General features: G+C 40.9%; 1 protein-coding gene across 2 annotated transcripts; it reads left to right on the top strand.

Moving 5' to 3' along the window:
* The first annotated feature begins 326 nt into the window (after nucleotides 1-326).
* On the top strand, nucleotides 327-45385 carry chka (choline kinase alpha). 2 transcript variants are annotated; one of them, XM_034141295.1, is made up of 12 exons: nucleotides 327-815; nucleotides 3255-3363; nucleotides 6188-6241; nucleotides 16667-16780; nucleotides 17774-17907; nucleotides 26600-26704; nucleotides 28511-28569; nucleotides 28657-28744; nucleotides 33309-33417; nucleotides 33508-33614; nucleotides 33698-33779; nucleotides 41833-45385. In XM_034141295.1, the coding sequence occupies exons 1-12, from the start codon at nucleotides 580-582 to the stop codon at nucleotides 41899-41901; spliced, it is 1266 nt and encodes a 421-aa protein (XP_033997186.1). In that variant the 5' UTR covers nucleotides 327-579; the 3' UTR covers nucleotides 41902-45385. The 2 variants fall into 2 exon arrangements, with proteins under 2 accessions (XP_033997186.1, XP_033997187.1); XM_034141296.1 differs by having other exon boundaries at nucleotides 754-815; nucleotides 3255-3910.
* Nucleotides 45386-60948: the final 15563 nt, after the last annotated feature.

Raw genomic sequence — 60948 nt, 5'->3', positions numbered from 1 at the left:
TTTTGGTAATTTAAGTACATTTTTGATGCTAATACTTGTTTACTTTTACTTGAGTAACATTTTTAATACAGGAATTTTTCTTGTTAGAAAGTATTCCTACACTCTGGTACTTCTACTTGTATTCAAGAACAAGATCTGTGTACCCCTCTGCTGCAGTGTTTAGAATCTGAATTGGTCTGTTGATAGTCCCTGAAGTCACCATATGGTTTGTTTTGGTGCCTCGGGGATGCGTCCGAGCCGACCAATGAGGGAAGAGTATGCCCCCTACGCGTCATGTGACCCCTCCCACCCCGCCCTGCGTACTCTTCCTTTACATCAGCGCGTCCCTCACACTTTACTCATACATTGCCAGAAACGGAGCCTGCTGCAGACTGTTTATCAGACCTCTCCACAGAGCTTCGCATTTTTCCAACGAAAAATAAGGAAAACTACAACCCTCTGTCCTTTATACATTCACAGAGAGAAAATAATTGTTGCGGATAACGGAAATAAATCCTCCTGCGACACCAGCCAGAGGATAACGATCAGCTTAGTCGCTCAGAGGGGGTCAGAATTTGCGTTTTATTACTAAAAAGCAGGATGAAAACTAAATTTATCAACGGAGTATCTTCTTCCCCCTCCTTGTCTCTGGGTCTGCTGGTGACCGAAAACGCCCTGCAGGTTCAGGGCGACACCGAGGGGGACTGCAAGGCGCTGGTTCAGCTCGAGCTGCCTGACTTGGAGACCCGCCGCAAGGCTTATCTGTGGTGCCGGGAGTTCCTCCATGGAGCCTGGAAGAGCTTGGCCGAGGAACACTTCCACATCACCATCATACGGTACAGTGTGCACGCGCTTGTTTGGTGAAAATAGGCCCATTTGGTTGGAGTGATTACACAGTCTCACCGTTAGAGGCTGAATAATACATAAGTGCAGTGATGTGATCCTTAGCTGCTACACAGGAAACTATGACAATAGAATCCCTATCAGTATCCAGTTTACGTTTACACATACAAGGAAATGCCTTGGTGTATGACACATACAAGGAAATGCCTTGGTGTATGACACATACAAGGAAATGCCTTGGTGTATGGTGGTGCAAACACAAACAACATAGGGAAATAAGTTATAAGAGAAGGTCAAAAATAACGTTTAACGTTAAAAAAAAAAGACAATTATTAACACCAAATATAAATATACAAAATGCAATTTTTATATGACAATCTGCATTATAATATATTTTAGAGTGGAGGGCTGTGCAGATTTAGAAAGAGTTAGGGTATATAGAAATGTCCAATTCTATGTTGTTAAATATGTTTGCTTTCTAACTGGAATTGTACCAGTTAATTCATGTCATAGCATAGTTCAAAGTTATTTCTGCCCTAAGCTGGACTTCCACTTTTTCAAATGGTGTTGGGAAACACTGGGTGGCCAATCATTGTTTCCTTTTTTTTTTCTTAAGCTGCTGTTGTAAGCCTCATAAACGTGTATGTTGTACCATATAACCACTTTATGCTAAGTTTTAATAGGCATTAATTGAACTAGGTAATTGCGATTGTAGTTCTACACGTTTCCTACATCGGACCAGTATGGGCTTAGATTTGTCTCATAAATATTTGTGTGAACATAAAAATCATTTGTATTTAAATATGTGATTTGTAAATGTAAAACACCATCCACAAATGCATTTAAAAGATTTTCAAACTCACAAATACATTTGCAAATGTAAAACGGATCTGCAAATATGTAAAATATTTTCACAGATAAAAAAAAAGATCTGTGAATACTATAATTAATTTACAAATAAACAAAAGGAATTTGTGAATATCTCTTTAACATTGACAACTTTTGATCAGGCATTTGTGAATCCATTTTGTATTTGTCAACCAAAAATGCGCTTGTGGATCTCAAATCTCTGCTTGTGGATCGTCTTTTTACACACACAGAGTTTTGAGATAAACTTTCCGCCGGTCTCGACCGAAATCTGCTCGTGTCACCCGGTTATTTTCGGAAACCACTGATGGCCTGCTGCTGATGACATTTCCGGATTTCAAGGTTTCAAAGTAAGAGCATGATGGTTTGTTTAATGTGCCGTTTTTGTATTACTTTAATGAACAGCGGTACTTAGGTGCATTCTTTATCACCATCATGTTATAGTGATATAGTTAGTTTGTGTTAGTTTATTTGTCCAATACAGCATATATCGAGTACATTCGTATGCATTGATGTTGTTGAAGTACTTAGGCTACGTCACTTTCGAGTCCCGGGGAGCTAGCTCTGGCAGCGAAGCTAACACAAACTAACTATATCACTATAACATGATGGTGATAAAGAATGGACCGAAGTACCGCTGTTCATTAAAATAATACAAAAACGGCACATTAAACAAACCATCATGCTCTTACTTTGAAACCTTGAAATCCGGAAATGTCATCAGCAGCAGGCCATCAGTGGTTTCCGAAAATAACCGAGTGACACGAGCAGATTTCGGTCGAGACCGGCGGAAAGTTTATCTCAAAACTCTGTGTGTGTAAAAAGACGATCCACAAGCAGAGATTTGAGATCCACAAGCGCATTTTTGGTTGACAAATACAAAATGGATTCACAAATGCCTGATCAAAAGTTGTCAATGTTAAAGAGATATTCACAAATTCCTTTTGTTTATTTGTAAATTAATTATAGTATTCACAGATCTTTTTTTTATTTGTGACAATATTTTGCGTATTTGCAGATCCGTTTTACATTTGCAAATGTATTTGTGAGTTTGCAAATCTTTTAAATGCATTTGTGGATGGTGTTTTACATTTACAAATCACGTATTTACACACAAATTATTTTTATGTTCACACAAATATTTATGAGACAAATCTAAGCCCATAGACCAGGATTTGTTCAATTTTTTTCCCACGGTCTTTGGGATTTCTTAGGAGTTTTTCTTGTGTGCTGCAGGGGTTTATTATGGTGTCATATGCTGTACATACTGAAAAGCCCATGGGTAACTTGTGATGTATGGCTATTTAAATCAAATTGGATTGATTTATTTTCAAATGTATCCTTTTCTTAAACTGTATTAATCAATCAGAATTAGAATATGCTATTTATCCAGGGGAAAATTGGATTTGGTGAAAGTGGCTCCATTTTAGAATGAAGTTTAAAAAAAAAAAAAATCTTATTCGGCTTATTTTAGGAGTATAAAAATGAGAAGATATATCTTTCAAACATCCATTGGACGCCTTATCTACCTGCAATGAATAATCCTATTCCCGTCTGTCCTGCAGGGGTGGTCTGAGCAACAAGCTCTTCCTGTGCAGCCTCCCCGACAGCCAGCTCTCTGTCGGGGACGAGCCGCGGAGCGTCCTGCTGCGCCTCTATGGGGCCATCCTGCAGGTGGGAAACACATCTCTTATCACTGTCTTTGACAAAGCCTGTTGTTTTACTGTGCAAACAGAGAGGTACAAGTAAGCCAAACCCTTCACAATGATGTGTTGTATCTTATAAACTAGTCTGCTGAGGTATTGTGGAGTTATCAGTCTAAATGTTTACTGCTCTGAATGAGGATGAGTGTTGATACTGCACACAAAAGTAAAATCATACGCTGTCGTTGTAAGAATGTTTGACTTGACACAGATATGACTCATTAAGTGGGGTCAAAGCTTGAGTTAATAATCAGAGAAAACAAAGATAATACTGAGAACCATGTGATTTGACAGTGCCACCTCCAGAGGTTATTGTTTGTGTGTGTGTGTGTGCGTGCGTCTGCAGTTCAAATGCTTATGTTGGTGTGTGTATGTATGTGTGTGTGCGCGTGTTAGCCATTGTTGTACATAATGATGTACCCCCATGGCTGTACATGCATGTGTTCTTTGCCGTAGGCTTCCCAAAGGAGCGTGCCTTGGGCACTCTTGTTCCCAATGTGAACCCACCAAAAAACACGGTACAGTATGAGATCACTGAAATCTCAGCCTAATACAAAGACGTAACACACACTCATATAGCACCCCCGTGGCTGACAGTGCCGGGAACACACAGTATGGAGGGAAAACAAAAGGGCTGAAACATCTCTCCTGTCTGTCTTTTTCCTTCTCTAAACCCCTGCCTTGTGATTCAAGAAGTTGTATAAACTACCTAAAACAGGAGCCTGAGGAGCAATCGGTACATTTGCAGCCTGCTCACCAGAAAATATAAAACAGCAGCAAGAATTGAGAGTGCAGTTTGGCCTGTTGTTCCTTCACAGTTTGCACAGACAGATAGTGTATCTCTTTTTGGAGATGGCGCCTCAGATGATATGTCTGGTGTGTACAGGGTTCAAGATCCCAATATTGCTAAGAGTAACAGAACTACCCCAAAGACTAGTCCCAGTGCATTGATTTCACTTTCAAATATTGAGCGACAAGAGTTCAAGAACCTGAGAACTCCTGAAATCAGCTCGTTCTAATCTCCTGCTGGCGTTTGAGGCTGGTGCCCCACGGGTACGCATACGGCAAAACGCATAGGATTAACGCAATCGCAAAAAAGCTTCCGTCCACACGCAATATACACCGGATAGTGTCTGTTCACACGAGACAGCTCCGTTTAGCTCCAACCACTGGAAAAAGCTGCAGTACATATGCAGAGCCTGTACGTGGCGCTGTAACTTCCTCCAGAAAAAGCAGCGAAGAAGCATGGTCGTCATGGTTGCCCTTCTGTTTATTCACCGTGGTGGGGGCCGAGGGAACCGGGCAGAGTTTTTCGCCGGTCAACGTGTGTTAAAGTTGAAATCTTCCGGACAAAATTGTAAAAGTGCCGGTCAAAGGTCTTCTTTGTTATTCATTAAGCTTTAAAACAAATGAATAACGACGATATAATGATATATAATAATAAAATACACGGAGCCTGTCTCTTTTTCCTCTCTTCTGACAGCGTCAGTGTCTGTCTCATGCAGCAGCTGATCCAGTAATGAGTGACCCGACAGTAAAAATAAACATATTTATAACTAGTTTAGGTAGTTTGAGAGGTAATTAAAATAGCTAAGGGTGATGATCTGACTTGAAGTGTGTGTTTTGCTCCTCCCGCTGTGATGCAGCACACACAGGAGCTGCGTGGAGCTGCGTGTCTCCGTCCTGTCAGATTAGACTTCACTCGCGTTTATGTCCATATCGAGAGAAAGATAAATAATCTGAATTCAGTGTGCAGTGTACTTTTGCGGGGGTGAGCAGCAGAGGTGGGGGGAGGCAGGGCTATTGCGTCATCATTATCACAAAATGATCGTATAGAGGCGATCACACGGAGCCGTATGACCCCCCAGAGCGCTCCGTTCCCAGATCTATCCACCTTTGGACCCGTTGTCGTTTGCGGGGTCCGTTTCTATCGTTTAGTTATGGCCTCGTGTGGTAAAAACGGCTATACGCAAGAGAAATATGCGGATACAACCCGTTTTCGTCCTCGTGGGGCACCAGCCTCAGTGGGTGTCCTCAGCACATGCTGTTTGTTTAAGCCCCGCTGAGATAAATAAAAAAGAGACCAAACAAAGTGCTGCTGTCTCGCTGCTTTCTCAGCCTTAAAATGTGCTCTATGATACCCGCATTAGGTTAAAAGGCTGTGTAATAAAAGTGAACTGCAGCTTTTATTGCTAGGGATGTCCGAGCGAGCTGAAGCACGGTGTCCTTCACCAAGGTAACTGCAGCCATCTCCATCAGGACAGAACCGCCTCTCAGGAATTAGCCATGTCTAATCAAAAAGCTAATAGGATTAAGGACTCTATGACGTTGTGAGAGTGCACAGCTACTAATGGTTAAACAAAGCCTAACTGCACTAGAGTCTGCGTTTCTCAGCAATGAAGATATTTTAATAGCATGTTGAATGATTCAACAAATAAATATGTGTATGTTTAGCCTCTTTAGCTTTAATCCACTCATCCAACAGCAGGTGTTGAGTCAGGTGGTAGAACGTGGTTTTATCCTCCGCTGATCTCTATCTTGTCTGTCTCTTTCTGGTCTGTTTAATAAGCAGGTATTCAGAATCAGAATGAATAAAGTATTCTGGTTGATTCTGATTTAGGGAGGCAGAGATTATTCTGACCAATCCTCTGCACCATCATGTCCTAAAGACTTGATGTGTTTGAACTCATACTGTACTGTCTGCACTGCAGGCCTCTCTAGGTTTGGATGTTGACACTCATGGACCGCTTTACATGTATTCATTGTTTGTTCTTTCCTCTTTCTTTTGTTGATAGATGTCCTGTAATAAAGGGGATTCCCGACAGTCAAACAAAGAAAATCTCTTCCAAGTAAGTACCTGTTGATGGTGCCACCATACACAGCTCCTCCGACCAGAGTGTTTGCCATCCTGTCACCACACTCCTCACCTGCCCATGTTCCCCTGATGATGTGTGAAAATGTTCCTTTTTCCTTCCCTAAGTTTTTTTTTTCACTCACCTCTTTGTTGGCTGGGCTTTGGGCAGCAGTTGTTTAGGTTGGATTTGACGCGAGAAGCATATCCTTTACTTCAGTAAAAGTAGAAATACTTTGGTCCAAAAATACTCTATTTAAGTCATGAATTCAAAATGTTAGTTCAGGAGGAGTATAGAATAATAATGTACTTAAAGTATCAAAAGTATTATGCACAATGGCTCTTTTCAAAGTATTATATCATACAATAATATTATATTATTCAGTTTGTATTGCTTACAAATACATGTAAGAACATTTAATGTTGTATTTGGTCAATGTTAAGACAATTGAAGGTACTTTTTAAAATACGGGGTATATTAAGTGTACAGTACCGGTATCACATCAAAAATGTTATGTTTTATATGTAAGAAATAGCTAGTAACTATGAGTGTTAAATAAATGTAGTACAAAGTACAATATTTTACTTCAAAATGTAGTGAGGTGTGAGAAAAAAGTACAGTACTTGGGTAAATGTCCTATAGTATCTATAATAGTTACGTTCCATCACTACTGAGAAGGTCGATCCTTTGTATCCATGAGAGGTTTGGAACTTCGAACACGCTAAAGTAACTGATTTCCTTCCGCTTTTTTTGTTATATTTGTTGCAATTCTTTTTACATCCTGGCAACATCAATAAACCTGTATTTGAACTGCAATGGATTGAATGAAAATGATTGGATGGCCAACCTAGCAACTCTTAGAGCTAATGCTGCTAGCAACTTTTAATGGGAAAGAGTTAGCAAATCTAACTTCCTCTTGCTTCCTCTCTAGTGTTACCTGCCAAAGATTTAATAGGAGACGCTACAGGTCATCATCATGAAACTAAAAAAATAAAAACAGTAAAGCATGTATTCTGACATTTTTTCCTCAAATATTATAGTCAAAGGTTTTTACAAAAATAATTTGGGATATTCCTTTCTATCTCTGTGAATCAGAAAATAGTTATAAGACATTATTTGTCACCATCTTTAGGATTAAAGGTCCCATGTCATGGCCATTTCTACTGATCATATTTCCATTGTTGAGGTCTACTAGAATAGATTTAAATTGTGCAATTTTCCAAAATCGCATCTCTGTATAGTATGTGTATTCACCAGGTATTCACTCTCTGTCCTAAATGGCTTGTTGGAGCTCCTGCCCCCCCCCCCCTCCCTGTGAGCCCAGTGTGCTCTGATTGGTCGGGACGTTGCGAGGCTCGTTGCGAGGCTCGTTGCTGCTCGCCGCTGCTGCGAGGAGCGGACAGGTTTCCGGGTCGGCGATACAGCGAAACACAGAATCTCATCCTGAGCACACACAAACACTCACAGCCGAAGTAAAAACAATAAGTGTGGCTTGATATTGAGTAAGAAAAAGGTTTATAACGCTGTGAGAATGGGTCTGCGGAGAGCATTTCTCCGCGATCCCAACTCGTCTATTACCAGCGTTCAGGGAGCTCTATGCAAGTCAATGGGGACTCCCTGTTAGTTAGCCAAGGGATCCTGGTGTGTGAGGTGCTCCGCGGATTGGTCCATTTGGGCCAATCCGGTCATTTAATAATAATAATAATTCATTTATTTTATATAGGCGCCTTTCAAGGCTCTCAAGGTCGCCGTACAAACACATAAAAAACAAGATACACAATAGATAACACCAGCATAAGAAACATAAACAAGACAATGCAGTATATAAATCAATCAAATAACCAAATAAATAAAAACAGAGGATGTGTGATGGATAATGATCAGGGTGGATATGCGAGTGTGAAGAGATATGTTTTGAGGCGTGATTTGAAAATGGGGAGAGAGTCAGTGTTGCGGATGTCAGGTGGGAGGGAGTTCCAGAGGTGGGGTGCAGAGCGGCTGAAGGCTCTGGACCCCATGGTGGTTAAACGGAAGGGGGGTGCAGTGAGGTGGAGGGAAGCAGAAGACCTGAGAGTGCGGATGGGTGTGTTGATGTGCAGGAGGTCGGAGAGGTACAGAGGAGTGAGGTTATGGATGGCCTTAAAGGCGAGGAGCAGAATCTTAAAAACTATACGGGATTTGACGGGGAGCCAGTGAAGTTGCTGAAGAACAGGAGTGATTTGGTTAATGGAGGGGGTTCTGGTGATGATGCGGGCGGCAGAGTTCTGAACCAGTTGAAGTCTGTGGATGGATTTGAGAGGGAGACCAAAGAGAAGGGAGTTGCAGTAGTCGATGCGGGAAGTGACCAGGGTGTGAACAAGAATGGCGGTGGTCTTAGGGTTAAGGGACGGGCGGAGGCGGTTGATGTTGCGTAGATGGAAATAGGCAGACCGAGTGATATTACTGATGTGAGATTTGAATGAAAATGTGCCGTCGAGGATGACCCCATTTGTTGTTGATTTGGGTGTTCACACGTCACAGAACCCAGGAAGCAAACAATGGAAAATGAGAAATCTCCAACGAGGCGTTCTGGGGCAGCATAGACGGGTCTTTTCTGTGTTAGAGTTTTACTCGCTACAGGGTGTACTTTGAGGGTTTGTGACTCTGCAGACCGTTTACATACATAAAAACCTTCATAACACACAAGGGGACGGGTAATAACCGGAAAAGCATGACATGGGACCTTTAAACTGAGACACAATCAGGCTGTAAATGATAATAAGCAAAGCCTACGTAATAACCTTCAGAATATAGATAGGAATTCAACTGGAACGTTTTGTCGGATGTACTTAAAGGAGAATTCCAGCTCAAGGTATGAGTAAAAAGATAGTTTTGAGATAACAGCCTTTATTGCTGTGTTTTGAAAAATTCCACACATTATCCCTACAAGACACACAACAGGTGACGAGGGTAAATGTAACTAATAGATATCCATAAAACACTCCTCCAGTATTTTACTTAAATAAAGACAATATTTATAGCAATTCATCTCAAATGTTTAAATTAGAATTTTGTAAGATCAATTTAGGACATACAAATACACAAAGCTAATAAATAAACACCCAAATGTGTCACTGCTGGCAGCCGGAAGAACTGACAAGACTCATTCCCAGTGACCTAGAAAGTCCTTCACCGTGTCACGTGAGGACCCTTGACCCTCAGACTGCGGCTGAATCACAGCTCCCCGTCATGTGATGAGATGAGGTCATCAGCCTGTTATACTGTTAGCACCGCTGAATCGGAAGCCTGCCTCCCTTCTAATCCAGCCTTCAGTTAGCACAGGGCTAATGCAGAACCCTCTCATCAACCCAAAGATATACAGATATTTTACACATTTAAATAACAGTGTCACCTGGGTTCATCTCAGTTCAGTCTGTATTTAATAATCTATCCTCCCATGTTTATTGACTTAGAGCAGATAAGTATTGAGGTTAAGGCAGCAGCTGTGGGCAGCACAATGCACCTGCTGTATCACTCCAAGGCCAGATGCTAACTATCTCAGAGACACTGATATGGGACCAGTCTAACAATTCAGATTCAAATGTAATCAAATTTCCAGAGAGGACACAAAACCCACAGTAAGATCGGTACCTCCTATTAAAATGAAGATGGAAATGAAGTTATCAAATATACCTACGTAAGCAGTGCCATGGGGCCATCTGGCACCTCTACAGGTATTCATTCAAAAAGTACATTTAGCTTTAGTAGAGGAAGTTTCTGTTTCCTGTCAGAAAACAGGAAATAGTGTGACCGAGGTGCTTTTTTTAGGTATGTCGAAATTCTTGTCAGTACATGGAGCTTGGCTTGAAATCTAATGTTGATAATTAACTTTTAACCGATGGAAGACCTGTCTGGGAAAGTCCATTCAAATTAAACACAGCAAAAACAAACAGTGACATTTAAAATAGGTCAGAGGAAATGAAACCGAGGTTGCTAGAGGCCAGTCAATGGGTGTTACAGCCTCCAAACAACAAGGGCCTTGTGCATTCAGACATTTGAATGAAGAACTTCTCAATCAGCTTCTTACTATGGGGTCATACCATAGACTGTGAATGAAGATGGACGACATAATATTAATAATATAAGTCCACGGAAAATAGACAAAACAAAAAAAACTAGGTCAATGTCTAATCCATTTTTCCCATAGATTGTTTCTGTTTTATCACGATAAAGAATGTTCGAGTGTTTCTAGTGTATAATTTCAGTTTTGATGATTGACTGATGTGGTTATCTCATGCTAACAAGCTTTTGCCTTGCTCTGGTCACGCTCGGAGCTTGTGGGCGGGATGTCAATACAGTGGCTCCGCCCCCTGATCAATGCTGTGCCAACTCAGGCTCCAAATGACGATAAAGTGCAATACCTACTTTACACACTAATTTCTCAACTTATTTCCCATGAGAGTCCGGTACTTTTGTCCTTGTTTTGAAGTGTGCTGGTTGAGATCATGAGGAAAATAGGCATTGTGTCGCCTACAGAGATGGGGTCGTTACTAAAAAAAAGTAATATATTACATATTACATATTACTTTAAAAAAAAGTAATATATTACACTACTTCGTTACTCTCTACATAAAGTAACTCGTTACTTTACTCGCAGGGCCGGCCTGTCCCTCCCTACAGGCAGATCACGCAGACTGCTAAAGTTTCAAATGTTCTCTTTAGTTCAGTTTCCATTGTCGCATAACACTGATCCAGATAGCTCTGACCATGGCTGTCCTCTGTCTCCTGCTATCTGTATTTTGCGCAGTATATCTCTGAACGATGCGATGGTGATTCCACTGTGCAAATGGGCAACATTACCTCTACTATGAAGGATGCTACAAGCCTGTCCATCTCTGTTTTGGTTAACGGTCCTCCAAATTCTAATTTGTGCCGCTTCGGAGTCGGCGGCGGCGCACTCACAACATCCTCACTCTGGGTTCGGGGGTCCGGTCCTTAGCTATTAGCTTCACCTTAGCATGTGTTCTTTGCAGGTGTTTGTTGAGGTTTGACGTGGTGTTTGCAGCTTCTGGCCTGGACACAGTTTGCACCTCACCGTCACATTCCTGTCTATTCTTCGGACGAACTCAAAATAATGGGCATACCTCCACCCCTCGAAAGTTATCGCTGACTCAGCCATGTTTATGCAGCACTGCACGTGGAGATGTGGACGCGCAAGTCGCGCAGATTACGTACATATAAACCTGCGGCGGAAACCCCTCTTGTCTGTCAGTGTGATTATGACTGATTTTATAAAAGTAACGAAGTAACGCGTGTCGGGGCAATGTTAGTAACTGTAGTGTGATTACTGAATTATAAAAGTAACGCGTTACACTACTCCGTTACCGACAAAAGTAATATTATTACAGTAACGCGTTACACCCAACTCTGGTCGTCTATAGCTTTTGCTGTGGCCCATTTGTCTTAATCCCTGAGGCTAAATTTAAACTGCACTTTACAGGAGCACACTTAAAATATACGCACACTGACTTGTAAAGGCCAACTAAAGCTCTGTAAATACGGGAGCTTTGTCCATAAACTAGATGCTGCAGATCTGGGTCGCTACAACCAAACTAACCGATCGTCTACACAGCAGCGTTAAAAAAATCTTGAAACGCTTCTGCCCATTCACTTTGAATGGGGTGACGTCACTTTCCCTCACTTTTCGCCGAACTGCATTGTGGGCAGGCGAGCGGAGATTTTCAGGATTTTCAGGATTCAAAGTTGAACAATGTTCAACTTTTGAGGCTGAGGTGGAAGCGTCAGCCAATCAAATCCCGTGTACGCAAATCTGACAGTTCAAGCTCTAGCCAATCAAACGGCGTGTATGCTGGGAGAGACATACCGCAGGTCATTTCCTCATATTCCAAAAAATGGAGGAGAAATGAGCGGTAGCGAATCAATCACCCGGTGCTTTATGACCAGTCCCTATTTACCTACCGGGATATAAACCGGAGGAGCCAGGCATGGAGGGAGGTGGCAGAGACAGTGGTAGGTTTTCGCCTGTTTTGGGGAGTTTATATCCAGTTTACTTCGGGCTTTTTTGCTTCGTATGTCGCGGGCGGGAGATTCATGTGATTGGTTGTTCGTGCCTTGCTCGCAAAAAATCCTGCTACTTGGAAATCGAAATAAATAAGAACTCTTAATTTAATTTTGACATTTTATTCAGAGAGGGGTGTATTTCTAACTTCATCTCAACAGAGATCCAGAGTAAGATGTCAGTATTTAGCGTCTCTGTATGGGGTGCAGTGCAGTACAGTCTTGTTGTAGAAATAATAAGTAATCTTGGAGGCAGGCGGTATTGTTTCCTTTGAGCTGGCTTCCTGCTGGACAATCAGTATGAAGCAAATTCCCTGGCAAGGACCCCAGTGATCAGCTCCAAATCTCTCTCTGCAGTAATGTGTCTTAAGGTTATTCACTTAAAAGGGTTGAGATGGCAATATGCTATTCTGGCATCTATTGCAGCCAGTAATGCTTACATTTAAATGCAGTAGATTGCAGCATCAGCCAGAAAACCTAAACCCTAAAGAAAAACAGTATGATGGGGCCATGCATACTAAAGCCCCTTCGCATAACCTGAAAGCAACTTGATTAGCATAGTTTGACCCCCCAAGAAATGTTAACTGTAGGCTAATACTTTAGCAGGCTTAGCTATATCAGCAACAATTTGTTTACATTTTTTTGTTATAGAGGAAGAGCTGATATGGCAACACAGTCTCACGGCATTTCATGTTATAGTCACGAAATTAATCTATTGATTCGTGTTCACCAACACGATTTCGCCATTTTTTTCGTGTCACACAGAACGATTTTAAAAGCAATGTAAATAACAAATTAGAAGGAAAAAGACATTAAAAAAAAATACAGATTTAAGTATTCTGACACAGAACGATTTTAGAAGTAATGTATTTATATTGGTAGTATGTTTCGTGCCTGCAGATTTCAGTATTCTGAGGCTCTGAGCCCCATTTCTTTTCCTCACTGACGGCAAAAAAACTCACACATTATACAATTTCAAATAAAAGGGATAGGGTTAGGCTTAGGGTAAGATATTGAGTAATAACATGTTTTTATGAACCACACAGCTTCTGGTCTTCCAAGACCCGACCGGACAAAAAGACGTGGTGCAGGCACGAAACATACTACCAATAGAAATACATTGCATTTAAAATCGTTCTGTGTGACACGAAAAAAATGTGAAAATCGTGTTGGTGAACACGAATCAATAGATTAAATTAATTTTGTGACTATAACACGAAATGCCGTGAGACTGGGTTGGATATGGAGGCAGTTAGCCTAAATGAAACTTATCTGTAGAAGGATTTAAGCAGGCCTTTTGTCAAAATATATGGTCAACGAATTCAAATTAAAATGACAAATGTTTTTGCTAGCTAAATGCTTGATAGCTTACTAGCTAGTATTCTTCGTGTGAATAGAACTAAAAACAGGGTTCCCGCGGGGTCTTAAAAAGTCTTAAATTTGATAATCTGAATTTAAGGCCTTAAAAAGGTCTTAAAGGAGAGGTGTCATGGCCATTTCCACTGATCATAATTCCATTGTTGAGGTCTACTAAAATAGATTTATACTGTGCATTTTTCCAAACTCACATTGGTTTCTCATACAGCATCTCTGTAAACTACGTGTATTCACTGAATTTCACTATCTGCCTTTAACGGCTCGTTGTAGCTCCAAAAGCTCCAGCCCCCACCCTCCCTGTGAGCACAGTGTGCTCTGATTGGTCGGGACGTTGTGAATCGCGCTGAGCTCCGTGGAGGTGTTGTTTCCTTGTTTAGGATACATAGCGAAACACAGCCAAATTCATCCTGAGCACACACAAACTCACATCCGAAGTAAAAACAATAAGTGTGACTTGATATTGAGTAAGAAAAAGGTTGATAAACGCTGTGAGAATGGGTCTGCAGAGAGAATTTTGCCGCGATCCCAACTGTCTGTTATCAGCCTGCAGCCAGGGAGGAGAAATCAGCAGAGCTGCCTGCTCCCTGCACACAGATGTGTGTGTGAGGAAGTCCGTGGATCGGTCAATTTGGACCAATCAGCGGGGGCTTAACGTAACGGCTCTTCGGGATTGGTCCATTTCGTTCCGGGTACCGCTTGACATCATGCCGTACCCGGAACGAAATGGAAGACTCAAATGGGCAGTGACGTATCTCCAACGAGGCGTTTTGGGGAGGTATTTTCTGTGTTAGAGTTTTACTCGCTACAGGGTGTACTTTGAGGGTTTTGACTCTGCACACCGTTTACATGCATAAAAACCTTCATAACACAAAAGGGGACGGGTAATAACCGGAAAAGCATGACACCTCTCCTTTAAATATGACCAAAAAAAGAAGAAAGGTCTTAAATATGATTTTAGAAGGTCTTAAATGATGGGATTTGAAAGGTACTTCTGTGTTGCGATAGCGTCTAAATGTGTTTTGGCGGAAATGTCCGGGCTGCAAAGTAACCAGTACGGTAATAGCCTTTCAGTTCCCCCCAACAATTTGTATTGATTTAAATCAACATGGAACCAGTAATCAATAACTTTGTTTCCCCCGGCCCCTTATCGGAGAACACCCAGCTAGTAACCTAGCAACCAAGCTAGCGGCAGTCAGAAACTAAGGCATCTTCGAATCTATTTACAAACAAATATGGGGAAGTGTAAGTTCAACCATATTTGGTTGGAAAACATAGAATTTAGTGCTTGGCTGAAACCAGTTGAGGGGAACGTGTTTGAAGCCCGCTGCACCTTTTGCAAAAAAAAATAGCGTTTGTTTTGCTAATGTTGCTAATGTAGCTAATGTAGCGTTAGCTAGTGCAGCAGCGGCTAGATCCCCTTCTGGGTTTTAGTGACGTAATCTGCCACCCAGGACAAGAGACGAGCATATTAAATGTGTTATTTTCGGTTGTGTATTTGTGTTTCCAGGTATAACATTTAAGTTATAACAATCATCATTTGTGGATTAATTTCATTATGGTATTTGAGTTTGTTTCAGATTAACTTTTGTATTTGATGTTGCAATTTAATTTCTCAAAGAGAGACAAAAATCACTAAAACATCTGGTGGATATCTGACCAGTATTTATATATATATCCTAAATGTTCTTTGGTTTTTATCCACAAATGCAACACAAATAAGAACTGTAAGTTATTCTTTAATAATCAAATCATTATTATTGAAATGTAAGTATATTTCACACATTTTAATGTTGTTATAGAGTATGATCTCATTATTTGTTAATGAACCTCATATTTGTGACAAGACGTGCGTGAGCGGAACTCTACTCTATTTAGGGTAAACGTTAAACTTTTAATACAAAAGTTGCCAACTTCTCATCCACGATTACGTCACTTCCGCCGCCTAAAACCCAGGAGGTATACGATCTAGCACTACACACACACACAGACACAGAGACACACACACATTTTGTCTAACCTGCTAACACAGTTCTGTGTACTGTTATGCTGTTATGTTCAGTCATCGTTCTTATGTTCAACATGAATACATTTCATGTACGTATTTCTTCTTTCATAGCAATTTTCCTTCATACTTTCTTGCCGTGAAATAGGTCTTAAATTCTATTCAAAGTGGTCTTAAAAAGTCTTAAATTTGAGTTGGTGAAACCTGCAGGAACCCTGTAAAAAGTGATCATTTACTTCGGTATAACAGTCCTCAAATGTACTCTAACTTCTCTCAACTTGATCAATGAACCTATTTCTCCCCCAGAAAAGCCATATGAAATACAACTTCACCTTTGGGAGTTTCAGTTTTCCCACAGTTTAAATCTGTCCTCTGCTAATGGCCTCTTGCCTAGTTGGTGAGAAGCCTGGTTTTCTGTCTTCCCTACACAATGGAGTGGATAAGAATGGGGTCGATGAGAAGCCAGCACACAGCTTTAGTCCTCCAGGCTCCAGGGCATGTGTTTGTGTTGGTATGAGAGAAGGTTTCCCAGTTAACCTTGAGCCCCCGTTGGGCTCCAGGCTATGTGTGTTGGTGTGTGACTTTTGTGTGTCTCTAAGATAAAGGGAGAATCACAAGGCTGTACTCTCTCCTTCAGCTTTTTTTTTAAATGCCTAAGTGGGCCTCCTTGAAGATTCTGGCAGACACAACTAACCCATCTTTCTCCCCACCACCTTATTTCCATTCAATTCTGAATGCAGACTAACCATGTGATGGGTCATGCACAAAGCTTAATTGTCCAAATATACATATTACCTTTTCACGAACCAAGCACTGTGACAGTCAGTTGTTGACAAGATAAGTGCTTCATTTGTGACTTCATCCCTTACTCTTTGTTTAGGACATGGTGAACAAAGCTCTTTGTCTAATTTCCATTGCACCACACTGATGGTAGTGTCTCTCACAACTTTAACGTTGCTGATAAGTGTCTTATTGTGTGTTTTCAGGGGGCGGAGGCCATGGTGTTGGAGAGTGTGATGTTTGCTATCTTGGCAGAGAGGGAGCTTGGACCTAAACTATATGGCATTTTCCCTCAGGGCCGGCTGGAGCAGTATGTCCCTGTAAGTCGCCACGTTGTTGTTCATGTACACATATCTTCATCTCCATATACTGTGGGAACCTTTTGAACAGGGGTGGACAAACACCCCTTTGTTCTGGAATAGATTCAATTATTACATTTTGTTGAGGCAATTAGGCATCATTTTGTTTATTTATAGGGTGTTGTATGTGTAGGGCCGAACTAAAAAGTATTTAGTGTTTCACTTTCATAATATTCTTGACATGGCTTATTTTTTTTATTTAAAAAAAATGGGTATTGAAAGGAATTACAAAATCCCTACCCATACCCCTTGGTGTTCATCTTTTCTTTTTATTTAGATGACCTGGCCGTAGTTATATTGCCCATTTATAAATGATCTTCAGTATAAAAACAGGTTGCGGATATGTGTAGGGTTAGGATTTGAGATAGAGAGCTTAGATATGGTTAGGCATGTGGAAGCAAGCGTGGGAATGAATGAATCAACATGTTTTGCATGTGTGTTGTTTATTGCTCAATGATGCAACAGTAATCGATGTTCAGGGAGAATAAATAAACCCGATAACATCTCTTATACATTACCATGTTACATAATTAATTCATCTAATGAAAGAATATCATTTTGACCTTGGTTTATACCATTTAATTTTGAAAGACCAGCAGCAAGTAATTAAAAGATTCATGTTATCTTTTGTGCAAAAATGTAAAATCCCTTTTTACAAATTAACTTAAAGCAATTTCGTGAAAAACCGCACAATGTCCATGTATGTCAAGACCATGGTCCAGTTTACAGTACAGGTTTGTAAGACTTTAAAATTCAATTCTGCTACATCATGCAAGATTTTATAACATCCGTAAACTGAACGTTGCCTAATCATATTCATCAACCAGGCCGATGGGGGTTGCTACCAGTTCTAATATTGCCTCTAAAATGTTTGAGATTTAATCTTGCATAATGCACCACAACAATCCTCATGCACTTTTAAATAAGATTACATTCATATTATCGTGTTGACAGAGTCGTAAACTGGACACCTGTGAGTTAAGCGACCCCAGCATATCAGCAGAAGTTGCAGAGAAGATGGCCAAGTTTCATGTAATGAGAATGCCCTTCAACAAGGAACCCAAGTGGCTGTTTGGAACCATGGACAAGTAAGTCATTTGAGTCTTGTCCCGTCCTGTCCTGCCCCATCTTGTATCCTGTCTTGAGAAATATTTCGATTACCATTTGGTTGCCTATTCTCCAGATGTTCTAGTCTACGGTTTCAAATGAGTGACCAACTGAGCAGATTTGTAACAGCTCCCACATCAGTTACTGGAAGTTTAGATTCATTATATAGCATATTGCGTCGCTGATAATTTATCGACAAGTATAGGGAAACACTTAGCTTATCGTAATGCACATCTCTTTTCATTTCCTTTATGTTGACTTGTCTGTAGAAGGTTTGCATTGCAATATATTTGACAGCATGTGGTGATAAAGTCCATTATCCAGATTTACTTGTTTTCAACTGGTTACCTCACAACTTGTTTATCATCACCCGGATTAATTATTCCAAACTTGTTTGTACTGCCCCATGACTGGTTCTGTAAATGTCCACGTCAGACAACAAAGAGGATGAAAGATCAGACGCATAGTTAGTAGTGTCAGTTCATCCTGATTGGAATTTGTCGGGGCCAAACTCACAATGCATGATTGGACTAAAGCCAAATTCCATACAAAATAAGACTATATTTTGTGTAGTAGTGACCTTTTCTTTATTTCTAGACCTGTCAGAGATTCTGAACAGAAGCCAATAATGTGATGCCAAAGCCAACCGATTCCCCAGCAGTCATTTATTTCTATCTGATCATGTGGCCTTGACATTTAGTACAGTGCAAGCGAACATTAGTGAAAAAAAACCTTACACATTTCAATAAATAACACTGTCATGGTTACAAAAACGTACAGTGTTACGAAGTGGTTTCTTTCATTACCTTAGTGAAATGCAACAACCCACCCTAATCTCTTGTTCGCTTATTCATCCTGTTGTCCACTTTTGAAGCAGCAGTTGAAAATGTTGTTGATCAGTGACATTTACAGGGTGATGACAAATAGCAGGAAATAAAGAGTCACTAGCAAACCAGGACAATCTAGATGAAGGTTGCAAACATTAGTTACCATAGGCTACTGGTAATAGCATACAAGCTAGGCAAGCTAGCAAAGAACACTCTCTTTTAAAATGATAATTGCTAAGATTTGGGCTGCTTTAGCTCAGTCTGTAGAGAACAGATCAAGTGCGGAGTGTGGAACGATACCTTTAGAGTTGCCCTTTTACCTCCTGGTCACTGCCGAGGGGCCCTTGAGCTGATCCCCCCCACACTGCTTCCTGGGGGCTGTATGTATATTGGCTGCCCACGGCTTTTGCTGCTTGGATAGATGAATGTAAAGACTAAATATCATAGCATCTTAAGAGGATTTGATTCTAATCCTTGATTTCCATGTATTGCTTATGAACTAAATGTTTACAGTTAGCTGGAGTTAGCTAGCAACATTTGCTAAAGCTAGCTGTGAGTGTGGCATTTGTGTCTGACTGATGCAAGAAATTAAAGGAACAAGAGCTTTTTTGTTCTTTCCCTCTGTTTTCTTTCCCCCCCTTCTTGTCTATGTTTCTTAATGATATTGAATTGTAAAACTTCAGGTTAATGCAAAAACATTTTCCATTTCCAACGTGTGCAATTGTGACACTTTGGGTGTATTGCTGAAACAATAAAATGTGTGTAATCTCGACCAGATAGGACTCACTGCTGATTCAGAAACCTGTTTAAGTTCTATTTCTGTTTCTAGACCTCTGTTTCATTCATTCTACTCTGTATAACTGTTCTGTAGTTATTCTGCCTAAAATTGTGTTTTGAAATCTCAGAACAGCTAAAATACCTGTTTTTCCAGGCAGAAATATGGGTAAACTGAAACATTTGCCTGTTAGGGTTCACTTTGATTAGGGTTCAATTTGATTAAACAATTGTACAAATACTAAGTGCTTTACTAGGGGTAATTGTAGCAGGGTTAACTTAAAACCTCTGTAACAAGGGTTTAGTCTGACATTTGTCTGTAAAAAGTGCATTTCAATAGCCCTGAAGGCTATGCTGATTGTGTGAAGTGAGACAGTTTCAGCTGGTGCCCATCAGCTGCAGAGAGTTAACTAATTAAAGGGGCGTAGGCCCACAGCTGTGACAACTCAGCAATCAGGACTAGTGTCCATTTTAGGCAGCAATTTCCTGGAGCTTCAGCATCAGACAGACGAAGACTGACGAAGACAATAGAGTCCTGCGGGAGTAAGACTGACAAAGACAATAGAGTCCTGCGGGGGGGAAAGAGGAGGCAAATCCTACTTTGATTGAGCTAAGTATCGCTGGTGTTTTTTAGCCCCTCATGCTAAAACATGTGTATATTCTCCATTCCTGTTCATGTGTCCTCTCGCAATTATTACTGGACCCGTGCTTCTCCTAATCGATATAACCGGCCTGCTCGTCTATCCCACGTGCTCCACTGCGATCCAACATCTAGTTACAGGTGGCCTGTGGAACTGCCAGTCAGCTGTTCCTAAGGCTGACTTCATCTCTGGCTACGCTTCCCTGCAGTCTCTGGATTTTCTTGCTCTCACTGAGACCTGGATTACTCCATCCAACACATCCACCCCAGCAGCTCTCTCCACAGCATATTCCTTCACCCATACACCCAGACCCACTGGCAGAGGAGGTGGCACTGGTCTCCTGCTCTCTCCCAAATGGAGCTTTTCCCTCTTCAAGCTACCAAACTTCTCTCCTTCCACCTTTGAATTCCATGCCGTCACAGTAACCCATCCTATACAATTAACCATTGTTGTTCTCTACCGTCCACCAAGCGCCTTGGGAGACTTCTTGGAGGAATTAGATAATTTCCTCTCACACATCCCTGAAACTGGCCCTCCCACTGTACTTCTCGGAGACTTCTACCTCCATACAGGGAAGATATCGGAACTAACATCTCTTTTAACCGCCTTTGCTTTCTCACTGTCTCCATCCCCACCAACTTATAAAGCTGGCAATGTCCTTGATCTCATATTCTCAAGGAACTGCACTACTTCTAACCTCTCTGTAAACCCGCTTCACACATCCAATCACTTTTTCATTTCATTCTCTCTACCCCTTTCCAAACATAACAAACTAATCTCTTCTAATTCTGCACCTGTCCGCCGTAACCTTCGTTCCCTCTCCCCCTCTACTCTTACCTCATCGGTGCTCTCAGCCCTCCCTTCCTCTGACTCGTTCCAACTCCTGCCTTCAAACTCTGCTGCAGAAACTCTCCTCTGGACTCTTTCATCCTCTCTGGACTCTCTCTGTCCTCTCACATCTCGGCAGCCTCGTCAGTCCCCTCCTGCTCCCTGGCTAAATGATGCACTGCGTGCTAATAGAAGCAGCTGAGCGGAAATGGTGGAAATCCAAACACTCTGATAACCTCCTAACCTATCAGTCTCTCCTCTCCTCTTTCTCTGCTTCAATCTCTCAGGCAAAAAGCACTTTCTTTCAAGATAAGATCCATTCTTCCTATTCCAATCCCAAAACAACTATTTTCTATCTTCTCCACCCTCCTCGAAGCCCCCAAAGCCCCTTCCCCCTCCTCCCTTTTGCCAAGCGACTTTGAAAAAAAGGTTGATATTTGCTCTTCTTTTTCCGACTCACCTTTACTCACCACTGGGTCACCAGACCCACCGTTCACCCACACACTAACCTCCTTTTCCCCTCTCTCTCCAAGTGAGGTTCTTACCCTCATTACCTCTGCTCGTCCTACCACTTGTCCTCTGGACTCTATCCCCTCAAACCTCCTTCAGACTATCGCTCCTGATATTCTACCGTTTCTCACCCATCTCATCAACACTTCTCTAACTTCTGGTCACTTTCCAAACAGTCTCAAGGAGGCAAGAGTAAACCCTCTCCTAAAGAAACCCACTCTCAACCCGTCTGATGTTATAAACTACAGGCCTGTCTCTCTCCTCCCGTTCCTGTCTAGAACACTTGAACGCACTGTCTTTAAACAACTCCTGTTATCTCCATCAGAACAACCTTCTGGATCCGCACCAGTCTGGTTTCAAGGCAGGTCACTCCACAGAAACTGCCCTCCTCGCTGTCTCTGAGGAACTGCACACTGCTAAAGCAGCCTCCCTCTCCTCTGTCATCATCCTTTTCATTTAATCGTTTATTTGAACCGAGACAGTGCACATTGATGAACACTTTAAAACAAAAATAATGCTTACAAGTGTAAATTAGCCGGATTTGAGCTTTGAGCTCATTTCTATCCGTAGTCCCGTCACATACAACATATAAGAACATGACATTTATATACATAGCAAAAATAAATACATGATATGCAGGAAGAGCATGAGCAGCATACAAGCATTTACCACATGGCAGTACAATGTAGCAGCAGCGACATATAAAGTGCAAGATAAGATAAAAGAGCTACCTAAAGTGCAAGAGGAGATACCCCTGTGTTAAAGGGCATTTAGCGGTGATTGCACGTCTGTTTGTTTCTCAACCATTCTTTGAGTTGACCTTTAAAACTATTGAGAGTGGGACAATCCCGTATCTCAGTTGGGAGGCTGTTCCACAAAGAGCTGCCTTTAATGGAGAGGACATTTTGTCCAAAAGTGGTCCGTCTACGGTGGACTTCACAGTCTCCTCTGGTTTCTGACCTAGTGCAGCGTCCAGTGTGTTTTTTGTGGATGAATTCCCCTAAGGGAGTGGGGGCCAGTCCATGTAAACATTTATAAAAATAACACATACTTTTAAAAGACTTAAAATTGTCAAAACTCAAGAAATGTTGTTTATCAAGGATGGTACAGTGGTGATATGAATATGGCTTTCTGTCAAACACCTTGATAGCTCTCTTGTACAGCTGTTCTATAGGTTTCAAGTTTGTGGCACAAGCAAACAACCAGTTTGTAAAACAGTATTCAATGTGGGCAGAGATGGGGTCGTTACTAAAAAAAAAAGTAATATATTACATATTACATATTACTTTAAAAAAAAAGTAATATATTACACTACTTCGTTACTCTCTACATAAAGTAACTCGTTACTTTACTCGCAGGGCCGGCCCGCCCCTCCCTACAGGCAGATCACGCAGACTGCTAAAGTTTCAAATGTTCTCTTTAGTTCAGTTTCCATTGTCGCATAACACTGATCCAGATAGCTCTGACCATGGCTGTCCTCTGTCTCCTGCTATCTGTATTTTGTGTAGTATATCTCTGAACGATGCGATGGTGATTCCACTGTGCAAATGGGCAACATTTTCTCTACTATGAAGGATGCTACAAGCCTGTCCATCTCTGCTTTGGTTACCGGTAATTTTTGCTGCTTCGGAGTCGGCGGCAGGACACTCACAACATCCTCACTCTGGGTTCGGGGGTCCTTAGCTATTAGCTTCACCTTAGCATGTGTTCTTTGCAGGTGTTTGTGGTGTTTACAGCAGTGGATAACAGCTTCTGGCCTGGACACAGTTTGCACCTCACCGTCACATTCCTGTCTATTCTTCGGACGAACTCAAAATAATAGGCATACCTCCACCCCTCGAAAGTTATCGCTGACTCAGCCATGTTTATGCAGCACTGCACGTAGCGATGTGGACGCGCAAGTCGCGCAGATTACGTACATATAAACCTGCGGCGGAAACCCCTCTTGTCTGTCAGTGTGATTATGACTGATTTTATAAAAGTAACGAAGTAACGCGTGTCGGGGCAATGTTAGTAACTGTAGTGTGATTACTGAATTATAAAAGTAACGCGTTACACTACTCCGTTACCGACAAAAGTAATATTATTACAGTAACGCGTTACTTTGTTACTTTGTAACGCGTTACACCCAACTCTGAATGTGGGATAGAATCATACAGTGGAGGTATGACTTTGCAGCATTGACAGTTAAGAAAGGTCTAATTTGTTTAAAATGTTGCAAGTTGAATTTAATGGTATTGGATACTTTCTTAATATGTTTCTTAAAAGTCAAGTTCGAGTCCATTATGACTCCAAGATACTTGAAGTGGGGGACTAGTTCTATTTCTGCTCCGTTTAAAAACACGTTGGATCCTTCGATTTTGACTGGTCGTTTACTGAACATCATGCATACTGTTTTTTTTGCATTTAACTGTAAGCAAATGTTGTTCAGCCAGTGTTGAACTTTGTCCAAAGCATTTGAGAGACAGGATGAGATTTCAGTGTTTTTCCCATTTACAAAGATGACCGCATCATCGGCATACATTTGTACATTCAACTCAGGGCATACATTAGGCAAGTCATTAATGTACAGAGAAAACAGTAATGGTCCAAGAATGGAGCCTTGTGGAACCCCAACAGGGTTCACAAGGTAGGGGGATTTGGCTCCGTTGACCAAAACACACTGTTTTCTGTTCGATAAGTAAGACTTAACCCACTGTATTGAATCTGCCGAAAAATGTAAATACGTCAGCTTTGTAAGGAGCACTTGGTGGTTAACAGTGTCAAAAGCCTTTCTGAGATCAAGGAAGACAGCACCTACATATGGGCTTGTGTCCAACATACATTTAACCTTTTCCACAAAGACCTGTCTGCTTCATTCGACACGGTAAACCATCAGATCCTCCTTCGCACTCTCCAAGAACTTGGAGTTTCAGGCTCTGCACTTTCCCTCCTCACCTCATACCTCAAAGACTGCACCTACAGGGTAACTTGGAGAGGGTCCGAGTCCGACCCTTGTCAATTAACTACAGGGGTCCCTCAGGGCTCTGTCCTTGGTCCCCTCCTCTTCTCTCTGTACACAAACTCGCTCGGATCGGTCATTAGCCCGCATGGTTTTTCATACCACTGCTACGCTGACGACACCCAATTAATTCTGTCTTTCCCCGCTCAGAGACCCAGGTCGTCGCACGCATCTCTGCTTCTCTAGCAGACATCTCTCAGTGGATGTCTGCTCACCACCTCAAGCTCAACCTTGACAAGACTGAACTGCTTTTTCTTCCTGGAAAAGATTGTCCCACTCTTGACCTAACAATCAACATCGGCCCCTCTGTTGTTTCCCCGACTCAGACTGCAAGGAATCTGGGTGTGACCCTAGATAACAACCTGTCCTTCACTGCAAACATCGCTGCCACAACCCGCTGCTGCAGATACACTCTTTACAACATCAGGAGGATACGTCCCCTCCTGACCCAGAAAGTGACACAACTTCTGGTCCAGGCTCTCGTCATCTCACGCCTAGACTACTGCAACTCCCTCCTGGCTGGTCTACCTGCATGTGCCATCCGACCTCTGCAGCTCATCCAGAATGCAGCGGCTCGTCTGGTCTTCAACCTTCCAACATTTTCCCACACCACGCCGCTCCTCTGCTCACTTCACTGGCTTCCAGTAACTGCTAGAATCCACTTCAAGACACTGGTACTTGCGTACCATGCTGCGAATGGATCTGGCCCTTCCTACATCCAGGACATGGTTAAACCATACACCCCAGCACGTGCACTCCGCTCTGCATCAGCCAAACGGCTCGCTGCACCAGCACTGCGAGGGGGACCCAAGTTCCCATCAGCAAAAACACGTGGGTTTGCTATCCTGGCTCCAAAATGGTGGAATGAGCTCCCCATTGACATCAGGACAGCAGATAGCCTACACATCTTCCGGCGCAGACTGAAAACTCATCTCTTTCGACTCCACTTCGAGCGATAGAATTACTAACAAAGCACTTATATACTAATAAAGGACTGGCTTTTCTAAAGCCAGTTGAGTAGCACTTGAAATGTTTTGGCTCTATGAAACCTGATGTACTTATATGATTCTGTTTTCTTCAAGTTTGTGTCTTCTTGGTCGAATGCACTTATTGTAAGTCGCTTTGGATAAAAGCGTCAGCTAAATGCAATGTAATGTAAAAACAATTTTATCTTCAGCACTATTGGTAATCATAAGCATGTCCTATTATTCGTAAACCTTGTGTGCACTGAGTAATGATTCCGGACAGAGTCTGATTCATGCTCTTGATTGATGCTCCTGAATGCAGACGTCACTTGACTGAAATACTCATCATTTCTTGGAAAACATGATTTTTTGTTGTTGTAATCACACATACAGTTTCAGTCTTTATTGTCAATTCCTCTATTTGTGTTATACAGACAGAGGGATCAAAATTCTGTTTCTCATAATCCCAGAGAATAAATATATATAAAAATAAATATATACATATGTATATATACATAGATACACACCTAACACCCACTTATACATGTATGCATATACATATATACATACATACATCGACACAAATATACATATACACACAATTGGAGTTAGAAAAACAAATAGACAGTAAATATACAAAAAATAACGGTCAAAGGTTTGAGTCTAATCTAGTGGGCTAGACTGCTAAACCAATTAATTGAAACATAAGATATAGATATGATGTGACGATTAATTTGTATTATTATTCAAACAAAAGCTACTAGACCTGTAGAAAAGCTAGTGATGTTGTTTTCTAGGTACCGGTAACTAAATTAGATAACGGATTGTATATTTGTGACTTTTCAATGCATCTGAAAAGCCACATATTTTCTTAATCGAGTTTGAATCCGTCCAGGGGCCATTTGCCTCATGTCATCCCCTCTGTCTCCCCATTTCAACTCTGTGTCTACAATAAAGGTTGACCCAAAAAATCTTTAAAAGGACAAAACTACAACATGGTTTTATTTAAATTCATGTTGACATTAAGATTGACGTACTCTACTGTCAAAACTTCCTGGCTTCACAGTGTACAGGAATGTCGTTTTTGAGGGTGGAGTAAATGTTAGATTAACACTCTCACCATGCAGGTACCTGAGCCAAGTCATGAGGCTGAACTTCACCAGAGAGTCCCACCTGCGCCGCTACAACCGCCTGCTCAGCTACAACCTGCTGCAGGAGATGGATCTGCTCAAGTAGGCACACACACACACACACGCACGCACACACACACACACACACACACACACACACACACACACACACACACACACACACACACCATATGCAGGGAATGTTTCCACACATGGTGTGATGTAACCGAGTCACAGCATGTGTAGGTTCTTTGACAGTGTTTACTACTGCAAATCTCAGATTAACCTGTGAGCAAAACATACACTATGTTAACACAGTTTAGACTTGTTGTTACAAGGAGTACATAACAAAATGAACACTTAAATAAATTAAATAGCTGCATGAACATCCAAAAATCAGGAAAAGAGAAGAAAGAAATACAACCGATTGACAATAAATTATATTATATAGCTAACAGATAATGGATACGACAGGAATACTCATGGTCTAATGGATAGTGAGGTGGGCTGAAGATCGGAAGGTTGTGAGTTCAAATCCTGCCAGGAACACCACCACTAGTGTGCCCTTGAGTAAGGCACTTAGCCCTCAGTTACTCCAGGGAGAATGTCCCTGTAATTGGTAATTGTAAGTCGCTTTGGATAAAAGCGTCAGCTAAATGACATGTAATGTAATACATACATTAGTAGTCACATCCTACCACCTGGTCATTATAAATGTTTTGTGTTCTCTAACCAACCCATTTTTCCCAACTTTTATCAAAGATATGAACCTGGTTTCTGATTCTCATGATTATTTTTTACCCTTCCATAAGATTCTTCCATTGTGAGTTAATGAAGTTATTATCTTTTAACCAATTCCTTGTAATTTGTTTAATAATTGCTATTCTTATCACTAGGAATACGTTTTAATATAACGATACTAACACGTCCCACTACTAATATAATTAGTGGATTCTTATTTAGAGAAATACCAAAAACAGTTGACATTACTCTTATTTTCCAGAAGCCACTTAAAACTTTACAAGACCAAAATATATGACTATGGTTTGCCTTTTCATCACCACATTCTCTCCAGCATTTTGAAGTGACATTTTCTTTATACTCACTTTGAATTTGGTGTTTGTTAAAGTACCAATTAAGTATCTTCCATGTGTATTCTTTCCAGCTGTTGAGTTGTTTAATGAATGTTTTGGGACATAAGTTCCCCCGAGAAGAACATTTCATCTAACAATGAGACTCATGTCACAGTGATGGATTTTATTTATAGTGAAAAACTGAACAATTACCAGAAATCTTACCATTTGGAAAAGAACAGAACAGCAGAACCAAGGACAAACCCTATTAACGTGTAACAGTTCTGGGTAAGATTTGAATCATGGAACACTTGCCGGAGGTTTGGCGTCTGGTCCTTAGCACTGTGAATGTTAACCAAATTGCCAATAAAAGGGGTCCTTCACTTTGATTTCCATCTGCTTTTTGTATTGGAATTTGTTTTGGGTTGTACCAACGTCCTCTCGTAATGGGGTATTTTCCCAAATTTGGCACAAATGTCTTCTTGGACTGACGTTGAAGGGACTGTGACCTCACAAGGTTCAAGCCACATTCAAGAATTCTGACACCAAACATGACATTTTCAAAGGTATAATAGGATAAAATAATGAAGTGATAATATTTTGGGTAGACTTATGTTTATCTAAAAGTTTAAAACAATATTTAAACTGCTCGGTTGGGTTATACAACCTTGGGGCAATAGTTTCAGTTTCACCTATGTGCAAATGCTTTAATTAATTGAAAAACTGATATGGAACTTCTTTGGTAATATCCAGGATATTTTGTAGCTTCTTAATGATGTGTTGGGATAATTGCGATCTTTGCCTCTGACCTCCTAACCTCTTTATGTACGTCCAGGTCTCTGCTGGAGTCCACACACTCTCCTGTCGTGTTCTGCCACAACGACTGTCAAGAAGGTAAAACACACAGACGCCAAGGGGCCCTATCTGCTTTACACATTAAACATTTGTCATCAAATATTAACATTTTATTGCTGCTTTCAGGAAACGTCCTGCTGCTGAATGGCCGCCAGAGCTCAGACAAACAGAAGCTAATGCTTATTGATTTTGAGTACAGCAGCTACAACTACAGGTAAGATAGCAGCTACTGGAACACAGTTTTCTATAAAAAGGTCCTACTTTCAAGTGTTGTCTGTTTATCCAAAGCCTGATATAAAGTATTCCTCTCTGCCATTGAGCTCCGTTTTTGTCCGAAAGTGTGGGAACTGAATATCAATTGTATTCAGTCCCAAATACAGACACCTAGTTTTAGTCCTTTTTCTTGGAATGCGTTTAATCTAAAATAAATATTTTTTAAATCTAAAATAAATGACTTCAAGGTTGTCTTAATCAATGTATCTGATTTTGAAGCTTAATTGTTCTTTTGTTGGCTGAACAGACCTCCCAGTGACATTCTGTATCACTAAGATTTATTTTATATGTGAGCCAATGCTTGAATCTTGCAATCATTGTCAAACCCAACCATGTGACATAATGTTTGATTGGCAGTTTGGAAGCTTGGGAACAGGGGTGTGTTGCAGGTTCAAGTCCCTGAACACACCCGCTACAGCCTGTACTGGTAGTTGGAGATCTCACGCCAGAGTGTTCGATGCTGTTTCCCATACAATCAGGGCTGCCCCTGGCCAACTTGTGGCCCCACGCAAAGTTATGTGATGAGGCCCTCTGTGTCGCGAGCGTCAACAGAATTGCGGCGCATTTGCGCATAAGCTGAAGTGCGCCGCATTTGTGATTCAGGTGAGGCTCCCTCCGCAGTCTGCGTGATCTGCGTGTAGGGAGGGGTGGGCCTGCATACAATGACTCCTTCTTTAATTCACATACCAAAACACAACCGCTCTCACACAAAGATGCAGAGTTTAAATGTAACTCTGTTAACCTGTTAAGCCCCAAAGACCCCGTCGGCGGGTCCTTTTTTTTTTCACAAATTAAATTAAAACAATTTTTTTTATTTCTTTGGATGGAATGAATACCTATGGTGATAATTCAATGTAATACACCATTTTTATAGTCTGGTACCTGAAAAAGGTCAAATGGCACTGATGGAACCAGATGTACCCAAATGTGCCGAAAGCTTATTCCGCCTGGACCTTTTTTTTGCTAAACCTCTCTAAAAAGGTCAAATTTCACTTGTTTTGCCCTCAATCTTGATACAGGGTACTTATTATATGTTATAGTTTGGATTCCTAAAGCTTTTAGTCTACCATCCCATCATTCAAGGGTGGTTTTCACTATGGCTGCGTTTCACTTCGGTTAAATTGATTCCTTGCGTCCCTCACTTGCGTCGTTTCCCTGCGTTTAGTCCCTCCCACCAGGGAAGCATGGAGAGACGCAAGGAAACCACGAGAAGCAGGGAAATGAGTTTTAAGAGCAATGGGACGTCCTTTCCTCCGGAGCGTCACGTGAAGCGACGTCCGTTTGTGATGACGCCGCACAGCTGTTCGTCTGACAGCAGCTCTGTCCCCGTTATTTTCACAAACACCCCCGCCTCTGTTAGTACACATTTACTGACACAAACATTTGTATCATCTGTTGTAGACCCAAATACATTAAATAAAATAAGAACTCATTCTCAAAAAAGATAAACGCCATTCTTAAAATGTATAAACGAACATTAGTTTGATTAATATTGATTAGAGTGCACAATAGAAATAAAATAATTCAGAGAAGAAAAAGAGATATGTTATCTATCAAAACCCAGTTAGATTAACATTCATTGGATTGCACACTTTGTCTGTTTGTGTGGATATGTAGCAAATGAACATGTTAAATAGCACTTAATGACTGACTGAATGGAAATGACAATAAATGAAAATGTAAAACGAAAAAGCGATCATGAAAATGTTTCCAATAAATGAATAAAATAATTTTTTACCACTTTGTTGTTCAGATATATCACATATTTGTAACTAAATGATGCATTCATTGAAACAAAACACAGTATAAACTGAGGAGTGAGTCCCGTGAGTTTCATGTGTTTTCTTCACTCCGCTGGGAAACTCTGCTCTCATGTCAAGAAGCATCAGATCAGTGCATGCGCTGCATCGTCCAATCAGTGAGCGATACACAGTAAGGGGGCGGGGAGAGTATCGGAGGATTTCATCGAAGGATGGTCTGGTGGTTCCTCGATTATAGCTCCTCCATTATCGCTCCTCGCTCCTCGATCCTCGGTCCTCCGGCAAAAATAAGGCCATTGGGACGCTACTCAAGATGGCGCAGACAAATCAACTTCCGGTGAGACCGAGACCGAGGAGCGAGGAAATGAAAAATAAGAGAAGTGAAACGCAGCCTATAAGTAATGTTTTTTCTTTAGGCGGAGGTAAGAATTTACCTTTTTTTGCTATGTTCCATCTGAATTTACTCTGACTGAGAAAAATCTATATTGATTCTGACACTTCTACATCCAACTCACAGATGTAACCTTGCTTTGATAAAAGAAATGATTCATATAACCCTTTTAGAAGTGAAGTTGTAGTCATTTGTTTTGGGCATGTCATTTTCGAGCCTGAAACCTGAAAAACAGGCTCTGGGCTTAACAGGTTAAGTGTGATTTTTAAACCATGATTATATTCAAATCCTCCATTTGCTTCTACCATGTGTACTAGGATGAAAATGTATTTAAGAAGAAGTATTTGAGAGTAAGTGTTTTTGCACACTTTGTCAATGAAATACATCTATAAATATACATTTAGAGTTCAAAGTGGCCCTTTTTGGGGGGTTTTCCCTTCACTGTAGTGTATTCTATAGGTTTTGTGCATGTAAATGGTCTGCAAAGGCTAGAATCCCTCTGTTTCCTCCAGAGGGAGTTACCCTCCATTACACTCCCCCCCCCCCCCCCCCTGCCTCCATTGGACTTCTTTGTTTACTTCGCTAACATAGTGACATCACTATGTAATATTCGCGTTTCTATCGTCTAGCGCTCCAACACAATGTATGTGAAAGGCTAAGGGGCGGGACATCTCTAAGGGTCGGCCAGCTAACCAATCAGAGCAGACTGGGCTCTGGTTTCAGACAGAGGGTGAAAAGAGGTGCTGCAGCACAGGCAGTATGAGAAAAATAAAGAGCTTTTTGAACATTAAAGCATGGAGACAGATCAAAGTAGATAGCGCAATATGTTCTCATCAAATGTATTAACCTCCGCAGCCTGAGGCACTGCTAATGAATTCTCCTTCCACTGCTGCGTCACTTCTTTTCATCCTCATGCCAGATCTTTGCCTCCCGACTAACCTTGGCTTTGCAATCGAGAGATATGTGCGGGGAGTGTGATAGTCGCAGAATGTGGAAGAGGCAGTGAGAGACAAATTGAGATAGAGTAACCCAGATGTTAAGGCAGAAAGAAAGCATAATCTGAAGGAAAACAAAAGGGGAAGAATGCAGCCTCGCTTTGTATCTGTCTTCCATCATGGCCACCTCCCTCTGTTATATTATTCACTGCAGCTGTTATGTAATAGGAATTTGTCAGGGCAATGAGGACACACAGGAGGCTGTCAGTGTAACAAATGGTGATGATAGTGCTCTGGATTTCCTCTACAGTCTGGTACAAAGGACTAGGTTAGGATGAAATAGAATAATGGGACTGTAGATTTTTCAGCACCTTTGTTTAACTGCGGTTGAGTCTGGTTATGTGATTTTTTTAAATGAGTCATTTTATGGGAAACAGCGCAGAACGCTCTGGCCTTGACTTACGGTTGATCTCAGATAAAAGTCTCTCTCTCTCCCCCCACACTGAGGCAGAAACACCCCCACCCCCCTGCAGCTCCCTCAGCGTGGCCCCTTTAAGTCTCCTCATATGTTGCGGCTAACACGTGATTCTCTTTGCACAAGTGACCCACCAAGCACGTGTACCATATAGCTGCCGGAAGAACACGCCCACAAATAGAAACACTTACTGTGGAATGTTTTCTCTTTGTCTCACATGAGCTAGAAACAGAAGGGGATGAGCCCAGTTTATTGACTGCTGATAACTGTGTGGGAATCAACATGCTAAAGTGGTGCTTGAGAGCATTAACACACACACCTACGGCCCATTTGTTCCAGTCTAAATCACAGATCAAGTTTCATTCTCAAATAGGTGCTTACATTGTCAAATAAACAGCCTTTTAATTGAGTATGGATTTGTCATGTCAATGGGCTGTATGGTACAAGGTCCAACACTCTCGTCTAGACCTGGGGGTTTCAAAGTCTAACACCTCCCCTTCTTCATCTAGATAACTACAGCTCCTCAATACTCCCCACCTCATGTTGTACTAATACAGTTCCTATAGAGTGGTGCAGTGATGGCCTATTTTTGTAGACTGACCCTGAAGCAGCACATTTTTGGGTTATAAGCAACATATTTATTCTATGATTCTAAGTACATATATATACGTGTATTGTGTTTTTCTGCATTGGGGAGGCCCCTCATTGTCGAAAAAAACCCTGTTCTAGCTTGAACTATTGCAGCAACTATTCTGTGTGTAACGATTAATTAATGCACAGTTGTCCATAGTGCCCAGTGGTTTGCTTCGTCATTGATCAAACATTTGATTGGATTACACATGGCACTAGGAAAAAAGTACAATTGTGTTCTTCTCAATTATTGTATTCATGAATGTAAAGACATCATCAGCATAACTGTTTCTCTCCATGTGTTAACCTTGCAGGGGATTTGATATTGGCAATCATTTCTGTGAATGGATGTACGACTACAACTGTGAGGAGTTTCCTTTCTTCAAAGTCAATGCTCAGGCCTATCCTTCAAAGGCCCAGCAGGTGTGTATGATGTGTTTTCACAACAATGTCTTATTCATTTGGCTTATTGTCTACTGTTGACTGATGGCAACTCTTTACCTCTCTGTTCAGCTGATCTTCATTGAAAGCTACCTGTGTGAGTCTGACCAAGGTTTTCACAACCTAAGTGAAGAGGACCAAATGAGGCTGATGGAGGATCTGTATGTGGAGGTCAACAGGTGAGCTCTCTTGCATGACAGTGGGAACTGACAAGAGATGACAGTAAAACACATTACAATAAAGACCATGTGTTTTTAAATAGGTTCTCCCTGGCGTCCCACTTTTTCTGGGGTTTGTGGTCCATCATCCAGGCCCGGCTATCCACCATCAAGTTTGGATACCTGGTGAGTAAACATTGTTTGTGTGTTTTTCTACTTTAAATGGTGATGTAGGTAGTAAACAAGTATATACTTCCCTAAGTAAGCTGTGTTGGTTCAGGAAGATATACACAGTCCTGGAGGGTGAGGCAGTGTCAATATTTACTGTAAAGAACAGGTCAGGTCATGTCAGCCTGTCACAGAGAAAGGTCGACTTTGTCACAACTATTAGGTTGACCCAATCCTGTGAAATAATACATATAATGTAATTAGGTAGGGATCCCTCTCCAAGCATGTGCAATAGATGTTGTATGTACAGAATAAACCTGTTAACAAAATTAAAACACAGACAATCTATGTGACAAAAATGATAATGTGAATAAATATGATTCAAATTGGATCCTGGAGCATGTTAATCATCTTCCAGGTGTAAAAAACAATAGTAGAAATAATAATACCAAAACGCAAGTAGTAATAAAAACAATATTAATACAACTCCTATAACTCTTAGAATATGCCAAATAGAAGTAGCAGAGGGCAGTTAACAATATGCATCCATGGGACATGCCTGCAAAGATATATAGGACTTACAGATGTAGCACGTCATTTTGGACGCCCCTACCCATGTGGGTCCGTGATCTGCACGGGGTGGGCCCTCGCTGAAAGGAAAACCCCCCGCAGGACTTGATACGCCCCCTTGATAAATACATTTAATTATAATGAAACCAGCTGCAATGGATCATGGATCCACCAGGGGGAGCAGTGATTAAAAAGCTGCCACAGTGGAACTCATGTGAAATAAACAGCTGATAGATCTCTACAGGTATCTGATATAGCGGATCTTTGTTAAGATCCATATGTCACGGATAGGATCATATTCTGTGCTAAATAAGAGACATGTAATCATTTACAAAACATCACCATGTTTTTATTTAACAAAATAATGTTGTTTAATCCACGTTGGCGTACTACACAAAACCATTGGTTAGTTTTTTCATCAGGAAATGCAGACCGGCTCATACAAACGATTTTTAATCATCACACGATCATTTAATGTATCATAATGTTCGCCGAATTGACATGAAAGCACTAATGAATGTGGTTTAATCCACGTGAGTTTACCACTACAAAAATAATCGGTTTGTTTTTATATCACATCCGACGGGAGGAAATGCAGTGCCCTCACTACCGATTTTTACTCTTAATTTAATCATCATCTTCACCATGATCATTTATGTTTATGTTCGCCGAATTGACATGAAAGCACTGACAAATATGAATATACTGTAGTCAACTTCATTAAAACTTTATTCACTTGCCCAAACTCAGTAATTCACTAAAAAGAGGTTTATTTTTAATGAAGCCTCGTCATCTCACCATGGGCAAACGGGCTATAATATTATACTATTGTTTATAGTTTACTGTATTATTAGTGTTTAATATTACTGCTATAACAATCACACATTGAGTTCATTGTTGTACAATGTTAAAATCAGACCGTTGTTTTTTTTAAATAGTCAGAATGAAACGGCAGCTCTCAGGTGATCAGCTGTGTGTTTACACACCTAATGGCCCATCAGCCATGGCCCCCACCCCCCTCTGAGTGACAAACGCTTACAGTTAGCTGTCTTTGTGTATTGCAACCAGGGAGAGCCGTGATGGACGCTGCCACATCGAAACTCATATGAAATAAACAGCTGATTCCTCACACACACAGTAGCCTGTTGTTTCTATGCATAAAATAGTGAGAAACATGCCTCTGGTTGATTATTATATAACTTATTTTCTCCATAAAAGCTGGTGGGTTGAAAGCAATAGAGAGGCGAAGTCCCTCCCTTTCCGGGGGAGCTCCATGGGACCTTATTTCGGAAAGATTATGTATTGAAGTCAATGGGGAGAGAAAGATTATCTTTCGATCCCGTTTGAATTGTGCCACGAATTACACATATGATGTTTGTCAATTTAAAAGATAATTTTGCAAGTAAACAAAAAAAAAATGTGTCAAAACTGTGAAGTAACACTTTTTTTTCCCGTCTCGCACCACACACCAAGACGGCCGTCACGTTGGCACATTTCACTTCTTTCTTTCAGAATGAGGTGAAAAGTATTAAAAGAGGTGAAAATCACTACAAGTCTGGGCATGTTGAGAGCTGTACATACAGGGTTCCCGCGGGCTCTTAAAAAGTCTTAAAAAGTCTTACATTTGATAATCTGAATTTAAGGCCTTAAAAAGGTCTTAAATATGACCAAAAAAATAAGAAAGGTCTTAAATATGATTTAGAAGGTCTTAAAAATGATGCGATTTGAAAGGTACTTCTGTGTTGCGATAGCGTCTAAATGTGTTTTGGGGGAAATGTCCGGGCTGCAAAGTAACCAGTACGGTAATAGCCTTTCAGTTCCCCCCAACAATTTGTATTGAAATAAATCAACATGGAACCAGTAATCACTAACTTTGTTTCCCCCGGCCCCTTATCGGACAACACCCAGCTAGTAACCTAGCAACCAAGCTTCAGCTAGCGGCAATCAGAAACTCATGTCTCTTCGAATCTACTTACAAATAAATATGGGGAAGTGTAAGTTCAACCGTATTTGGTTGGAAAACATCGAATTTAGTGCTTGGTTGAAACCAGTGGAGGGGAACGTGTTTGAAGCCCGCTGCACCTTTTGCAAAAGAAATTAGCGTTTGTTTTGCTAATGTAGCGTTAGCTAGTGCAGCGTTAGCTAGTGCAGCAGCTCCCGCAACAACACCGGGGGACCTCCGGGCGACGTTTGGGTCTTCGACGTCAACCCTAAAAGCGGAGGTGCTGTAGACGCTAAATACCGTAGTTAAACACCAATCATACAACAGCAACGATGAAAGATTGTAGCCAAGGCAGCAGAGCTCTGAATATAGCTCTTGTTACTATCTCTCACACACACACACGCACACACTAGGGCTGCTCGATTATGGCAAAAATCATAATCACGATTATTTTGGTCAATAATTGATATCACGATTATTAAATACGATTATTCATTGACTTTGAAAACATCAATTTATTGAACTTTAAAACAAATAATAATTTGAACAGTATCTTTTTAACTGTTGATTACCCTGAATGTATAATTCAACTGAAAAACCAATACAAAAATAAATTAAATAAATGATACATTTAAATAAATATCAAAATAATAAATACCAATAAACAAGATCAACAAATATTTTGGAGCGCACTTCCACAAGCTACTAAACATATATAAATATGATAAATAAAAATAAATTAGACTAAAATTAATTAGATCAAATATGTGCACTGTCACAACAAAGCTAAATAATAGTTTTTTTCGATTATGTTGTTTTTGTAATTGTGGCAGGCCAAAATCGTAATTGCGATTAAAATATGATTAATTGCACAGCCCGAACACACACACAAGCACACACAGAGACACACACATACACACTTTTTGTCTAACACGCTAACACAGTTCTGTACTGTTATTTTATGTTCAGTCATTGTTCTTATGTTGAACATGAATACATTTGCTTTGTAAGTAATTATGGGACGTATTTCTTCTTTCATAGCAATTTTCCTTCATACTTTCTTGCCGTGAAATAGGTCTTAAATTCTATTCAAAGTGGTCTTAAAAAGGTCTTAAAAAGTCTTAAATTTGAGTTAGTCGGTTCCGTCAGAGCCAGCATGCGGGACCGGGATTCTGGGATTTGTAGTCTTTCTAGTTGCATATTTTCCACTATTCATTAACCCTGAAACCCCCCTCTGTTAACAAGAGATACTGTAGTAGTCTATGTTGCGGACTCTTTGTTTAAAACTAATTGCCCATCGGAATGTGTGGAGAAAGTCTCCCAAGGGGGATGGGAAACTTCTGACTATTGTCACATTCCGATCGGAATTACATGCAGGGCAGCATTGCCGGTCTGAAAGGGTCTCTGGAAATATCAAACATTTAATTAAAGTTTTAAAAACAGTGACAGGTTCAAATCAGAGGTGGAAGAAGTATTCCGATTATTTACCTAGGTAAAAAGATGTGTTAGAAGCAAATGTCCTGCATTCAAAATTGTCAATAGCCCAAGTGAAAAGTATTATCATCTGAAAGTAAAATTAATCATTATGTTATTAGTATTAAATACATATAATTTGTACAACTTGTATTTAGAAATACTCCGTTGTAATTATCATCCATTCAATGTGGCATCTGCTATGATGGGGTTAATGTATGATATTACTTAATAATACATCACATTACTGTATAATACGTGATAATGTATGAGTTGATTTACTTCGATCTACTGTACTGTGTAAAAACACCACAACAATATTACAAAAAATATACTGCATATTAAAGCAAACTATTGTAAAGGTAAATGTATGAGCATAACAAATAAATAAGTGTAAAAATTGACATTATTATTATGATTATTTAAAGTGGACCTATCATGCTATATTATAATAATATAGTGTAGGACCATACCTATATAAGGCATATTTATACTTTTTTTTTTTCAAAATACCAAACAGATCATGCATTTTAGCCATGCCTCATTTTGCTCAATTTGACAATTTCTAGCTCTGTTTTTGCAAGGGCAGATTCTGTGAGAACAGCACCATCTACAGGCCTGGCATATGTACTACAGCGTCTCCAGCGCTTTCGAACGGCAATGGCCGTGGCTGTCTCCTCCTGATTGGTGGAGTTGGCCCAATAGCCGTAGCGCCACCGTCCTGACGTCAGGACAGTGTTCAAATCTGGATCAGTTTTTATCAGATCCGTTGCAGCCCCTTTTTTAGAGATTTGGGTATGGAGGAAAATAGAGAGGGTTGTGTTTTCTGACACTTGGTGAGTTCCCTGGAACACCGGGGACACATATTCATGTATACAAGACGTACAAAAGTGCATTTTGCATGATAGGTCCCCTTTAATATATAAAGACTATGTATTATTGAATTACAATTAAGATAATAAGATTAGATATACTTTATTTGATCTAAAATATTGATGTTTTTTCGTTATAGTAGCCTGTGAAAACCATAACAAATAAGTGATTAAATGCTCTTCAGCAAACACAACTGCAGAGCTGCAAACATTGCAAACAAACTGAAGACCTAAGTTCACCCAGTTGTCTTTGTGTATTTGTGAATGAAGCGCCATCTCATGGTTAAATCCTGTAATTGAACAAATGGGGAAATTTGGCAACGCCCTCTAGCAATTTGGCAACGCCCCCAGCCACTGGGATCCGCTGGGTTTTTGGTTGGAATCCGCTGGGTGGAGTCCTATCTGGAGTGCTACATCTGTAGGACTGGTCAGAGACAAGCCCCAGCCAGCCCTAACACGCTTTATCTAAGAAGAAAGACTAAAGCCTACAGTACTCTTAAATGTAGAGAGGGTGTCTGCATCACAAACTGGAAGCTGGATCCACACAACAGGAGCTTGATAGCTGAAGGCTTTGGCTCCAGCTTTTGGAGACCCTAAGAACTACTAATAACCTGCATTATGTGTGCACAGTGCTCTAGTGAGGCAATAGGGTACTATGAGCTCTAACGTTCTGATGATGCCTCACCATTAAAAGCTTTGTGGGTGAGGAGAAAGATTTTAAATTCCATTCTTTATTTCACACAGAGCACCTGCAGAAAAACAAGTTTTAAGCAAATTATTGGGACAGCTTAATAACAAGGAATTACAATAATAGCTGGCACAATAGCAAAATAACTACGTTTTTTCTGTGTTCAACAACATACAATTGAAAGTTTATGGAGTGTTTCCTGATGACTTTTCCCAAATTATTAATATTTAAGGTGAATACAATAGGTCCGAGTACAGTACCTTGCGAGACCCCATTCATTACTTATGGCGCGTTTCCACTACTAGGCCTCGTTAGGCCTTGTTAGGACCGGCTCACTTTATGCTGCGTTTCCATTACAGTTTAGGAACTGGGGTAGTAACTATAGTAACGCAGTGTAGGCGGAGCCGTGACGTCATCTTCAATGAGAACCCCAGAAAAACAACACAGCCGTTAGCTGTTAGCACTCAAGCTCACAGCTCCTCATATCTGTTCAGAAACTAGACAAAAGTTAAACAAGTACAAACCACAGACTGCCTGTGTCATGGCGAATACAGTCGCTGCTTTATTTATGTCTGTATAGGCCGTTGTTGTGAGTGTGGACGGTCGGAGCATATACTGCGTTAGCTTAGCCAATCTCCATTTAGAAAACACGCATTTTAAAAGGTTTTTCCCCTGCCGTCTGTCTGCAGACTTGTCAAAGCATTAATTCATGGTTTTTACTAACCGGTATCAGTATGTTGTTACTTCGGCATCATTTTGAAACGTGTATTACAATTAAATCACGGTCAAATATGTTCATTTTGTTGTAGTTGTAGCCCCCTTGCCAGCGATTCTCTCTCTAGTTTAGCATACTCAGCCCGACTCAGCCCGACTCAGACTCGTTGTCTCTGGCCCTAGAACCACGATTTTATGGGGCCAGAAAAATTGTGAATTAGGACCCGCTGGCCGGTACTAGGCCAAGTGGAAACGCAACCAAAAACGGGCCGCTGACGTCACAGCTCTCTTAAACCGGGCTCCGCGCTGCAGTGGAAATGTGCAGCGACCTGTGTTCCTGTTTAACTGGTTATTGTGTTAACTGGTTAGCTATTTTCCATTGGGTTGAATGTTGCAATCAAACACACCACAAAGGCATATAATTGCAACAAAAAAAAACACGTGTCTACGACACTGCGGCACAGACGATTAGATAACATGCAAGTAAAGTAGCGTTTTTCAAAGCATGGGTTCAGACCTTAATTGCCTCGGCTATAGTTCACTCTATTTTATTTATTTATTGCAGGCTTCATTTATATGCTGCAGTTTACAGACAATCTGCCCGTTCAAACACTGACTCAACACAGTTTACTAATATTAAACTTGTTTCGGCAAATTCAGATGATAAATACAACTTTGAAGCTTGTAACGGCATAATTACAAGCGGAGAACTGAGTAACTAAACGTCACAGCAGGCATAACAACAGCCGGTGTTTCTTGTGAGTGTTTTCCCCGGGAAACAAACGCAAAAATACACACACACACACACACACACACACACACACACACACACACACACACACACACACACACACACACACACACCACACACACACACACACACACACACACACACACACACACACCCACACACACACACACACACACCACACACACACACACACACACACACACACACACACACACACACACACACACACACACACACACACACACACACACTTCCCCCCCCCAGACCAGTAATCCAAACGAAAATCACAGCGTTATGACGTTCCAGAGTCCAAACTGCTCTCGTGCTCAGTGAGTTGGGCTGGTTCAGAAAAATGTATCACTGTAATAATTCACAGCACTCGAAAAATTAAATGTCTTCCAGACTGATAATTAATAAATCTATAAAATATTTTTTTATAATATTTTTATAAAATATGTTTTTATAATATTTATATAAAATATTTTTTTATTCAATCTTTCTCTGCGGCCCGGTAGCAAATGACCCACGGACCGGACCGGTGGTTGGGGACCACTGACTTAGAGGATTCATCCTTAACATGTTCAAACTCGCTCCGAATATTAAGTCCTAAACCACTTTAGCGTTGTTCCTTGTATGCAAATAAGTGTACATAAATGTGAAACATTGTAGCACATGTGAAAACTTCCCTTTACCAATGTTTTTTGTTTAGTTATATGCACATTACAACTTAAAGTCCTTCAATTACTCAAAGGCCAAAATAAGTGCGTTACTCAATGCCTAGGCTTTAATTGTGAAATATCCCAAGGAAATGTTTAATTGATGATAACTTAACAGAAAAAGTTGTCCAAGAATTAGTATTTTAGTAATTAGTAAAAACATTATTTCGCATTTTCTTTATTCTGTTAAAGAAAGAAACAGAACTGAATGGAGAGTATTATAGGACTCTGCTATACTGATTTTGGTAATGTTGTATAATGCTGAATCTTTCTTTTAGTTAGTAAATGCAAAATGCAGTTGTGTGCAGATATGAATAACATCATCGATATTTGACTGTGTTGCAGGATTATGCCCTGGCCAGATTTGATGCCTACTTCCAGCAGAAGAAGATATGGGCTAACGGAGCAAAATAAATAGATGGACTGACATCCCATTCAGCCAAACAGCAGGTGGAGCACATGCAGGCTGATGGAGACTTCACCATCCGCGCTTCACTTATATTCCATGCCTCGACAGAGTTGCTGGCTGGCTGGCTGGCTGCTGTTGGTGTTGTATTGACCAAAGCCAAAACTTGATCACGTGGCTAAGTGCTTAAGGTACGCCCCAAAATCTATTGCAGCTCAAAGTTTACACTGTGTAACTCACTGAGAGCCAAAAAAAAACACTGACTACTTACCTTCATCCCTTGTCAGAACTGCTGTCTGCTTCTGCCTTTTTTCGAACCATTTTACTAACACAAGGGTTTTGAGCAGGAGAGAGGTGGGAACAGCTAGATTTGAAATATTAACATTGCATCAATGTAAATGTATTGATCATTCCCTTATGGAAATGTTCTGCTGGGAATAACCAAAATGTGAACTTTGCTTGGTAGATTCCTGCTTACTATAGCCGCCAGTTGCCAACTATGTATATTATATATAGACCCCCAATGTGCCAGTAATCTGGCCTTGTCTGTTACTGATGGTGAAATCATGACTTGATTTACAGGTCAGGTTGAATCTACACTTATAGGTATTACACTTGCTGTTTATTTGATTTTATTTGTTTAAATGGTTGCATAATAAATGTTATTCAGGCCAGGGCAAATATCGGAATCGTGTACATTTTCAAGTATGTGAATATTTGAGTTCCCTTTTCTGGGTAGCTTCTTAACTCCACCAAATCAAAAAAATCAAAAACATGAATTTCAGGTATTTCCAATAAATTAGATCTGTTTATCTTTGGATTCCTAAAGAGTTAAAATGTATGGTATTTTTATAAATCACTGTGAAGTAGATTCATATCTTCATGTAGTTTACACATTAACATTTGCATTGTCTGCTTTGGCGAAGACATTCCAGCCATGCTTTATAAGCTTTGGAAAGTGTTGCTTAACACTAGGGAGCTAACTGACCATATATTTGTTTTTTTACTTTTATATATTATCCATGATTTGAAGAAAACATCACACAGTTCACATATGAATGGTATCTTTTTGTGTTAATTGATTCTTTAGGGATGTCATGGGTCATTGTACCCAGACGTACCCATCCAGAATAATGACACAAACGCTCACATCATACTGCACAGCTGACCAGCTCGATTCTACCTCACCGCACCAAGTCATTATTTGTGCTCCAACTATGCTATTGTTCACAGATTGACAGATTCATCAAATGATGCTAACAGCCTTCTTTTGGCATTTAACCACATACATATCTTGAATTTCAGTTTCTGGGCACCATCTAATTTTTGTGATTATTCTTTTTGTCCTGATCAGTATTCCTCTTTCCACCCAAATTAGGGTCATTAAAAGCGAGCCTGTTTGCTCTCCATTTCAGTAGCAGTGCTTTTAAGACCTAATTCATGAATGCTATATGTGACAGTAAAGCTTTTCATGCTAAAACATATGATCTAGCATACAGTATAACATGTGGAAGGTGCAGGATCTGGTTAAAGAAAAGAACAAAATTAGCCTATCGCTCAGCAACCCTTTTAGCAACTGTAGCTGATGCTCAAGCTTTCTTTTCATTTAAAATCCAAACAGGAGATTAAACACTAATATAATAATTGTTATTATATATATTGTTAATTGTTTTAATTTTAGAATTGATGGTTCTCTAAAGTCAGAAAGTTGTAGAATGAAGCACTTATTAGCTAGGGTCCATCGATTCTGATTACATTAATGACAACTGATGCGAGCCGATTTGGCTAGCTAGCTAATTTGGCTAAGGATTTTTTGGAAATGCTATTTCTGGCTACGGCTAACTTGTTTTAGTACAATAACCCCTGTAAAAAGGGGTCCTAATAATGTACTTGAAAGCTACACACCTCCTAATGATGCATGTATAGACATTTAAAAAAGCAGCAATATAAGAGAAAATACCCTTATGACTTTCCTAAAGTTAGCCTACATTTAGCATCCAAGACTAGCTTCCACCCAGTGAGGAGATAGCCCATGATCCATATGCTAGTTATAAACATGACATAACATAATTCTCCAAACTCCGTAAACTGATTATAACTCTAACAACAACAGTTGCTAAGCCATGGTTGAACATTCACTGTTTGGGGTTTAGCAAAAAGCCATTTAAAAGCTTAATATCGTCTGGTAACACTCAAGTGGATAGCCTACTTGTTGCCGCAAATTATATGATACACAGACAAAAAGTTGTATAACCACCATAAAGGCTGACTTGTAGCATCATATATACATCAGGGTATCTCTGTCTACCTGTGAGCACTAAGACATTGTATGGAAGCCACACAATGACTCTGGTGTAGTGTACAGTAGTAATTGGCTCACCTCTTGTTAGAATGACTACTGTAACAGAGCTGAGGGAAGTGAGCTGGATCATGAAACTTAACAAGACACTACTCTAGTCACCTCAAAGTGGAACAATCCAGAGGTGTTTGAATGTCGACTAAGGCACTTTTGATTTTAGGACCGGAAATATCTATATAAAAAATAACAATATGTACTTGAGTGTTTTCATGTGAGGGTTATCGAATTGTGAATGTTGTTGAGAAGGGTTTATTTGACTTGCAAATGTATTTGTATGTTTATTTTTATTGTTATATTTTGTTTTCAATGTGTTTCATGTTTAGTTTGGAATTTTTATTGATATTCAATGGGATTAGGGATATTCTAGCAGCTGAATGTGCAGAGGAAGATACTGGAAGTGTTACTGCTACATCCCTTCTGTAGCAATAGACTATTTGAACATAATTGCATTGCTAGGCAACAGCTTGGGTCCATGACTACTACCTGTCAGATGAAGTCTCCAAATACCCTGCGACAGGAAATTAACTGGGATACATTTAGAATGTTATGTTTACAACTGTAAAATGTTTCAAAACCATCTTGTTTTTGTTGTCCTTTACCATTATTTTATATATTTGTTATGGTAGAAATGGACTCTACAATCTGTAACTATAGTACATTCCATAATTATTGCTTCACCTTCAGTATTGTGTACACTCCACCAAAATCACAAAACTTTTAATGTTTTATTTTTCAATCAAATTCTAATTGGTCATCGGTAGAAAACAAACATTGTCTCTTGAAATTGAATGGAAATTGACTAACAAAAGTATAGATAGTCATGCTAAAAATATCCAAAATATAAGGACAAATGTGTTACATTATCATTCCTATCAACATGTTAATGTAATACACCTAATTTTTGTTTAAAACACATTCTGTTCTGTGATAGCACCCACAACTATCATGTGACCCACAGTGGTGACCGTTGCTATCTATCTAGCTACTCTGAATGAATATGTACTCAGATGATGGACTATCATTTGTAAAAAAAAAGGTTTCGTGTGACCTGCTGCAGCATTGAAATTATCTTGGCTGTAAATGATATTTTCTGCTTTGCACAAACAATGATTAAAGTGAAAACAACTGACAAACTGACTCATTAGTGTTATTTCTATACTCTATACTTCTATTTCTGCTATTTTAAACTGTAGTATGTGCTTATGTGTTTCATTGTTGGTGTAGCCTACTGCCTGAATAAACGATACGATAATACTTTAAAGGTCCCATGTCATGGCCATTTCTACTGATCATAATTCCATTGTTTTCTGTTCTCTGATTATATAACATGTAATCCGTTATCCGCCTGCCTGGTTGTGGGTCAGCCTGTTGGACCACCTTCTCAATGCACACTTTGAAATGTAAAGCCACTCCTTCTTTGTCCTTGAGCAGTGGCTCAAGTTACTGCAGTGATTAGGGGGAGTAGTATATACCAGAGCAAGCCAAAAGGAAAACATATTTAGTAATGGAAAACTCTTCAGAGTGATATATGGTTAGAGCTTTCTTCATCAGTGTCTTTACATCTCACATTCAGGCCAAAAAGAGAGTGTTCTGCAGCAGCCGCTCACAGGAGAAGTATCAGGTTACATCACAGTCAAATGAACAGTGTCTGTCAGGAACACGTCAGTTAGCATACTTCTTGTCCCGCCCTCTTTTGTTTTACATACATTTCGCTCCCACCTTTTGACAGTAATGGCGCATTTCCACTACACGGCCTCGCTCGGTATGGCTAGGCCTCGTTAGGACTGGCTCACTTTATGGCGCATTTCCATTACAGTTTAGGAACTGGGGTAGTATCTATAGTAACGCAGTGTAGCGGAGCCGTGACGTCATCTTCAATGAGAACCCCAGAAAAACAACACAGCCGTTAGCTGTTAGCACTCAGAGCTCACAGCTCCTCATATATGTTCAGAAACTAGACAAAAGTTAATCAAGTACAAACCACAGACTGCCTGTGTCATGGCGAATACAGTCGCTGCTTTATTTATGTCTGTATAGGCCGTTGTTGTGAGTGTGGACGGTCGGAGCATATACTGCGTTAGCTTAGCCAATCTCCATTTAGAAAACAAGCATTTTAAAAGGTTTTTCGCCTGCCGTCTGTCTGCAGACTTGTCAAAGCATTAATTCATGGTTTTTACTAACCGGTATCAGTATGTTGTTACTTCGGCATCATTTTGAAACGTGTATTACAATTACGGTCAAATATGTCCATCTTGTTGTAGTTGTAGCCCCCTTGCCAGCGATTCTCTCTCTAGTTTAGCATACTCAGCCCGACTCAGCCTTGTTGTCTCTGGCCCTAGACCCACGATTTTATGAGGCCAGAAAAACTGTGAATTAGGACCCGCCGGCCGGTACTAGGCCAAGTGGAAACGCAACCAAAAACGGGCCGCTGACGTCACAGCCCTCTTAAACTGTGCTCCGCGCTGTAGTGGAAACGCGCCATAAGGCAGGGAGACAAGAGGTAAAAGAAGGGGAAAGTAGGGGGGAGTGAAGGTGTGTCTTTGGGATGAAAGGAATGCAAGGTCACAGAAGGAGTGGGGGTCACTGCCCTCTGCGGGGGCTGCAATCCTTCTCTGTGTGTCCTTCCCTTGGTTAGCAAAGAAACAGAAGAGTGTGTCATGGTCAGTGATTTGCCATGTCACTGGATCTACAAACAGTAATCCCCTCCATGTTGTTTAGGCAAGCCTGGGAAATAACGGTATACATAATAAGGATACAAAAATATATGTTGTACAACAAGTGATTATGTAACACAGCAAAACATATTTAGGTTGTCTTCTCTCCGTCTTTGGTGTTATAAGTTGTCTTTTGCAAGATACAGAAAAAATATAATGTAATCAGGCTTAGGTGTACTGAAATACATGTAACAGGATTACATAATCAGGACGCATAAAAGAGGTAACTGTATTCCTTTACAGTTACATAACAAAAAGACGTAATCAGATTTCGGAGCATTTTCTGTCAGCTCAGATTTTACTTTTGCTTTTTTAAACTGAAGTTATGTGCTCATGTGTTGCATTGTTGGTGTATAAGCTACTGCCTGAATATGCTTGATGAAAGGAAGGTTTTTCTATCAATACATTCTCTGAGCAGAGGACACACTTGATACTAAATATATTGGCTTCTTCTTTTTAGGTTTCCATTGTCATAATACACTTAAATGGGGCTTTCACACCAACGCGGTTCCATGGCCAGTTCGGAGCTAGAGCCTGAAAAGCACCGGTTTTTCCTGTTCACACCACAGCCTCTAAGCTCCGGAATCCGGTTTGTTTCAAGCACCAAAAAATTGTCGGTCTAGAAGCAAGAACCGCATACGTCACGCTTACGTTGGAGGGGGGCGAAATTAACCTGAGCTAACAGTTAAAGGCGAGTACGGCAAATAAAAGTTGTAACAAGCAGTAGCGCTGAGCAAAGTGACTAGAAGGCAACCACACACTTGTAAAAAAAAAAACACACTTTATAAAGTCAGGCAACACTAACCAGGCTTCGTGTGATTCTGTTTATTTGTACCTTACTTTGACCATCCGTTCGCTGTTATTGATCATTGTGGAGAGCAGGCAGACGTTTTGTTTGTTATTATAGCAGCTATCGGATGGAATCAATACATGGGCTGCACAGGTTGTCATGTCCGACTATCACAAAAGTAGAATCATAATGAAAAATACGCCGGTAAAATGTGCCTGTAGAAAACGGCTTATGCCGCAATAGGATAGAAACAACAAGTAGTAAAGATAGTTAGTTTAGCTTCGGTTGCTATGCTAACATCACCCATGTTATACCAGAGAAACTTTCATAACAGCGTTGTGATGCCAAACAGCGTCAATTCAGACTGACACACATTCACTTAAGGAGAACTGGGGATATGTATCAGCTGCTTGTGTGACAGTCAGACAGTGAATACTTTAGAGCCGTGTGAGCTAACCCGGAGCTAACGGGAGAATAAACTCCCGTGGAAGAGCAGCCAGCACTGCAGTGGTCGGTAAATGCCGCTGAAACACATTAATAAACAATGAACCACGGCACTCTGGAGAAAAGTATAAGGTTGGAGAAGTCGTTATTTAATTTAATCTGGCTTCGTATGATTAAAAGCAACACGATCATCGACCCGACGCAGTCCCCCGTTGTTGTTGTTGTGAGCGCCGTTGGGGAGCAAATCAGCGATGTAAACGGTGACGTCATGACGCAGCAGCGGCAGCAGCAGTCGGGCTCTGGACGGTGTGAACAAAACGGGGGCTGAAAAGAAAAACCGGTTCCGAACCAAAAAAGCTCTAGCACGGAGCTAGAACTGGAATCGCGTTGGTGTGAAAGCCCTAAAAGAGGACATTTTATGCTCATTTTCAGGTTGATCATGTTGTATCATGTGGGGACATGTCTCCATGCTTTAATGTTCAAAAAGCTCTTTATTCTTCTCATACTGCCTGTGCTGCAGCACCTCTTTTCACCCTCTGTCTGAAACCAGAGCCCAGTCTGCTCTGATTGGTTAGCTGGCCGGCTCTGTTGTGATTGGTCAACCGCTAAGAGATGCCCCCCCCCCCCCCCGCCTTAGCCTATTACGTACAATGTGTTGGAGAGCTAGCCAATAGAAGCACAACTGTTCCATAGCGATGTCACTATGTTACAGAAGTAAACATTGGAGTCCAATGGAAGCTTTTCAGACAGGGAGGGACACTCCCTGTTTTTGTATCATTTACATGCAAAAAAAAGCCATACAGTAGGCTATAACACACTACAGGGGATTTTGTATTAACTTGCATTGAATTTCATTCTGAGGTAATCCAAAATAATGAAAAGTAATCAGGATACATTACTTTTATATTGTGATATTTAGGTTAGGTTACTCATCACATTTTCTTTTACAGGTAAATTGTTTTTGTATGTTACCTAAGGAGCCATTGAGGAATATGCCCTATAACCTTTGGATAATGCTTATGTTTTCCCAGACTAAACATCTTGTTGACCGGTGAGGGGGAATGTCAGAACCCAGAGTCATGCTGAGGCCTTGGTTCCCAGCGCTGACACAGGGGCAAGAATGCAGAGTGGAGGAATGTTAGCAGAGAGAGTAACAAAGAGTAGTGTGACGCTGAGGGCCTGCATGGTCAGCTGGGGGGTTTGGCCCGGACCACCAACTTGTTTACATCCAGGACCGGGACAGAGAAAACATTTCTACATTTACTGCTGCTCTGAGTCTGCTGAGAATGAGCTATTATTTTGAAGAGTGGTTAGAATAAACAGAGAGATTGAAAGCTTGCATAAATAATGAGCAGTGTGTTATGGAAATTGTGGTATTAAAGGTGTTCTTTCAACTAATTCCATATTGAAACAGACAATTTCAGGTAGAAAACATCAATGTTAGTTTAAGCCAGCAGGGCAGAATGGAAGTATAAAGAAAATATTCCTCTGTGGGTTATGTAAGACCCTAAATATCACAGCAAAAATAACTACAAAACGTAATGATAAACAAGGCCTACACAAGCGAAAACAATGACAAAATATTTTTAAAGTCCCAAGGTAGGAATCCACAGGGAGCTAAATAACCACACAATACCAAAATAATTAAAATAAATAAAAAAGAAATGTCCTGTGAGTACATATACGGCCCCTTGTCCTATTGTAAAGCGTCCTTGGGTTTCTTGAAAGGCGCTATATAAATCCAAATTATTATTGTTATTTTATACAGATCACAACAATCTGCATACAATCAGTTTTAAAAATAAACTAAAAACGTTCAGGGTCACTTTTTTTTATTTCAGATTTGTATGATTGTAGTTAAAGATTATAACTTTGTGTAATCTGCTAGTTAAAGGGGACCTATCATGCAAAATGCACTTTTGTACGTCTTTTATACATGAATATGTGTCCCCGGTGTTCCAGGGAACTCACCAAGTGTCAGAAAACACAACCCTCTCTATTTTCCTCCATACCCAAATCTCTAAAAAAGGGGCCGCAACGGATCTGATAAAAACTGATCCAGATTTGAACACTGTCCTGACGTCAGGACGGTGGCGCTACGGCTATTGGGCCAACTCCACCAATCAGGAGGAGACAGCCACGGCCATTGCCGTTCGAAAGCGCTGGAAACGCTGTAGTACGCTGTAGTACATATGCCAGGCCTGTAGATGGTGCTGTTCTCACAGAATCAGCCCCTTGCAAAAAGAGAGCTAACATTTTTCAAATTGAGGCATGGCTAAAATGCATGATCTGTTTGGTATTTTGAAAAAAAAAAAAAGTATAAATATGCCTTATATAGGTATGGTCCTACACTATATTATTCAAATATAGCATGATAGGTCCACTTTAAGTATTGTTACATTTTAATTTAAATTGTGGATGAGAAATTATCCTTGAGGGATTCGGGTTTAGTCCATTTCATATGTTTACACCAATATTGATAAATTGTGTGAGTTAAAGGTCCCATGTCATGGCCTGATCATAATTCCATTGTTGAGGTATACTAAAATAGATTTATATTGTGCAATTTTCCAAAATCTCATTGGTTTCTCATACAGCATCTCTGTAAAGTATGTGTATTCACTCTCTGTCCTAAACGGCTTGTTGGAGCTCCTGCCCCCCCCCCTCCCTATGAGCCCAGTGGCCATCTGCGAGACAGCGAGACACAGCGAAACCCAGCCAGAACACACACACACACCCGCATCCTGGCTGGGAGTTTGTGTGTGTGCTCACACACCGACTCACAGCCTCGCCGCGTCCCGCCATCTCAGGGAGGAGAAATTGGCGGAGCTGCAGCTGAGAAACGATTGAGTGTGTGTGTGTGAGGAAGTCCGCCGATTGGTCAATTTGGACCAATCCACGGACTTAACGTAACGGCTCCGCGGACATAACGTAACGGCTCCACGGATTGGTCAATTTGGACCAATGGGTCATTTGGGTATGGGCACGTCATCATACCCAGGAAGAAAACTATGGAAAAAGAGAAATGTCCAACGAGGCGTTCTGGGGCAGCATAGACAGGTCTAGGTCTGTGTTAGAGTTTTACTCGCTACAGGGTGTACTTTGAGGGTTTGTGACTTTGCAGACCGTTTACATGCAGAAAAACCTTCATAACATACAAGGGGACGGGTAATAACCGGATAAGCATGACATGGGACCTTTAAAGTTTGTTCTTTCTTCACAAAAGAGGTTTCTCAATACTCTAATTTCCCCTCCTCGACTCCTATCCTCGAGACTTAGTCCCGCCCACAGGAGATGCGAGCGGAGGACTGAGGAGGGGAACCGAGGAGAGAGGAGGGGAAGCAGCGGGCGGTTAGAGAAATGAGAAATCCTCTCCTCTGAGCGGTCATTTTAAAGAGACGTCCATTAATGATGACAGGAGGCACAGCAGCCCTCTGTCTGATGGACAGATGTGTTCATGACGACTTAAGTTATATATTTACTTTTCATTCATTGACAGTGCGGTATAATGAGACAATAACAGGCTACAGATGCGGACATATACACACACATATATTTATATAAATATATACAATTTCAGAATCAAACAAGTATGAGAGCACTCTCATAATAACGTAACACAATCAGAGACTGGATATATCCCCCCCCATCTCTCTGGTCGCTGAAATGGGGAATTGAAATTACGGGCCAAAAGTTGTATTTACAAGTATTAAAAGTAAGCATAGGACACCAAACCAACTGAGACTCGTCTGTCCGCCGCATCTACGCACTGTACAACACACACACCTACACACTGTACAACACACACCTACAGCTCCTAAAGCATAATCAGGCTACAGCCGTTGTGTATTTTATTATGTGAAGCACTAAATGGTCTTAGAAAAATATCGACTCTTTGTTTGTAGATATCTACATATCTACTAAACTACAGCATACAAATACAGAGAGTAATGTAGGCCTGTTATACTGAGTGATATATATTTTACACACTGCTCTGCTTTTTGCACGCACCTCACAGCTGATCTCACTGTAAACATCGCGTCGCGATGAAAGCAGTTACTAAAATAATATTCAGGGGATGCATGCAGAGCTGTCACTGGCTGAGATAAGTCCGGCCGTGCGTAACGCCTCCACCGTTCCCGGAAATGCATCCACGGAGGAGCCGTGGAGGACGAGAAGGGTCCAGGGGTCCTTCTCAGGTCGATTAAATGGAATCCTTGCGTCCCTCACTTACGTCGTTTCCCTGCGTTTAGTCCCTCCCACCAGGGAAGCATGGAGAGACGCAAGGAAACCACGAGAAGCAGGGAAATGAGTTTTAAGAGCAATGGGACGTCCTTTCCCCCGGAGCGTCACGTGAAGCGACGTCCGTTTGTGATGACGCCGCACAGCTGTTCGTCTGACAGCAGCTCTGTCCCCGTTATTTTCACAAACACCCCCGCCTCTGTTAGTACACATTACTGACACAAACATGTGTATCATCTGTTGTAGACCCAAATACATTAAATAAAATAAGAACTCATTCTCAAAAAAGATAAACGCCATTCTTAAAATGTATAAACGAACAATAGTTGGATTAATATTGATTAGAGTGCACAATAGAAATAAAATAATTCAGAGAAGAAAAAGAGATATGTTATCTATCAAAACCCAGTTAGATTAACATTCATTAATTATTGGATTGCACACTTTGTTTGTGTGGATATGTAGCACATTAACATGTTAAATAGCACTTAATGACTGACTGAATGGAAATGACAATAAATGAAAATGTAAAACGAAAAAGCGATCATGAAAATGTTTCCAATAAATGAATAAAATTATTTTTGACCACTTTGTTGTTCAGATATATCACATATTTGTAACTGAATGATGCATTAATTGAAACAAAACACAGTATAAACTGAGGAGTGAGTCCCGTGAGTTTCATGTGTTTTCTTCACTCCGCTGGGAAACTGCTCTCATGTCAAGAAGCATCAGATCAGTGCATGCACTGCATCGTCCAATCAGTGAGCGATACACAGTAAGGGGGCGGGGAGAGTATCTGAGGATTTCACCGGAGGATGGTCTGGTGGTTCCTCGGTTATCGCTCCTCCATTATCGCTCCTCGCTCCTCGATCCTCGGTCCTCCGGCAGAAATAAGAGCCATGGGACGCTACTCAAGATGGCGCAGACAAATCAACTTCCGGTGATACCGAGGACCGAGGACCGAGGAAATGAAAATAGTCGACCTGAGAAGGACCCCAGGGCTGCGTTTCACTTCTCTTATTTTTCATTTCCTCGCTCCTCGGTCTCGGTCTCACCGGAAGTTGATTTGTCTGCGCCATCTTGAGTAGCGTCCCATGGCTCTTATTTCTGCCGGAGGACCGAGGAACGAGGAGCGAGGAGCGATAATGGAGGAGCGATAACCGAGGAACCACCAGACCATCCTCCGGTGAAATCCTCAGATACTCTCCCCGCCCCCTTACTGTGTATCGCTCACTGATTGGACGATGCAGCGCATGCACTGATCTGATGCTTCTTGACATGAGAGCAGAGTTTCCCAACGGAGTGAAGAAAACACATGAAACTCACGGGACTCACTCCTCAGCTTATACTGTGTTTTGTTTCAATTAATGCATAATTCAGTTACAAATATGTGATATATATGAACAACAAAGTGGTAAAAAATTATTTTATTCATTTATTGGAAACATTTTCATGATCGCTTTTTAGTTTTACATTTTCATTTATTGTCATTTCCATTCAGTCAGTCATTAAGTGCTATTTAACATGTTCATTTGCTACATATCCACACAAACAAAGTGTGCAATCCATGCAATGAATGTTAATCTAACTGGGTTTTGATAGATAACATATCTCTTTTCTTCTCTGAATTATTATTTTATTTCTATTGTGCACTCGAATCAACTATTGTTCGTTTATACATTTTAAGAATGGCGTTTATCTTTTTTGAGAATGAGTTCTTATTTTATTTAATGTATTTGGGTCTACAACAGATGATACACATGTTTGTGTCAGTAAATGTGTACTAACAGAGGCGGGGGTGTTTGTGAAAATAACGGGGACAGAGCTGCTGTCAGACGAACAGCTGTGCGGCGTCATCACAAACGGACGTCGCTTCACGTGACGCTCCGGAGGAAAGGACGTCCCATTGCTCTTAAAACTCATTTCCCTGCTTCTCGTGGTTTCCTTGCGTCTCTCCATGCTTCCCTGGTGGGAGGGACTAAACGCAGGGAAACGACGCAAGTGAGGGACGCAAGGATTCCATTTAATCGACCTGAGAAGGACCCCAGCTGCGGCCGCGGCAAGTACACGACACTACACGACACGCCCCCTACACGACACGCCCACCTGACACGACACTACGGTGGCTGAGAGACATTACCGTACATGGCAGATTAAAAGCGAATTGACAGAAGGGTCCAGCTGCGGCCGCGGCAAGTACACGACACCACGACACTACACGACACGACACGCCCACCTGACACGACACTACGGTGGCTGAGAGACATTACCGTACATGGCAGATTAAAAACGAATTGCAAATGTTATTGTAGCATTTTAAGCAACTATTAGGCAAATAAATTAATAACCTAGTCTATCCGTGTGAGACACAACAGTATAACTTTCAACCCAAATCATTTTGTCAACAAACGGTGGTTTAGTAAACTTTTTTTTAATATATAAAATAGGTATTAATGAGATAATCTATGAATTATGTGATGATCAAATCTTATCTGTTAAAATGAATGTTTCATTTAAAAGGTTTTTATTTATTTGTTTAAGGAGGGACCCCAGAGCCAAGGGCAGGCCGAGCAGACCGCCTTCTCCCGCCGCAGGCTTCCCCGGTGATGGGCTCCGTGTAACAAGTCCCCTCAGTCTGTGCGGGGAGCTGCACCACGGTGATGCTGCTGTCATCGCTCGCCTCTCCTCCGGTGGTGCCCTCGGCTCTCTCCGCCGCCACACTGCCCAGCACACTGGAGATCACTGGCGACCGTCGGGGGTCGCCCAGTCTCTGGCACTGTTATTACTGTGCTTTTCACGCAGACAATACAAGTGCATTTTGAAATGACAAATAGGTTTATGTTTCAAGTTTATTTGCATTAAAAACGTGTTTTTAAACCCTTCTGTTCAAATTTGATATTTTGTTTCTTAAAAGATTAAATCTTTAAAAACATGCTGTTTGCCATTTTTAAAGTTTGATGGAAGAAATTAAAATATAGGTCACTGACGTGGAGCTTTAGGCCTGCAATGCTTTAAAAAACGTTGGTGTTGTTTCAGTTTTGAGTGAATATGGATGTTAAATTCACAAATGAGTATGAATAATCTTGAACAAGAACAGGATCTTGAGCCATGATGTTTTTAAAGTACAGAAACATTCAGAATGCATGACGATTCCTTCAAAGGTTTTGTAATAGACCCCTAGTACTTTTAATTTATAAAGTAATAATACATGTGAATGATTGAGCTCATTAGTGGCCTGACTGGCCCTCCTAATTTGGTCCTTAATGACCCCATGATGTGATTATGTATATCTTAAAACCTTTAACAACTATATTTAGATGTTCACAAATATCTACATTTATGTATAAATACATGTGTAGCAGTTAGACAAACATAATTAATAGATTATCTCATTAATACCTATTTTATATATTAAAAAAAAGTTTACTAAACCACCGTTTGTTGACAAAATGATTTGGGTTGAAAGTTATACTGTTGTGTCTCAAACGGATAGACTAGGTTATTAATTTATCTAATAGTTGCTTAAAATGCTACAATAACATTTGCAATTCGTTTTTAATCTGCCATGTACGATCTCTCAGCCACCGTAGTGTCGTGTCAGGTGGGCGTGTCGTGTAGGGGGCGTGTCGTGTAGTGTCGTCAATTCGCTTTTAATCTGCCATGTACGGTAATGTCTCTCAGCCACCGTAGTGTCGTGTCAGGTGGGCGTGTCGTGTAGTGTCGTGTCCTTGCCGCGGCCGCAGCTAGACCATATTGAGCATTTTGGGGGGCATGGTTAAAGTTGCGCATGCGCTATGAGCGCACATACGGGTACTTCTCAGGCATGCCGGGTAATCTGTGACGTTTCGCTCTCTCAAAAGTTGGGCCATTTTATCATCATGCGCGAATGAGCAACTCTCATAGGAATGAATGAGGCCCCGCCTCCCGTGCTGTATCCAGTTCTTATTATACATCCATGTGGAGGACCCATCAGTGGTTGCGGTCGAATAGTCCATTTAGCTTAGGAACCTTCCTAACGGAGTGAAATGACACGGAAGTCCCTCGGTGGCAGCCATGATAAGTGCTGTTCGAATTCTCTAATTGAAAGGAAAGGAGGTTTCAAACTTCCTTTATAACCTCCTTTAGCTTAGGAACCAACCGAACCTAACCTAACCGAAAGAAGAGGAGAAAATGCTGCTCCACAATGCCTTGCGGCCGCGGCATTTGCCGTCACACAACAGCCGGCCGTTCACGGAAACAACCGATTATGAACGAGAAATTATATCATGAAAGTTACGGTGCTTATTAAGCATTTTAAAACGTATGTGGTAAGTTGCCAAAGTGCTTTGTTTTGAACGTTCATCAGTATTATAATCAAAAAGAGAAATATGAACGTTAGTTTTTACTGAAATTATCAAATAAAGTCAACATTTCACAGTCTTTACTGAGCTGTGTGGGGTTTGTTCAACTTTTAAAAGATGTTTGAATGGTGATATACACAGTGATAGATGTTAAGGACTAACGTTTATAATAAATACATTTGTATTGATTTTAAGATCTTTTCATACAATCATATGTATTGGGATAATTTGTATTAATGTGGACCGGAGGGAGAGGGTGACGAGCATAAGTTTCACTTTCCTTTTTTATTTCAATTCCAACTTTGGTCATGAAGAATATGTTTCTCTGTTGTCCCCGTTCATAAAGCATAAAACAACAGCATCAGAGCACGGTGCAGAGTCTCTAGATGAGTTTACAGTAGTCCCTCGTTCTTATTAAACATCCATGTTGTCGTCCGCTGTATAGAAAACTGTAGTTTCCATAGTTTCCCCACAGCAGCAGACGCACATTTATGACGTCCGCTGGCGCATCATAAACACGTCAGATAGTGAAAGTGCAGTCGGATTCTCTAAAGTACCGCAGTCTCTTCTCCTAAGTCCTTTTGAATTCTCCTATCCACTATCCCTTAACCCCATGACGTTTCACTCAGAGGTCAAGGAATAGACGATAGGGTTAGAATTTAGGAGCTGATTTTTGGATTATTCGACCGCAACCAGTATCTCCTCGGTTAGAGCTCCTCCAGAGAGCCTCCTCGATGCTCGATGCTCGGTCCTCGATGTGCATTTAGAGAAATGAGATGTCCTTCAACATGGCGCGCTGAAATCCATTTCCGGGTCACTACCGGAGGACCGAGGAGTCGAGGAGTCGAGGAGGGGAAATTAGAGTATTGAGAAACCTCTAAAGTGTTGCTTTGCCGGAATGGATATTTGCTGTCTGTAATATGAAAGTGTTTTTGGACGTAATGAAGCATCTCTTTATGGACATTTTGTGCATCGCAGGCTTTTGAACGTCGACACGTTTAAGTATATTGAGTTTCTTTAATAAAGAAGTTGTGTCGTTATATTTACCTTATATTATGCTCCAAATATCTGGAACAAACTACCAGAAACCTGCAGGTCCGCTGCAACTCTGACTACTTTTAAATCCAGGCTGAAGACTTTTCTTTTTGTCGCTGCTTTTAATTGAACTATTCATATCTTAAACTGCACTGTAACTTTCATTCATGTATTTTTTCTTTTAATGTTTATTTTATTATCTTCGCTTTTTAATGACTGTTTTTGAATGCCATTTTCTTAATGTCTTTCATTTTTGTAAAGCACTTTGAATTGCCTTGTGTTGAAAGGTGCTATATAAATAAACTTGCCTTGCCTTGCCTTGCCTTACTCCACACATGATTCTTATTACTTTTCTTTTCGAATACATTTTTTTTCCTGTAGATTTGTTATGTAACCTTTAAGAAAACGATATCCGGAAGTATTTTAATCTCTGATAAACAGATGTTTAAAGGTTTAGGATGAAGCTGGGACAGTCTGTAAGGTAGACACAATCTTTATATTGCATTATTCATGTATTTTTAAAAACAGTGTATTTGCTCAATTAAAAAGTGCATGACACAATAAATACCATGACATAACTAACTTACCTACACTGAAGGATCTGGTGATTATACTAACTCAGGGGTGGGGAACCTCCGGCCTCCGGGCCGTATACGGTCCGCGAGACCATTTGATACGGCCCTCGAGGTAATTTATAAACACACGCAAAAAAATAAATTAAAGAAATCTAGACCGCAAAAGAATTAAACGAGCAAGTGCCTGTTTTTCCTGCTCTACCATTCTACAGTTACTCCATGTCATGTGTCGGATTCCAGGAAGAGTAGCTTTTGTCAAGAGCAAAAGCTAATGGGGATCCTAAATAAACATTAACATAAACATAAACATGGACGAATGGACAAATACCCTTGACTCGGGCGGCTCAATCGAGGTGTGTTATATGGATTTTCTGAAAGCTTTTGACAAGGTCCCCTATAGGCGCATGCTAGATAAAGTAAAACGTTTTGGTATTGAAGGCAATATCCTAGAATGGATCAAAGCATTCCTTGCAGACAGGCAACAGCGAGTTGTAGTCAACGGAATGTACTCCTCCTGGAGGAATGTAACCAGTGGCATCCCACAAGGCTCGGTACTTGGACCACTCCTTTTTGTGCTCTATATTAACGACCTGCCTGACCAAGTTCTTTGCGGATGACACAAAGATCTAAAGGACTATTCAAGACAGCTCAGATCAATATGCATTCCAGGAAGACATCAACAGACTACAAGAATGGGCAGACAAATAGCTTGTTAGGTTCCATCCAGAAAAATGCAAAATAATAAATATTGGTAAAAACAAGTCACATTTTCAGTACAAAATGACCACAGAAAACGACACAACAGTACTTTTGACTCGTGTCCAGAGTAGGGATGTGCATCTCCATCACTGAGGCCGATGCGATGCGCATCTCGATACGTTGCCAACGATACGATACATTTGAAACACCAGGCGATGCGATGCGATACGATTCACCCCTGTTGCGATACAGTTCGATACGATTTGATTCAACATTATGCGATTCGGGGCGATACGATGCGATTCAACACAATGCAAAATAATGATACAATTCAATATGGTACGACAGAGGATTTTGTTTTATTCCTTATATGAAGCAAATCATAAGTTGACAAAAAAGTGCTTTACATATTTGGTACTCTAGTGCATCCCATTATGCTGTTTATTTTTTACCTTGTAAAAAAAACCACTTGGACCTTTCACAAACTGGCCTTTTCACAAGTCCTTTGTACTGTTCTCTGTCTCCAGAGTACAGTCCAATGTTATAACCAGGGGTGCACATAACTGGTACGCAGGTACGCATGCGCGGCAACAATCTGAAATGCGTACCGTCACTTGTGACACAAAGCGCATTTGCGTACCGACGTACTTGTGAAGCTTTTCCAGAAGGCGGTTAGATCACCGGACGACAGAGTCGGTCTCCGTGTGCACAGACAGGGCTGCTGTTAACGTCGGTCTGTACAGCAGCCCTGCGCTACAACAGCTGATCACAACGTTCACACGCTCCGCGGTCACGACGCTCTGTACTCCACTACCACCCCCCCGTTGAGAATCGCGAAGCGCTGGACTCCACTACCCCCCCCGCCCGTTGCCAATCGCCAGAAGTTGGAGTACCAAACACTGACTCCAGGTACTCATTTCTATATGAACAATAAAGAATACAAATAACCTTTCACAAACAGGTATTTCATAACTGCTTACAATTGTAAGGAAGACATTTACACCACTCTCTCCGACATAACACCTCACTCATTTACACGAGGCCGTAACAAACAGACCCCACAAACGATAACGGGTCCCAAGGTGGATAGATTTGCAAACGAAACGCTCTGGGGGGTCAAACGAGTCCGTGTAATCACCTCGATACGAATATTTCCTGAAAAAATAACGATAGCCCCACCTCTCCCCGCCTCTGCTGCTCACAGCTGTAGCATGGCCAGTAGCTACTGCTAGTGCTACTGCTACTGACCATGCTACAGATGTTAGTACAACATCTACAGCTCGACCATGCTACAGATGTTAGTGCAAAATCTACAGCTCCTCTACCACAACCATCAGCAACAAGTGGACATGGAGAATTACATTAACTACTACATGTTGCTAAATCCACCGCGGGGCATAAACAGAAGGGTAGCCATGGCAACATTGCTGCGGGGCTGCTCCGGGGTCTTCTTCGCTGCTTTTGGTGTATTTTGTGGCGGAAGTTACAGCGCCACTTACAGTCCCGGCATATGTACTACAGCGTGTCCAGCACTTTCGAGCGGTCTCGTGTGGAAGTACAGCGCCACTTACAGTCCCGGCATATGTACTACAGCGTTTCCAGCGGTCTCGTTTGAACAGACACGTTAAATGAAACGAATGCACGGAATACTTTTTTGAAAGCGCATACTGTGCATAAACGCAAACGTTCCCGTGTAAAAGCAGCCTAAAGCGGCACGGCATCGTTTACAATTTGCGAGCGATTTTTCAAGTTGTCCGTCTTTCTTGTAAAATGAGGTGTTGCCAAACGTTTGATTTGTAGGTATTTTTCGGTGCGCTGTGTTTCTCTTTCTCCTCGACTTCCATGTTTGTTGAT

The sequence above is a fragment of the Trematomus bernacchii genome, unplaced genomic scaffold (genome assembly GCF_902827165.1).
Source record: "Trematomus bernacchii unplaced genomic scaffold, fTreBer1.1, whole genome shotgun sequence".
Classification (NCBI taxonomy): Eukaryota; Metazoa; Chordata; class Actinopteri; order Perciformes; family Nototheniidae; genus Trematomus; species Trematomus bernacchii.
The sequence above is the reverse complement of the archived record's forward strand: the minus strand, read 5'-3'. Positions and strand labels throughout refer to the sequence as shown.

Coding starts and splice junctions, on each gene's coding strand:
- chka (XM_034141295.1), top strand. CDS start 580: ATGAAAACTAAATTTATCAACGGAGTATCTTCTTCCCCCTCCTTGTCT. Junction 6,242..16,666: donor ACAAAGAAAATCTCTTCCAA/GTAAGTACCTGT, acceptor GTGTGTTTTCAG/GGGGCGGAGGCCATGGTGTT. Junction 33,418..33,507: donor ATCCTTCAAAGGCCCAGCAG/GTGTGTATGATG, acceptor CTCTCTGTTCAG/CTGATCTTCATTGAAAGCTA.